The following is a 72,089-nucleotide window of genomic DNA, read 5'->3' as shown; positions in this document are numbered from 1 at the left end:
ATCTCAATGACACTTTTATTATTGATAGTTTGATATTCCCGAATGATGAGTTAGATAATGAGTATGTACTGTGAATACTGAGGAAATAGGATAAGGGTATAAATACATTTCTATATATATAAGAGACCAATAAGGACACAAAATTATGGTAAATATTAAAATGACAGCTCATATATTATTGAATAAATATTTTGAAAGATTTAGATACAGTTTCTATAAAAATTCAGGAAAAAAAAAAGTAAAAAAAAAAAAAAAGAAAGAACATTCTTTATGATTAAGATGCTTGCAGTGTGAGAAAAGAAGCCTGAATAGAAATGCTCATGTATAACACATATAAGATATGGAATCTTGCTGGTGCTTGGTTTTAACTCTATAAAACACAGTGCTAGTGGAAACATTTTCCTTGTCGAATTTTACTTTCATCAAAATGTTGTGTGTAGGAAAGCAGTGTGACTTTTTTTTTTTTAAAACTTGTTTAAATAAAGATTATAATGTATTATTTCATTTATAGGAGCTCAGATTTGCATATTACATTGCATTAACTCCAAATGAGATAAAAAAAATGAAGTGGTGCTGTTAGATTTACTGTCATGTATCATCCAGATTTATGTGGAAAGCAAAATAACATCAGTTATTTTCATCACTTGTAATCTATAGATTTTTATTTCTACCAATGTAGTTAATATTGAATGTCTATCAGACTTAGTGCTTGTGTGATTCTTATGTTAAAATTCTACTTACTTAATTATACTGATTTTGTATTAACCTATGGCAGGAATTTCTGTAGAACCCTGGAGGTTAAGACCTGCAACTTTGATAAGCCCGTGACTGAACTTTCAAAAAGTTATAAAGATGTCTGTAATCTCAAATTTAAAAAAAGGCAACCAACCAACCAAAAAAAAAAAAAAAAAAAAAAACAAACAAAAAAAATATAAAAAGAAACCTACACATGCCTACAAATATTAACAACTTAGCCGAAGTCTGTTAATAACAGAACCAAATCATTTCTTAAAAAATGACTATTGAACATCATTTGTGTCTTATAGCCATGTATTTGAAATTCCATATATTTAAAAGGGATTTTTTTTTACTCAGATCACAAGAACAGCAAGCTAATACATTTACGGATCCATTCAAATACAGGCATTTCCATGGAATGAGATTTTGGGCAGTATTGGTACTTACTTAGGGTTTTTATGTGGTCTCTGTTCATGCAATTTTATTTTTTAAGGTTGTGGAGGAGCCAGAAAAGACTAGATTCCAAAGAGTCTGAGAGCACTTCTCCATGCCCAGACAAGAACCTTCCAGAAGACATTTACTTTCTACTACTTTTGAGAAAATTCAATATCAGAGATTACCTGAAAGATGTCCAAACCTGCAAACAAACAAGCTAGATTGCCTCCAATTAGATGTCTTGGAAGTCTAAAGAGTACCTTAAGTCAGCTAATTATCTGTGTAATTATTAACTATGCCCTGTTCTTAGGGCAACAAAAGTGTCTTTACCTGACTCTCTGAGAGGTCTTGAGCTAGTTGTTATCTCAGTAAACACTTGTGCACATGACCAATATTCATACATGAAGCAGCTGAATTTACAACACTGATGAAGTTTTCAGTTGTAAAGAGAATTTAAACAGTAGAAAGTGCCTTCAGTTTTTGCAGACTGCAGAAGAAATTGAATGATGATTCAGTACTCAGCATTGTTTGGGCTGATTTCCTAGTAATAAGAATTCTTTTCTTTGCAGTTCTTTTAATAAGGCTATTGTGATACCGGCAGAATATTATTTCTAAACAGAAAAGGCAATATTTGCTACAATTAACTAGAAAAGCATGTTGATGCTGTTTTGTGAAGGAAAAGATATGCATATCAAAATACCTGTAGGCCCCCAAACCTGTATCTATGGGCTTATCAGACTTTTTCATGTAGAAATATAACTGCAACATCTTTAATTTCAGCCTATAATCTATTTATTTAGAGAAACTAATGATGAAGTGTGGCTCCACTTTAAAAATTTTACCCTGTAAAAATGGCAATGAGAAAGTCTATTGTCAATAATTTACATATCAAACACATTCAGTTATCAAGTAAGATGCTTGTTAGTTTTTCAAATGGCAGCTCTGCAGACACAGTCAGAGATCCTGAGAATTGTTTTTATCCCCAGAAACTGAAATCTGCAGGCAGGGTTTTGAAATCCTTTTAAGTGTAGAATTGTTATACGGGAATTCAGCTGTGGGTTTTCTACTGAGATAGGCCCATGGAGTAGTACTTAGTCAATGAAAGTACTTCCAGCCCTGAATACCTATTTTAGCAAGGGGTGAAGCTTCTTTCAGAAGTGCCTCAGCCTTGCTGCTGAATTCTGGAAGAGCTTAGCTCCTTGCCTTACTCTTACCACTTAACCCTCGAGTATCTCAATTTAGGTGAAATTTCAGTCTTGGATAATTTATGTGCTTTCCATCTGAATATAGAGAGCATCTTCCAGATGAATCAGAAGGAACCATAATTGAACAGGTAGCTTTCAGAGTAGAATCTCCTGAAGTGAGAAAGGTTGATTCATTATCCAGGTTTATTTGGACTGGGGCCTCACTGCAGAGAAAACCTCTTGCTGTTTTTAATTTTTTTATTTATTTAGTGTTTCACCCATGAGAGTAAGACCAATTCTACTACCAAAAAAGCATCAAGCTTTTCTCTAGATTACCAAAATTGTGTGCCATAAAATATTGTACAATATTGGAAGAAAAAATAATGGCCAAAATACTTTTGGTTTGTGAGTGCTATAGAGCAGCTTCTATAGAACATTACTCTGTTCTTGAGCCATTGTAGATTTAATTGTTATGCATGGATATCTGGATAAGTCTGATTATATAAGTTCAAGAAAAATACATGTAATCTAAAGCACATTACAAAATATGCTGATCCCACCCCCCCCATTTTTTTTTTTTTTTTTATTTAGTGACTTACAGTTTTTATAGGGCTATAGTTGTGTTTTGTTTTGTTTTTGTTTTCCCCCCTTGGTGCCTTATGGTTTTCAGTAATCAGACATTCAGACATTGTTTTTTCAAAATAAAATCTACATTTCTGATTGATGGCATGTTCCTCAGGTGGATATGTTTTAATTAATTAATTTAATTTCAATATTTACATGTAATTAATTTCTTTTTCTATCTTTGGTGAAGAATGCTGACTTAACCAGTCAAAATTTTGATGAGACATGGTTTTGTCATGTGTTAGGTCAGGACACACTAAACACATGCATGAATTACTATGCAATAACAGAATCTGTGTGAAGAAGTTTTTGAGTATTTATTGTCTCTGTTAAAATGTAATTATAAATATGTAAAGCTGTAGAAAAGATGTTATCTCTACTTTTTGCCTTGTTTGCTGGAGTAATGGCTTTTGGAGTATGGGAGGAAGAAGGTGCTGAGTGTGTCAACTCTGGCCATATGAGCATGGTCCCAGGTGTCCTTGGAGTCAAGACACTGCCCCCCTGGGCAACAATGGATGGGGTTTATGAGTTGGAGGGAATTTTCCAAATTTTTTGATCTTTACCCTATTTACAAGCTTCTGAAAAAAAAAAAAAAAGTATAAAAAAAAGTATAAATTTGTAAGTGCATAACAACCTACTCCAGATAAAATTGCTTAGATCTCTTCAAATATTTTCACACACACCTCAGGAGATAGTATTAGCAATCAAGGAATAATAAAATAGCCTTCTGACTACTCTTTCCAACCTTTGTCAGACTTTACCTAGTTATCTTTTTTTTTTTTTTTTTAGTGTAGGCTATAGAAATTCATCTTTTCTCCAGCCCTTAAGTCTCCAGGATGTCAGCTAAAATGGCAGCTATTCTATTTATGCTTGGTCAAATTATGTACAATTGCTGGATTCCTAGAGCTGTGTGTCCTTATCAAATTTAAAATATCAGTTTGGGCAGTGATGACTCTTCACAAGTCAAATGAAATAAGATCTCACCTGCAGAGGGAGAAACAGGTTTGCAAGAGGATGCTACTTCTTCAGAATAGGTTCTTTATCTGCACTAACAATAGCATTTTAGATGTGGAGCCTTGGTTCAGGATGAGAAAAAATAATGAGCTGAGTTCAAACTCTCCTGCATGAAATTCTATAAAAAGTCATAAGGCTTGCTATAAATAATCTACCCCTGTTATCAATCAGCTTTCAGCAGGACAAGTACACTGCCAGTCTTTGCTCCACTGGTTCACCCAACAGCACATTGAGAATACCCTTCTTGTTTGTGGGATCCCTGCCTGCATTCCATCATCCCAGAACATCACATTGTCCTTGCAATGATGGGCTGACGATTTAATGATGTAGAATGCTAAGGAGAAAAGATGAATTTTACTTGATAAAATCCTACAGAGACTTATTTTCATCTAGAAAACCAAGAAAACTGTTGAGTTGATTTCCTGATGAATCACAGAGAATAAAATTTTGTAACTAAAATCTTTATTGTTTTCCTTATTGCAGATTTGCTGTTAGAAAGGACAGGGAGCTGCTGGTTGAGAATGATAATATCTATCTATTGCTGCCAATCAAAGTGGAAGCCAAAATTTCTGAAACAATGCTTATGTGCCAGAGCTCCCTCACTGCCTTAGTCTTCGCTTCCTTTCTCCTCCCGTCGTGATCTCACGTTCCTCCAACTCCATATTTGTCCCATAAACTCCCTCTTTGCTTCCTTTGGCAAGTGAACTTTGTAACTACAAAGAAGACCTTAGACATTTTTGGAGGCTCATTGGGATCAATTAGAAAGGCAGAGATTGATGGTTGACACAGGTGACATTGGAGGATCTATCCTGCTTCCATTGTCACAGTGGATATTTTTCACAGGCTCTGTGTTATGCCAGGGTTATTCTCTTATTTGCTTATTTCTAAGAGAGTCCCTGGTACATGAGAGAATTTATAATCTGATGATACAAAGATGGGGGTTGTGACAGTGAATGATAGACTTATATTGTTTGAATGCAGAGTATTTGTTTGCATGACATCTTGCACCATTACTGGTGTGGCTTCTAGGTAACATGATTAATGAGAAATTGAAGATCTACAGTATTGTTGTGAATACCTAGAGAGAGATTACTTATCTCTAGATAAAACTTCAGAATTTATTGTTTTGTTGCCTGCAATAGTTTCCAGTGATAGACAGAAGGAATCGATAGATCTTTCCTGATTTAGAGACAGATCCTAAAAAAAACCCCACCCCATTAATAAGGATTCTTGCAGTATTCGGTGTCTGCTGAAAATATTCAAAATGGACAGCTGTCTCTAAAAGTTTTCAGAACGGAACTGTAGGTATGAAGTCTGTACAGACTGAGTTTTATCATATTAAAAAATATTTCTCAGGTTTATAAACTTTTTAATAGTAGATCTAACATGGTCTTGGCAATAGTCTTGTGACCTCCACTGCTATGTGCTTTCTTTTTCTGAGTACACCATTAAAGTGCGGACAGATGCTTACCATCAGCCCACCAGCTTACCACCAGCTTACAGCCACAGCCATATTTAAGTCAAAAGTCACCTTTTGCAATGAATCACACAACACAGCAAACAAACTCCAACACAAAAGATGACTGAGTCCCCTCCAGTATGCATTTGAGAAAAAGCTATATTAGTCTTAACATAATATCTCAAAACCAGTATCAGTCCCGGTCAGTAGAGATGTATAGAATTAAAAAGCTTGTCTTTTCATAATATGTAATTTTCTTTCTAAAGCTGAGGGCCCAGAGGAAACTTACAATTTTCCTTTCATTTCCATTTTCTTTCAGCCTTCTGCACAGACTGCCTGAGACCTTGTCAGAGCTGATATCTGTGTTGTATCAGGCATCACGCATGTCCAGTTGTGCATACTGCCATGTTCAAGCATACACTAGTCCAAGTAAGATGCCACTGGACACAACAGTGCAAATGTCCAGTACAAGTCAGAAAGTCAAGTTACACTGCTGTAATAGCAACCATCTAGTACTATGCTTATTTACAACTCCAAAGCATCTGACTTTCTTTTCTTTATTTCCGTATTCCCTTGTGTGGTGGTTTTACCGTGCTGGGCAGCTAAACCCCACAACCACTCTCTCACTCCCCCTCTTTTTAGATGAGGAGGGGGAGAAGTAAAGCAAAGAACAACTCATGGGTTGAGATAAGGATAATTTAATTAAAGGGAAATAATAATAATAATTAAAGAAAGATTATTATGAACTAAACAATTTAACTAAAGGGAAATAAAAAGGGAAAGGGGAAAAAGGAGGGGGAAAGGGAAAATAAAAAGAAGGGAGGAAAACAAATAAAATAAATGGAGGCTATGTGGAAGTGCAGAGGAAAGAAATTACTCTCTACTTCCCACAAATGAGTGATGATTGACCATGTCCTTGAAGCAGGGCCTCAACGCACGTAGCTGGTGTTTGGGAGGAGGACCGACGTTTTCACAATGAGAGCCCACCCCTCCCCTCTTCTTCCTGTTTCCACCTTTTATTGCTGAGTGTGACATCACATGGTATGGAATATCCCTTTGGTTGGTTTAGGTCAGCTGCCCTGGTGATGTTTCTCTTCTCACTTTTTGCCCACCCCCTAGGAGGGTTAGAGAGAGGCCTGATGCTGTGCCAGTGCTGCTCAGCAGTAGACACAACACTGGTGTGATAACACCACTGTTCCAGCTACAAGTGCAGAGCACAGCACTGTATGGGCTGCTGCAGGGAAAGTTAACATTCCAGCCAGACCCAGTACACCTTGCCACATGTTGGTCTGTAGATGTTGTTAAAGAATATAGAAAATATTTGGGTTCATGAAATTAGTGGAAAGCAGGTAAACAAGAGGGAGGAAAAAGCTTTTATTCTGGGTTATTTTCAAATTCATTATTCAAAGCCTAAAGCTAGCTTCACATTTGTTGTTATTATCCAAGTGAATTTCCAGAGGTTTGCAATGATGGATTTGCATTTTAATATCCAGGTCAATTTACTGTGAAGATATTGTGCATCTTTCTTGCATGTGTGATTCTATGATGAGATGACTGATTGTCCTTGTCGACTAAAAGGGAAGTAGGTGGAGGGAGTGGGCAGCAGTGCTGCAAACCCATGATCATACTTATAGATACAGAAACTTTCACAGCTAACTTCTGTCTTTGCCTATCTCTCTCCTATAAATTGCTGCAAGTAATGAAGCATAATTACATTCAAAAGAAATATTAAATTTGAGAATTAAGTGAGGTTAAGAGAGATAAAAAATGAATGGGAAATAATTTTGTGAATAATATGATGGGTAGGATGTTCTGTCTCTTTCCACTCTTCTCATCATTTTTTCTTTCCTCTGCCCCCCACCCCTCCTCGCACTCCCTGTTGGTGATATGGTACTGAGTTACCTTTGTTTAATCAACAATCTGATGTGGTAACTCTCCCTAACACTGATTCTTCACATCTCAGACTGTCTGGAGCCTACTTCCATCAAGTGGTGTCTTTGTACTTAACACCTTAATGGTCCTGAGGCGAGAGAGAAATAGCAGTTCTTTGAAAGGAGAATAATTACACCCAGACACACAAATGCATTTGGTGCCAGATTTTGTTACCTCAAATAAGCAAAATTAAAACAAATGCCTTCTCTTCTACAGTTACAGTGCCTATCTTTCTCTAGGAGGTTTAGGACAAATGGGTTAGGAGACACTAACGACCTAATCCTCTGCCCGTTAAATATAAGATAATTTTGCAATTCACTTCAATAGGAAAAAAAATCATGTACTATGGAAAAACCTCTTGAAAGAAGTTACTTTGTTAATTTGGTGTTGCTGATTTTTTACCAGTCAGCAGCTGCAGAACAAGGTATTTAGAAGATAATGGGTCATTAAATAATTATCTACAATATTTAGTGTTTGCTCTACTTATTGCCTGATTTTTTCCAAGGCAAATGGTAATTTCAGTGATTCAGGTCAGCCTCTTCCCATGGGCATGACTTACTTTTCAGAAAATATTTAAATGTTAATGTGGTTGTGGTACACACCCAGAAACTGACCCTGACCATTAGTCATAAAACTTTGCTATTTCGTATGAGATAAAACAGTATTTTGTAAGTGGTGAGACCTGAGATCTTTTCACCCTAACTGTAGTTACACTTCTTTCAGAGCAGCTCCTCCACTGGGAAACCAACTGCATCCACATTCAGCCTTGTGCTCTTTGGGGCAGGAGTTACTGTTTTTGCTACCCTACCATGTCAGTCAGGATTCTAATTCAGAATCTTTGATTAACTTCTTAACAAAACATGAGCAGGAAGACAGTGTGATCCCTGACCTGCCATTGTCCATATTGATTAATTATTTGCATTCTCTCTACGCTATGGTATGGTATGGTTTTAGTTGATGCTAACAGTCTCTCATTGCTTCTTCAAGCACAATCCAGGGTCAACAGCTTTTCCCATAAGCAAGGAAAGAGGTTGCCTTGTTTTCAGATAACTGTACATATCATATCAATTGGCATCAGGTCAAAGGACTGTCTACAGCTTGTTTTATTTACTAGTCCCTGTGTCTGTGGCATGCACCAAAGTGGGCATTTTTGTATCAAGAATTGTAAACGAATAAAGGAAATAAAAATAAAGAACTCAGCAGTGTCTTCAGCCTTCATGATCTGTAAGTAAATAAAGTTTCATGCTTGCTGGATCTATGTCAATGAACACGAGCTACAATACAGCAAAACCTCTCCTGAGTACCAGGGTCATTCTGTTTATTAACTATGATGTGGAATACTGCCATGGAAAGAATAAAGCAAGGTATTTAACAAGAGGTGGGATCTTCACCCAATTTGAAGGAGAATTGCTGCAGAGTATGTTCTTTTTAAACCTCCAGCAGATTTAAGCAGCAATAAACAACTTTATGTGCAATTTATCCAAACATATTTTTATTTGCAATAAAAGAGAAAATGACCAACAAAAGAAAAATGGAACCATCACACATGAAAACAAGTATATAAAAATAATCTTAAAGGGATAATAAAATGATGGTGTTTATGAAATATTTTTGCATACTGGCCATTTAAAAGGTATAAATACCTCCAAATAACCTGTACATTTGAGATGAAGCACATTTTTCCTAAAGAAAGCCTCATTACTTAGAATGACTAATTTGTGTCTCAGACACAGCTATTTTATATGACCATATAAATCATACATAGAAATGGAGGTTATGCCTAGGCCATTTTTGTTAATTTATTTCCACAAAAATAGCAGAGTGGTATTGAGAAAAAATATGTGTGATACTACTTAACCACTATGATAATATAGAGGAGCAATATACATACTATAAGCCTTAAACTTTTGGTGAAAAAAAAGCAATTTCAGTATTACATCAGGATCGTTTTAATAACATAATCAAGACACTGGATGACCAGCAAGTAGTGAAATCCTTCAGAAAACTTGTCCTTCTTTATTATACAGCACAATGATCCAGAGATAACACAACTTCTTTTCATAACTGGATAATGGCCTCTCCAAGGTAAACGATCATGTCATATTACTTACTTTTCATTGGTTTTATACAAAAGCACCTGTTTTAACAAGTACTTTTTTTTTTTTTTGGATTTGCAGCATCAGCAAAAGAATGTTTCTTACTGCTCCAGCTTTATAGTTTTCTCATTAAAAGATATGTGAAGGCAGCAGGCAGGTTAGCAAAAACTTCATTTTTTTTTTTATTCCTTTTTCCTGTTTTCCTTTTCAAAATGACACTTCAAGTAAAGTCTATCTTAATCCAAAGTTGTTGCTGCCACCTTAGAGAGATATATCAATTGTTTTTCTCCTTGCTGCCCAAATATAATATGCACAAATCAGCTGTGTTTCTGAAAAGTCTCCACTTTGTTAATATGCATTTGCTTCAAAATTTTACCACAGAGTTTGTAAAGATGATCAAGTTATTGTGCAGGTGTCTTTTAATTGCAGTTATTAAATTGTAGCTCCAGGAAGAGCTCTTCTCCTTCTACTTCTCTTAAGTATTGACTTCTCAAAAGAAGCCTAATAAAGGTTATGTTATCAAGCTTTAAGTATTCATTATCAATAGATAATAGGCAAGTTAGAAAAATATAAATACTGTTTATAAACAGCATGAAGATGGGCTGTAAAATTCTTGTTTGTGGGTATTAAGTTTATATGAGTTCAAAAACTCTGGAGGGACTCATAGAAGAAAAATCTGTCAAAAAGTATTGGGTAGGGAAATATTACCTCTGGATCAAGACTTCCTTGAAACAGTTTGTTGAGCCTATGAGTGTATTCTGAAGTACTTCCATCTTTTAATGTACATGAGGTTCTTATTCAGAAAAGCAATTATATACATACATATATTATCTCTTGTCTTTAAAATGCTTTCCTTAAGCAACAACAGAGGATTTTTAAAAGTAATATTAGGAATCTGCTTGTTACTTTTCTAGAAAAGGTACTACTTTTTATATCCTTTCCCTGAACAATTTCAGGTTAAAAGAAAGAATGACATTCAATATGGTCCAGGAGGTTGCTTTCTTTAGGAGATAATCAATTAAAAAGAAATGTGCTTACTAATTCATCATGAAATATTTATAATGTGAAAATGGTAATATGGGATGTAGGGCAATTAATACCAGGTGAGAATGGAGCCTATTCTTTTGGGGGGACTAAAATGGGATTACATTTTGACAGAACTTTGGATATAATTCTGCTGCTCTTCTGACCTGGGCTCTATTGAATCCATACTCAGACATGCAACCAAGGAGTGAAATGAAAGTGGGCTGAATAAATACTCAGAAAATGACTCATGACTTAGCCTTCCATGGATAAACAGAGATTTTGCTTGTCTTCAAAGAACCTTGAGACACGATTACACTGCATGTCATAGTGGCTGTGTTTGAATCTATATAATTATTAAAAAGATCAGTTTGGCCAGTATTTGGACAGATGGTGTTCACATACCCAATCCATGGTGTATTTGCAGGAGAGCTAAAGTTAAACTGCTTTTTTGCATTTGCAATCACATTCTGCACTTTACTGACAGCAGCTTTAATTGGAAAAGCTTCAGCTTTTATCCTAACTGATATTACTTTCCCTGTAAGATGGATACAATTTGCAATTAATTTTTCTCTGTGGACTATATTATAGTGTAAGTAATAATTAAACAAACCTTAACAGCTTCTGCCCAGATGCAAAGACAGAAATCACCAGTGAAAGACTCTGAACTGAGCAGTTTCGTTTGTGGAGTTCTATACAAGATATTTGTAATTCCAGTTTGAATTCTTTAGTAAGGAAAATATTTGTTATTTATTTTGGCACTGAAAGTGGAATAGCTGTGAATGTGATTTTTTTTTTTTTTTTTGCAACAGTTTTGCATAAGAAGAACTTTTCTGCACAGATTTTAGGAAAATGGATTCAAGAATGTGGCATGTATGGAAAAAATAGATTTGAGTTTCTGTGTTCTAAATTCATCCTAAAATTATTTCTGTTGAATACAATGGATGAATTTAATTCCTCCATTTCTATGCACCAGAGGTGAAAGAAGATTTCTCTGCTTACACTATGTTTGAATTCTAAACTTATATGTAAAGTGACCTTCAATTTATTTAAGGGCAGTAGCGAGATGGAGGAAATGGAATGAAACATTTGCCTATGGAAGTTGAATTAAAACCATACCACATTAAGAAATGGACCCCTACACATTGAGGATATCTTTAGCTCCTATAATTCCAAGTTTAACCCACTGAAGTAATTTTTAATACATCCAGTCATGATGTGAGATTTAATTGAAATGAAGTGCATAAATATTCCCTGGTAAAATGAAAATTTTGGACTGTTGCCCATGTTGGAATATTCTGTTCTCTGAATGTATGTTAGAGCTTTGCTGGAGAGCTGAAGAAAGTGGTATATACTCAGGAAAGGATTTGTGCGTATATCCAACTTTGAATCAGCAAATAGTGGTGTTGCTCCTGCTGTCTGAGTTATGTTTTGCTCAGAAGTGTTGTTGGTAGGGTTCTTAATGAAACGCATTTTCACAGGAAGTCATTGAATGTGAAGACTTGTATTTTGGCTATCTGAAACTAGGCATGTAAAAAATAGAATCATGTATTACCAGTTCTTGTTTCACAAAATAATAATAATAATAAAAATCACATATGTGTATTGCATATAATATATGGCATATATAAATGCTACAAGCATTGCACAAAAATATTACATATGCTGTCATGCTTGTGGGGGCTTTTTTAACACTTACTTCACAATTGCTGAAGTCTAGACTCAAAATGACGCAAATTTATCTTCATGGAATTCTAAATCACTTTTCTTTAAAACACCCTTGTCATGCAATAAATAAAAGGATAATCATGATATATTCTGAATAGTTCCACTTTACAAAGTTAAAGCTATATCCCATGAGAAAGAACTGCAGTGACACAGACACAAACAGTATTTAACTAGGGAAGAAACACAAACTTGTTTTGGCTCCATTGCCTCTTTAGACTTGTTAATGTAACATTAGAATGAGACTTTGAATTTTAAGAGTGTCTTGAGGATGAAATTGTTGTAGAGTTTCTCATATTTTGATTCTCTTTTTAATCATGTAGGCCAAAAAAAAAAAAAAAAAAAAAAAAAAAAAAAAGCTGTTGTTTTTAAACTGGGGCTATGCTGTAGGTAACTTCCAATTTCAGTGAGGCACATCCCTTGGACATGGATACTACCTGGAAGTGTCATAGCTATTCATCTTCTGTACTCTGGTTTATTTTCATTTTGGCAGGGACAGTCAACCATTATGAACTCCCTGCTTTTATGGTGCATCCAGACAGTTGTGTGTATTTATTGATTTTGATCACTCTTAACTATATTACAATCCCCTTCTTACTATTATTGTGTTGACACTTGTAATTTCATACTCCATAAAACAGTTGACAATGAAGCATTTTTACACACTCATATGAAAAATCCTTTCTGTTATACTTGTTAATATACACAGAAATACAAGTATTCTCAGGGTGGAAATACTTTTGGCACAGGTTCTGTTTCTCAAATACTGAGTTTGAAAAAATTATTTTTGAGATTATTTCAAGCAAACTAGTGCTACCCATTACATATGAAGAAAAACATTTTCAATTTATGATGGCTTTAACATACTGTGATATATGGCATAATAATTCATGTAAAGAAGATGGTTGATATTAATAAAGAAGGGGGAGATATGGAGTATGGCCATGGGGGTTGGCAAGCCCCATGGTTGATGATAACATCAGACTCTTAATGATGAGGCCATCAGGAATGTAAAGAGTTTAGAGGGAACAAAGACTCTGCAACTAAAAACGACAAGGTTGCAGTGGGATTGCTTGGCACCTGGCGAGCAATCTCTGAGGCCTTAAAGAGCCATGTTGGACCACAATCAGAAACGTGTGGTTTGCCAGACAGTGAGGGAGCTGTGAGCTCGTTTACTGATCCGACTGCTATGCCATCGCCATCAGCCCCTCTGCTGCCACAGCCATCGAAGGCTTTTGTTGTTATGCCCCCTGGTGACCTGGACGTGCCTTTTGACCCAGACCCTATTCTAAAGGAGATGGATATGTTTTTTTTTTTATCTGGGAACAATAGGATACATAAGGCCCAAAGGCTGAGTTGCTTGACAACTTAAAGTGAGACATATTGTTACCACGACTAGCCCAGGAATTCTCCAGTGTTTTTAATCAAGAAAAGGAACAGAAAATGGAGACTGTTAAGTCATGGAACTTAAGGGATTGTTTGTTACCTTTTCTGATTGCACATATGTATAGGCATACTCTGGTTTAGTATGTAAAAGCAATGTTCTGTATATTTCAAATGTTTGATGTTCGTGTGTGCGTGTTGGTAGAGCATAGACTCCCTGCGCACCCAGATTGAGTTGAGACGTCATTTATAACAATACTTTGAAACAAATCTCAGTGAAAATTCAAGTTGTCATTGTGGTAAAAAGAGGATGAGGGACTGAAAAGTTAATTAAGAACACACAAGGGCTTCCGGATGGGTGGGACAGAGATCGTGGGCAAAATCCTCAGATTCAAACATCACTTAATTTCTCTGTCTTAATCACCATGTGCCCTGCTAGCATTGTTCTGGACAATTGCTGAGAAATAAAAAAATAAAAATAAAAAATAAATATAAAAAATAAAAAAAAAAATATAAATAAGGAATAATAATAAAAAAGTCTCATCAGTGGGGATCCCTCATTACAGAGGGATCTGGACAGGTTGGAGAGCTGGGCGATCACCAACCGCATGAAGTTCAATAAGAGCAAGTGCTGGGTCCTGCACCTGGGACGGGGAAACCCTGGCTGCATGTACAGACTGGGCGATGAGACACTGGAGAGCAGCCTAGAAGAGAGGGATCTGGGGGTCGTGGTAGACAGCAAGTTGAATATGAGCCAGCAGTGTGCCCTGGCAGCCAGGAGGGCCAATCGTGTCCTGGGGTGCATCAAGCACGGCATCGCTAGTAGGTCAAGGGAGGTGATTGTCCCGCTCTACTCTGCGCTGGTGCGGCCTCACTTCGAGTACTGTGTGCAGTTCTGGGCACCACAGTATAAAAAGGACATGAAACTGTTGGAAAGTGTCCAGAGGAGGGCTACGAAGATGGTGAAAGGCCTGGAGGGGAAGACGTACGAAGAACGGCTGAGGTCACTGGGCCTGTTCAGCCTGGAGAAGAGGAGGCTGAGGGGAGACCTCATCACAGTCTACAACTTCCTCGTAAGGGGGTGTCGAGAGGCAGGAGACCTTTTCTCCATTAACACTAGTGACAGGACCCGCGGGAATGGGGTTAAGCTGAGGCAGGGGAAATTTAGGCTGGACGTCAGGAGGGGGTTCTTCACAGAGAGGGTGGTTGCACACTGGAACAGGCTTCCCAGGGAAGTGGTCACTGCACCGAGCCTGTCTGAATTTAAGAAGAGATTGGACTGTGCACTTAGGCACATGGTCTGAACTTTTGGGTAGACCTGTGCGATGTCAAGAGTTGGACTTGATGATCCTTAAGGGTCCCTTCCAACTCAGGATATTCTATGATTCTATGATTCTATGACCTTTATCTCCTCACTTTTTATTAATCTCACACTTAATTTTTCATAAAGTAGTTTGCAAAGGTACATATAGTCTAAGACTATGATCACACCAACACAGAGCTAGAAAAAAAACCAGGCAGACCATCACCTAAGATCTCTCTCTCTTTTTTTTTTTTTTTTTCCCTTCTTTCCCATGATTTAGGGCTCAAACCTTTTTAACTCTTTGATGCTGAAAACAAGAACAAAACAAAAACAAACAAACAAAGAAACAAACAAAAAACACTCCAAAACTTTTACAATAATGCAGCTCTGCAAATTTTGAGTAAACCAACTAATACAGTTTAAGCAAATACTTCCAAAGACAACAGCTTTTTATTTTTCAGTGGAACATCCAGAGCAATAACTGTCTGTTTTACTATCCATGAGCCTCAACAGCCAGCAGATTTATATTTTATTAACACCCCATTACCTTCAATTGTAAATTTATTTAAAAATAAAAAATAAAAAAATGATGTGCTCTGACTACTAAGTGAATTCAAATAACTACCATAGAAAGAAATATAATTATGCAGCTGGATTTGCAGTAGTCAACAAATTGCACAGCTCATTCCCACTTCTTTCTAACTTGTCTTGCTTTCTCCCTTGATTAAAGTGGAGACAGCCCAATTCCATTTTCAATACCTCTACTGGAATAGCAAGGTATATAAGGTTGCCAGAGTCAGCACATCATGTACTTCGGCTTACTCCTATATTTAAGATGCTTTTGTCAACTCTAAAGTGGATGGTGAGGTCCAATAATGACATTAAAATCTGGGGTCAGAGTTCTGGTCCATCCTGTGACCTAAGTTTGGAAAATTGAAAACTGAAAAACTGGTCTGGAAAAAACATTTCCAGCCATCAGGGCATGTGCTTGGTTGACACAAATTACTGAGTATAATTAAAGTTGTGTGCACATTAACAAGCACAGCTGAGCAAAGATTAGATTATTAATATCTATGAAGTTAATGACCGATCACTGCTTCTGAGCTTCATGTGATCTGTGGTTTTACCCACTTAGATTAATATTTTCAAAAAGAGTCACAGATTTTGGGGTATACTCATAGTCTCTCCAAAACTGGGAGGCAGGAAACCCGCGTGGATGAGCAATGAGCTCATCAATAAGATCAAAAGGAAGAGGAAGGTCTATGAAATGTGGAAAAAGGGCCTGTCCTCTTGGGAGGAGTATAGATGTGCTGTCAGGGCCTGCAGGGACGTGACGAGGAAGGCTAAAGCCCACCTAGAGATGAGGCTTGCAAAAGAGATAAAGGATAATAAGAAGGGTTTTTTCAAGTATGTAAACAGCAAGAGGAAGACTAGGGATAACATGGGTCCCTTGCTGAATGAGGGGGGTGTCCTAGTCACAGGAGATGCTGAGAAGGCAGAGATACTGAATGCTTTCTTTGCTTCAGTCTTTGCTTCAAGGACACTCCTCGCCCCTGGCAATAGGACAGAGGGTCTGGGAAATGAAGGGCTCCCCCCGGTGGACATGAGAGTGGTTCAGGAGCGTCTAAGTGGGCTCAACACACACAAATCCATGGGTCCCGATGGGATGCATCCACATGTGGTAAGGGAGCTGGCAGATGTGATTGCCAAACCGCTGTCTATCATCTTTCAAAGGTCCTGGAGAACAGGAGAGGTGCCTTAAGACTGGAGGATAGCCAATGTCACTCCTGTCTTCAAGAAGGGCAGGAAGGAGGATCCGGGAAACTGCAGGCCAGTCAGTCTCACCTCTGTCCCTGGAAAAGTATTGGAGCAGCTTGTTCTGGATGCCATCTCCAAGCAATTGGAAGAGAAGAAGGTTATGAGGAGTAGTCAGCATGGATTCACCAAGGGGAAATCATGTTCGAACCCACCTCATAGCCTTTATGATGGCATCACTAGCTGGGTAGATGGGGAGAGAGCGGTGGATGTCATCTACCTTGACTTTAGCAAGGCTTTTGATACTGTCTCCCATGAAATCCTACTAGCAAAGCTGAGAAAGTGTGGGATAGATGAGTGAACGGCCAGGTGGGTTGAGAACTGGCTGACTGACCGAGCTCAGAGGGTGGTGATTGGAGGAGCAGAGTCTGGCTGGAGGCCTGTGACTAGCGGTGTTCCCCAGGGGTCGGTGCTGGGTCCAGTTTTGTTCAACATCTTCATCGACAACCTTGATGAGGGAATAGTGTCTGCTCTCAGCAAGTACACCGATGACATAAAGCTGGGAGGAGTGGCTGACACGCCAGAAGGCTGTGCTGCCACTCAGGAAGACCTGGACGGGCTGGAGAGCTGGGCAGGAAGAAATCAAATGAGGTGTAATAAGAGCAAGTATAGAGTTCTGCACCTGGGAAGGAACAACGTTCAGTATCAGTACAGGCTGGGGGATGACCTGCTGGAGAGGAGCTCTGCCAAGAAGGACCTCTGGGTCCTGGTGGATGACAGGTTGACCATGAGCCAGCACTGTGCCCTTGTGGCCAAGAGGGCTAATGGGATCCTGGCATGCATTAAAAGGAGCATGGCCAGCAGGTCAAGGGAGGTGATCCTCCCCCTCTACTCTGCCCTGGTCAGGTCTCACCTGGAGTACTGTGTCCAGTTCTGGGCTCCCCGATACAAGAAAGACAGGGATCTCCTGAAAAGAGGGCCACAAAGATGATACAGGGCCTGGAGCATCTTCCTTATGAGGAAAGGCTGAGAGACCTGGGTCTGTTCAGCCTGGAGAAGAGAAGACTTAGAGGGGATCTCCTCAGTGTATATAAATATCTGAGGGGTGGGGGACAGAAGGATGTAGCCAACCACTTCTCAGTGGTTTGTGAGGATAGGACAAGGGTCAATGGTGCAGGTTAGAGCACAGGAGGTTCCGCACTGACATGCGAAAGAACTTCTTCACAGTGAGGGTGATGGAGCATTGGAACAGGCTGCCTAGGGAGGTTGTGGAGTCTCCTTCTCTGGAGATATTCAAGGCCTGTCCAGATGCCTACCTGCTCTGAGGAACCTGCTTTGGCAGGGGGGTTGGACCCAAAGATCTTTCAAAGTCCCTTCCAACCCCTACAGTTCTGTGATTCTGTGAAATTCATTAAGCATTTTTCATCTTGTTCATGTGGTTTCAGGCATGGTATAAAGTGATTAGTGAAAAAAATCTCATTTACTCAGTCTTTTTCTCAGGACAAAATTGTTTACTGACCAAAGACTGTGCAAGCTGAATTAAATACAGCTAATTTTTGGAGCCATTGTTCAAAACTACAGATTACTTAAAAGCAGAAGTATGAGATGAGTGAATCTCACTCAGTCTAGTCAGAGTACTTGTCTACATTGAGAAGGGAGATTGCATAGAGAGCAAATTTTGAACAAAGTATTTTTTAGTCAAACTCCATGACACTTAGTGAAAAAATGTATATAAATATATAAGAAAAAGAAAACTAGACAGGTTTTTTTTTTTTTTTAAATCATTTGGATAATCATGGAAAATCCAACAAAAAGAGAAAACAGAAGTCTGGATTTGGAAATTGTAATTCAACACTAAAACAACTTCAAGTCATTGTAGTTTGCTCCTTTCTCTAGTACATTACAAGGGTGTAAATTCACATTAATAGTGAATGAAATTATCCACAGATGTAATTATTTTTTTGTCTCATATTTGAAGCTAGTATTTTCTATTTTGATGTAATGCCTATGGGTTCTCAGTGTCTTGCTTTCTTACTCAGTTACCCTTGTATAAAATGGCAACCAGAATGATACGTGACAGATATGGCATGTAGATGTTAATCTCACAGATTATGTTGCAGTAGCAGAACTTCTAAATTTTTAAATTAGGGAAGATACTAGCAAGCTACTTTTAGCAAAAAAACAAGCAAACAAACAAACAAAACCCTATGATTTTGAATATATGGATTGTCTTAATGACAAAGAAACAAACAAAGAAACACTTAGGAGCTTCTAGAGAGTTCTGGGAGTTGTGAGAGTCAGTAATTTCCTGCTTACTGTCTTTTCCTTAATGAAGTCCTTTGCAGTCATTTACTGTCTGGTCTTTGGAAGGTCACTGTAGAAAAAGTCATTGTCATCATATGCTCTCCAATGTCTCATCCCCCAGTCATCATACAGACTGGGGGATGAGACACTGGAGAGCAGCCCCGTAGAGAGGGATCTGGGGGTTTTGGTTAACAGCAAAATGAGTATGAACCAGCAGTGTGCCTTGGCATCCAGGAGGGCCAGCCGTATCCTGGGGTGCATCAAGCATGGTCAAGAGAAGTGATTGCCCCACTCTACTCTGTGCTGGTGTGGCCTTACCTCAAGTACTGTGTACAGTTCTGGGCATTACAGTACAAAAAGGATGTGAAGCTATTGGAGAGTCCAGAGAATATCCACTAAGATGGTGGAGGGCCTAAAAGAGAAGAAGTACATGTACAAGGAGTGGCTGACGTCACTTGGCCTGTTCAGCCTGGAAAAGAGGAGGCTGAGGGGAGACCTTATCGCAACCTACAGCTTCCTCATGAAGGGGAGTGGAGGGGCAGGCACTGATCTTTTCTCTATCGTGACCAGCGATAAGACCTGAGGGAATGGTGTCAAGCTGTGGAGGAGATTCAGGCTGGATATCAGGAAGGGGTTCTTCACTGAGAGGGTTGTCACAAACTACAGGCTCCCTAGGGAAGTAGTCACAGCACCAAGCCTGTCAGAGTTTAAGAAGTGTTTGGACTGTACTCTTAGTCATATGTTCTGAATTTTTGGGTAGACCCATGTGAAAACAGGAGTTGGACTCAATGATCCTTGTAGGTGCCTTCCAGCTCAGGATATTCTATGATTCTACTTATCCACTGGAGATCTTCAAGAGCAAGAGTTTCTGCCAGTCCAATTACTTTATTACAAAGAGGCTTGCTTTATTCTTGGAGAAGAGAATATGGGGAAGCACATGAGTGTGCACAGTTTACACAAAGATTTAACTTTTCTTTACCAATAAGCCTACATGTTTTCCATGAAATATAGGTACTTCATTTAAAGAAAAGTTCTGTTTATGTAATATTGCCATCTCCTGATATTTTGCCAATTACTCCAAGGCTTCATAACAGATTTAATAGCTATACTGGTATGCTCTCAATGTACTTAATAGCTATACTTGCACGCTCTCGGTCTGCATTTAAGAATAATACACAATGCACACTTGAGTGCTTCCATTGGATTTTTATGTATTATTTTTATATGGATTGCCAGCATAGCAAATTCAAGCCTGAAGCACATTTCTTTTTGTTTATTGCAAGAATATTCTGTAAGTAGGAAAAATAATTCAAAATAAAATGTCATAGCTTTCTCATTACTGATAACCAAAACTTCTTTGAGTCAAAGACAATCTTGGATCTGTTCTCACCACTAACAATTGCTCTTTAGCACCAGAAGCAGTTGAATATATTGAATTTATAGTGTGACATTCACACTGTCTGTCTTCTCAACCTAGGCTCTTGTAATTTAAAGGAAAGTCATTTATTCTCCAGTGAGTCCTCTGTCAGAGCATTGTGAAAGCTTTCAAAGGCATCATTTAAACAGGGCATCCATCACACGCCGTCAGGCTCCTTAGCCTGGTGAGGATTTTCACACTGTTGTGCCTAGGATGTAAACAAAGATAATGCATTTGATTTTTTTCTATTGATCCTCTTTACTGTGAGAGCATGGCTAGACAAAGAGGGCTTTCCGAATCTGAACAGCCTGCCAGAACACTTACTTCTGCTTCTGTCAGGCAATGGTACCTCTTTCCTTCCAGACCTTTCTATCCAATTGCTAATATTTTTTCTGTGGCTGGCTCTGCGGTGATTAATGATAGGTCAGGATTAGGCAGTAACCTGATATTGCTCAACTCAAATACAGGAGAAATGTTCTCTGGCTGATGTGATTGTCACAGAGTCACACCAGTCTCCCTGAAAGGTCATTTATACCATTCTTCTAAGAGAGGATGGAGTGATCTGAAAACTGTTAGCTTCATGAATCCTATTATTTGACTTTGATACAGAATTCTAGCAACAAAGGTTGCTCATTATGATCACTTAAAAGCTTCCACAGCTTTACCAGACAGTTCATATAAGCACAGTTTAGTGAGCAGTAAAGATATTTTTGTTTCCTACTGAAATAAGCTCAGCTGATTTTTCTGTCATTCCCTTGGCAATGGCATTAGAAATAGAAAACCTGAGCTGAATCATCACCAACTTTTAATGGAAATATACTGCATATAGTTTCAAATGCATGCTAAGCATCAAACAGTAAAGTCTGTTGAAAAATTGTAAGTTGGTATGCAATCAAACGGGAACTCTGTATGTATATGCTAGAGTACAAGCACTGTAGTGGTACAGGGTATTTATTGTTTTGACCACATACATATTGAATTTGTGTCATGATTGGACTTAAATTATTGGTCCAATCCTTTAGCTGATATAAATCAACAAAGTTCCACTGTTTAGGTATAATTTTTAATGCGTTTTGCAGCCCAATAAAGTATTCTTAGCAGCATTATGAAGAGATGTACATGCCCATTGAGAACAGTTTTCAAAATTTTTGGAAGAAATGGGGTAAATATCTCAGGCAAATACATAAGGGCATGAGTTCCTCCCACTATCTTCATTATAAAAATTAGGTGAGGGTGAAAACAGGGAAACACTGGACGAATGGAAAAATTCAGAGGTTCTCAGAATATCTCAGCTGTTACCCAGGACAGGGACCACAGTTTGACCACAGTCACACCTGTTCGACCACACCTGAGGGGATAGTGGTGGTGGTGTATAAGTTTTTTGTTTCAGATATATAGAACATGCTGGCTTTAGAAACCTTTAGTAAGTGTAGGATGCTACAGGATATAACCAGGAAGACATCTTCTGTGTTACCTCACTCTAACTTAACTGGCTTAATGATATTGTATATAGTGGGAAAAGAAAATGAATTGCAGATTTTGTCATCTTTCCTTCACATTAGTGAACTGATACTAATTTTGATAGGTATTTTTGAATGAGTTACTGATTCCAAATTGCACAGCTGAGCCTTAAATAAAGAGTGTATCTACATATTCTTATTCTGATAAACATGGTCTTGAATCTCCTATGATTAACTTTCATACAACATCGAAACATCAGAAATACCATAGTTATTGGCATGATTGAGAAATAGAGCTAAGAATGAAGTCCAGTAAACAAAGTTGCTCTTCCTTCTAATTCTTCTGTCTCAAATTTTCAGTCCTTCAATAGATAGCTTCCCATTATTTTCTTAGATATTCAACAGTGTTGGAACGGGATCTTAATTTGAAAATGGACAGAACAGAGGCTTTAAATCTTTGCACACCATATTACTGTGCTCCCAGTGCACAATAATAACATCAGTCTAGGACACCTCTTGTTGTTGAGATCTGATAAAAAATGGTGATAATATATTAGGATATCAATATAGAAACAGTTTGTAGCTGTTAGCAAACTAGAAACACTGTACTGTATGCACATTTTAATAGGAAGAATGCCCATACATAGGAATTCATTATCCTATCCTTGTTAATGCCCTGAGTAGGAATAAGGAACAACAGATATGTTTCTTTGGCTACAGTAATCCTTTTGACCAAAGCAACAGCAAGGATTCTCTCAGCATAGACACACAGCTGCTGACACACAGCAAGAAAGAAAATAAAATGAAAGAGTGGCAGAATATTTCATGTTCAAGAGATACAGCCAAATACAAGATATGAAAAATTAAAAAAAAAAAAAATCAATGTTAAGTTGTCCTACTAAGCTCCTTATGAATTGTATCCAGGGTGTCTTTTCCTCTTATTTTCTACAAGTTTTATTCTCCAATGCTATGGGCACTGTGATGCTCTACTTTCACTTTCACTACTGACAGTTCATGACACCATGTAAGAGACTTTGGTTGTGGGGATAACTGGGTCTCTGTTTTAGGATAGAAAATATTTAGTCAGGAACTCAGTTTTCTAGTATATTGAAGGAAAATCTCAAATGTTACTCTTTTTTTTTTTTTTTTTTCCCAACCCTTTGTTGCTCCTTCTGAACAGAAACAGTCTTAATTATTGACTAATGTTTGATAATGACAAGTCTAAAGATAGGGCCAGGATTCTCCTACAAAATTTTGGGCACCAGCTGTTGTGGTCTAACCCAGCAGGTAGATCTGCATCACCCAGCTGCTCGCTTGCTGTCCCCAGGTGGGATAGGGAGAGAATTGGAAAGGTCAAAGTGTGAGAACTCGTGCGTTGAGATAAAGACAGCTTGCTAGGTAAGGAAAAGCTGAGTGTATGCAAGCAAAGCAGAAGAAGGAATACATACACTGCTTCCCATCTGCAGGCCAGTGCTCAGTCACCTCCAGAAATGCAGCGCTCATCACCCCTAATGATTCTTTGGGAAGACAAAAACCAGTACTCCAAACATCCCCCCCTTCTTCCTCGTTTACTCCAGATGTTATTGCTGAGCATGATGCCACATCCCTGTGCCCAGTCTGGGTCAGCTCCTGGCTCTGTCCCCTCCCAGCTCCTTGTGCACCCCCAAATACCTTGTTGGCAGGGCAGCACCAGAAGCTGAAAGGCTCTATGTAAGCACTGCTTAACAACAGCTGAAAACATTTGTGCATTATCACTATTATTTTTATCAAAAACCCAAAACACAACATTGTGTGAAACTCTACAAAGTAAATTAATGCTATCCCAGCCAAAACCATGGCAATAGTTTGAAATGCTTACGTCAGAAGTGTCACTCTACTAATCTCATGTAGTTAATGCAGACAGATTGGTATCTTCAGCATTAATATCTTGAATGGTCTTCTTTGCCCTCTGGAAAGACCTGTTTTTATTGTTTGCTTATAAGTGAAACCTATAGCAGTTAGGCTCCCTAGAGAAATGCCGAAGTTAAATGGTCCAAATCTGAGTCAGCAAAAACTTTAATTTAAGAACTTTCAGTTATTGACTGTGCATAAACTCAGTCAAGGCACAACTGTCCCAGTGGTCTTGGGGCCCATGTAGCAGCTCTCAAAGTCAACTCTTTTCCTGTTCCAGATGAGAGTAGTCATTCAAAATCATTTAGATGTGTTTCTAAGTAGTAACCAAAGAGAGTTTGCCATTTGCCATGGTAGAGGTGAATCATTCTTTAGTCTAGGTCTGCATTTTCACAGAGGATCCAAGGGGACTCAGGGTGAGTAAAAACAGTGAAATATTTAGAGCTTTGATTAAGATGCCATCAAAGCCACGAGCGGTTGAATTTGGACTTCAAAGAGCTTTGGATCAGGATCTTTTGGCTACACTGGAATCTTATAATTGCCTTAAGACAGAATTCGCTTTGCTTCACTGACTGATGGCAAAACCAGAAAATGAATTCTGATCACATATGGCTGCTCAGGCAGGTGCAAACAGATAAGGGTTCCTTTGACCACACTCTAAGACATCTCCTGTGCAAGAGCAGTATGTTAGTATATTTCCGTGCCTGCATTAATAAACCCTACTTTCCCAGTCAACTTTCAGAAGTTTTAAGGCCTCTCCCTTTTTACAATATCATAAAATCATGGAATGAACCGCTTGAGTAGGAAGGGACCTTAAAACCATTCAGTTCCAACCCTCTGCCATGAGCAGGGACACCTCCCACCAGACCAGGTTGCTCAAAGCCCCATTCAGTTCAGCCTTGAACATTTCCAGGAATGGGGTATCCATTCTCTGGGCAAACTGTGCCAGTGCCTGCATCACTCTCTGCCTGAAGAATTTCCTCCTAACCTCTAATCTAAATCTCCCCTCTTTTAGTTTAAAACCATTCCCCATTGTCTTATCACTATCTGCCGTAGCAAAGAGTTGCTCTATATATTTTTTATAGTCCCACTTTATATACTTAAAAACCATAATAAAGTCTCCCCAGAACTTTCTCTTCTGCAGGATGAACATGCCCAGCTCTCTCAGTCATTCTTCATAGGAGAGGTGCTCCAGCCCTCTGATCATCTTCATGGCCCTCTTCTGGATTTGCTTTAACAGGTCCACATCCTTCTTGTGCTGGGGACCCCAGACCTGGATGTAGGACTCCAGGTGCCTCACAAGGGCACAGTAGGGAACAATCACCTCCCTCCACCTGCTGTCCACTCCTCTGTTGATGTAACCTGGGATACATTTGCTCTTCTGGGCTGGAAGTGTGCACAGTTGGCTCATGTCAAGGTTTCTGTCCACCAGAACACACAAGACCTTCTCTGCATGGCTGCTCTCAATGAGCTTTTCTCCCAGCCTGTCCTCCTGTCTGGGAATGCCCCAACCCAGGTGCAGCACCTTGCACTTGGACTTGTTGAACCTCATGCAGTTCACATGGGTGCATTTCTCCAGCCTGTCCAGGTCCCTTTGGATGGCATCCCTTCCTTCTGTTGTATCGACTGCACCACTCAGCTTGGTGTTGTCTGTAAACTTGCTGAGGGTGCACTTGATCCCACTGTCTATGTTGTTGATAAAGATATTAAACAGCACCAGTGCCAGGATAGACCACTGAGGGACAACACTCATCACTGACCTCCACCTGGACGTAGAACCATTGATCACATATAAAAAACAAAACTGTGTGTGAAGTACATGGAACTGGCAGTGATTTGAGGTCCTTGTCCTGGAAAACTGGAATCAACGTATTGGCTTGCTTAACCAGGATGAGAGGAACTTGATTTATTTTAAATTTTATAGAAAGCACTCATATATAATACTTTATTTACAGTTCCACCCCATGAAGACTAAGGTGATGAGACATATGTTATCTCCAAACATTCATAAAAAAAGTTATTACTATCCAGCAATAAAATGCTCAAACGTGACTAGCATTGAAATCCAGCTATTTAACTCTCATATATTGTTCTTACTGTTGTACTCCTCCTCTGCCATAGGCATCAGTAAATAAATCTCAGAAATTAGAGGTGGAAAAGATCTATTAGGTGGTCAGGGAAAGCTAAAGCTGATGTGGTGTGAAAGAGGCTGAAGAAATACATTCTGTTCCTATAAAATGGTTTGATAGGAAAGGAGATATAAGAATACCTCCTTCCATCTCCCATAGCAGTTAATCACAGATACAACAGAAGCAAACACCTGCACAATCTATATCATTGCTATCTCTAACTTGTGGGCAATATCACTGATTCAGCTATAATTATCAATGAAGAGGTCTTCTGCTGTATATTGACACAGTATAGGGTACTTAGCATGCTGCAACCATAGAGAGATAAGAAATATGAATGTTTCAGGATATTTAATGAGATATTCTCTATGTACATTAGCACTCATGTTTTTTAGAAATTGCTGGGACTGTTTCGGTACAGTCTTGGGTGACCAAAATCAATTTCAACATAGATCAACAGAAGCAGAGGTAAGTGAGCATCTGAATAGCACTATCTTTCCACCAGCAGAATAACTCAGCTGATGCGAGCATTCTAGAAAGTGGAACAAAAGGACAAATGCACTGACTGCGAGAGGTTATATGCTTCTCAATAGCTTGGCAATAATTTAGGAGCAGAGCTCAGCTATACAATCTCTAGAAGGCAACAGAGTAAAGATGGATAACCTCAGTGTGACTGAATCCTGAGGAAAAGCAGCATAGTTCTCTGGCCAAAGTAAGGTTAGAGAAAAACTTAAAATTCAACAATAGCTGTATCCTAGTGACACAGCTGGAACCTTTCTCTGGAGTGGCCCCTGAAAACAAAACAAAACAAAACAAAACAACAACAACAACATGTCCACTGAATCATTCTGCATCCATTTGAAAGCGTGGGGTATGTAGAACCTGTCTCTGTAATGTTCAGCAAGACAAAATTTCTCTTCAACAAAGCGTATTCTTGTCTTGAACAGATGAACTTCATAGTAGATGGAAAAGTAAACAAACAGTAAAATAAATGGAGGAGTCTACCCTGAGTAGGGTGTGCACATACAAATATGGATGTCTAAAATTAAGTTACTGGTCTAAAATATTTTGGAATCATTATAGAGATTTAGTGACTTTGGAGATATGGCTCAGCCCTTTCTATTGTAAATATCAAAAAGAAGTAAAATAGCCAATATTCTACATATTTCTCTCTTTCCACTTCCTCTAAAGAGAAACTATGTAAATAGAACCATGAAGACACAAATACTGTAAAGATCTAAGTCTGCTACAGACTGCTTATTGCTCAAGGATTTATCAGTCAAAGACAGGGATGAGATCAGAGTCCAGCTCTATCCACTGATCCTTCCAACCAGCATCATCCTTTTTCACATTTCTGATAAAATCAATTACTCCAAATTATGCTACGTAAAATGTAGAGGGGCAAAAATAGTTTTTCCAATCAATTTTAGACTGATGTGAAAATTTTAGACTATAAGTGAAAGTCCAATGAAAATTTTTCATTTATCTTTTCATCAATTTTTGGCTCTTTTTTTTTTTTCCTCTTTCAGATATGGAAAAATGATTTTCTTTCTAGCATTTTATTTATTTATTTTTTTTCTTCTGGATTTTGCTACAAAATGAATTGATGTCTGAATAATCATGCTTATTTTCATGTAACTCTGATCAGTCTGGAGAGAGAAATCTAGAATAGAATTCATTTTTCTCCAAAGACCAACAGATAGCCTGTCTACCACTTCAATCCATTTCAATATCAATTTTATTTATACTAAATAAGGAGCTTATTTACTGCTTACAGAAATTAGCAAAGCTTTCCTGGGCATTTCATTGCAATTTAGATCTACCCTAGGGGTCCAATCCATCTTCTGTTAAACTAATTGGAAAGACTCCTTTTGAGTGAGAATTGGATCAGATACAGAAGAGTAAGAATTACCAGCTGTGCCATTCTGTGCAATATTCTTCTGCCATATCTTGTGGTGGTTCAATTAAATTCATATAACTCTTGTGAAACATACTTAACTATGTTTCATATTGAAGATGTTCAGCCTCCCTGAAAGATTCTGATGCATTTAATCCTTTGAATTTGGGAGCCAGCACTACAGTCCTTCAACTCCCCAAACTGAGAAGTGTATGGACCTGAACAGATGAAGCAACATTTTGATGACAATGGAGAACAGGATGAGGTAAACTCAAAAAAAAAAAAAAAAAAAAAAACAACAACAAAAAAAAAACATAACATTTTGTATGTTCTTTTTTCTTTTATCCCAAATTTATCACAGAGTAACAAATTAATTGCCAGGAATCTAGCACAAGTTCCTGGAGGAACTTCAAGTTCTTGATTAGAAACCATAGCTCTACTAATACCAGTAGCTGTCAATTATTTTCTGCCAATCCATCCCTGAAATAAACACAAGAGAGGGAGTTAAAATGTGTTCTTTAGTTTTGGTGACTCGTACTGCAACACATAGTTGTACTGGGTTTATCTGGCAAGGTTTTGGTAGCAGGGGGCTACAGGTATAGCTTCTGGAAGAAGAGCTTATGAGCTGCCCTATAAGAGCCGGTTTCATGTGGCTCCAAAGGGACCCGTTGCTAGCCAGAGCTGAGCCAATAAGTGATGTTGCTTGTGCATCTGTGAGAGCAGAGTAAAGAAAGGGAAAAAAACTGCTGCATAACAGCATCTGGGAGAGCAAGGAGTGAGAAGCAGTGCTGCAGCTCCCAAGGTGAGTGCAGAAGGAGGGCAGGAGGTGCTCCAGGCATGCAACACAGGTTCCCTGGCGGCCCATGGAGAGGCCCCTGGTGGAGCAGGCGGTCTGGTCCACCTGCAGCCCATGCGTCCCACATGGGGCAGATCACGCTGCAGCCTGTGGAGAGGAGCCCACACAGGTCAGGGAGGAGCTGCCGCCCGTGAGGGACCTGTGCTGGAGCAGTTTGCTCCTTATGGATGGACCCCATGGCATGGAGCCGTGTGGGAGCAGTTCTTGAAGAGCTGCAGCCTATGGGCAGCTGCTGCAGGCTCAGTTCAGGAAGGACGGCATCCCGTGGGAGGGACCCCACATGGAGCAGGGGCAGAGAGTGACCGTGAAGGAGAGTGGAGACAAAGCGTCAGGGACTGACCGCAGCCCCTCCTGTTCCCCTGCACCACTTGAGGGAAGGAGGTAGAAGAAAGTGGATGGGGGAGAAGGTGTTTTTAGTTTATGTTGTTTTTGTTTGCTTGTTTCTCAATGCTTTAGTTTGCTGGTAATATGTAATAAATGTTATTAATCTCTCTATGCTGTTTTGCCCATGATGGGAATAGTTGAGTGATCGCCCTGTCCTTATCTCAACCCATGAGGCCTTTTCATCATCTTTTCTCCCCCCTTCCCTTTGAGGAGGTGGAGTGAGAGAGCAATTGTGTTGGAGATCTGCTGCCCAGATGAATAAAACCACCACAGGAGTAAGGTGTTTTTCCCCTCCTTTAAGCTAATACAGACTAAACTGCAAAGAGAGGAAAAACTGTCTAGTAAATATGGTTTTGAAGACTCTTGTGGGTGGCAAGCACTTCTTTCCACTCTGAGCTAGAGATCTGAGAGATAAGCTTCCCTAATAGAGAAAATAAATGACTTCTTTAACAACACCAATACATAGTCTCAAAGGGAAGTACCACAGATATTATAAATCAAGTTCAAATAACTATGCCACGTGTATTTCATATGCTGTCTGCTATTTGTAGGGTCAGGCCTTGTCTCCACCCATTGTCTTTTTATCCAGAACGTCTTCACTTAGTCATTCAATGAGGGGTCCAAGCTGCTCTCAGTGTTATAAAATCATAGAATCACTGATTGGCTTTGGGTTGGAAGGGATCTTAAAGACCAACTTGTTCTTCCCCTAACCCCCACCATACATGAGGGGAATCAGGTTTCTCAAAGCCCCATCTATGCAGTTTTGAATCTAGAGCTCCCTTTCCTGAGATATCTTCCTAGTTATGGTGCTTTTTTCGTTTGTCTTGAGAAACTCTTCACTTTTAAAAAAGATTAATTAATTAATTAATTAATTTTATGTTGAAGAATTGCACCTAGCAATTCTTGGATGCGGGACAGAAGGTAAAAGAGACTGACTCTAGTCCTGTCATCTGGGTACTCTTGTAGGAAGAAAATAAACTCTTGTTCTGGCTTTTCTTCACAGAATCACAGAATGGTTGAGTTTGGAAGGATCCTCTGGAAACCATTTGGTCCAACCTTTCTACTCAAGCAGGGTCACAAACAGCCAGTTGCCCAATGCCATGTACAGATAACTTTTGAGTACCTCTGAGGATGGAGAGTCACCTATAATCTTCTGATTATATCTTATGGCTAATAAAAATGTATAAAGATTTGTTAATCAAGATACATGAAAAGAGCATTGAAAGTCTGTATCTCTCCATTTGCTACTTCTGTAGGCCTTTTCACAGGATGTTGGAGGGTTCACTCCCAGAGACCATCTACTGTACCAGGGGTGGAGGAGCTTCACTTCCACACAGATGTCTAACTGATGCACTTAGGTATCATTACAGAGAAGAATTTGGCCTTTAGACTGTTCCCTGAATGCCCTCAGAGATATCACTAGCACTCCCAGGAGGGGGGCTGAGCTTCAAATGTGCTTAGAAACAATCTGAGGGGAAAATCTGGGTGGTGTGAATCACCAAGCACTAACACAGAGCACCAGATCCACTCTACAAGTCAGGTTTCAAACTAATTTTTATTATTATTCTTTTTGTTAGATCTTCTTCAGAAAAATGGGGAACTCTACCTCACTCAAGCAAGTTCTGCAAGTATAATTGAAAGTACCACAGCAGGAGGGGTACCCAGCTGCAGTTGTATGATGGGCCAGCTAAGATCAAGGAAATGTTGGTGCTACATCAGTACTAACAAGATGCAGCTGTTGGAGGGGGCATTGTCAGGTTTGTAATTCAGACACCAGCTGGAGCTGCATAACCCAGATTTATTGGCACTCTGAACATACCACAAAGACATTTTTTTTCTCCTCTTTTCTTGTCAAGCAAGGAGGGAAACAGAGATGAGTATATTTATTGTGAGCCCTTTACTTATAATATTATTTCGATTTGTGGTGAAAGTAATTGGAGTCCTGTTGCTGATGGCTCCATTTTGGAGATTCAGAACATTTGACTGGTATTCTGAGAACATCAGAAAGTAATGGGTTAAACAAAAGTGAGCCATTTTGAAGATACTTGTTATTCAAATACATATAGAGAGTTAGTCTGTACTCTCAAGAAAGTACTTTAAATATGGAAAGGGGAAACTGAGACAGAAAGGAGTAACATGATCATTCTGTTAGGACAGAACCTGGAGTAGACCCCAGTATTCCTATAATCAACCTAAAGATTCTATTTAATATAACGTGATGCCTTCAAGTTGTGACAGAAATAATACTGTGAATAAAATGTGGGCAGGTGTGAATATGATTTGTCAATAGAGTGCATAGGGCATCCAATTTGTCAATTGGTTGTCTAAAATTAGCTCAATTTAGAAATGAAGTGTTGTCTCAACATGAAAAATCAAAACATTTCATTTAAGAAGTGTAAAAATGGCATTTTTCCAGCAGCGAACCATTTCCGCCCATAATCAGCAGATGTGAGTACATGGAGACAACAATTTGCATGCAAATGTAAGCATATAACTGAACAGAGGCATGATGCTCATTTATCTTGTACTACTTATTATGTGTGTATATGTCTATAGATATTCTATATATAAAAGCTTACTTAAAATAAAGTATTTTACAGTGGTCTTGGTTTGTGATATTTGCCCTGTTGGATTTCTTCTCAGGCCAGACAGAAAGTCCTGTTTTGATCCTGGAAGACTGTCAAGGTATTGTCTGGCTTTCTTGTTCCTCTCCTTTTCCCCAAATCTTCTGAAACTCAAAAAAAAGCAGTTGAAATCAGAGTGAAAAAGCTTTAACACAAATTTTTACCGAGTTCCTTTGAGGGTAAGCAGTTAATTAGATTAAGTGTTTCAATTCTGAGAAGAATATATATATTATTAAAAAAAAAAAAAGTGACAGTTTTTTCATCTCCAAATTGCAAAGGGCCAGAAACCAAGCTTTACATTATTATTACCACTGTCATCCTCACTAGCTTTCATGTTTTCTCTTAATGGAAAGACCTGTCTCTTTCTGTCAATCAGGATCTGTCAGCACAATGTTATTATGTCTGTGTTATTATTCAGAAACTTCTTTTCCAGTATTAACTGCTTTTTACCAACTGCAGTTACATAATGTAATTGTACTGCAGCACCAATGCAGTGCTTGAAAAGAGATGGGGTGAAGAGCTTATTTTTCCTGATATCTAGACTAGTTTGAACTGAGACTTCAAAAAATTGGACCGAGGCATAGCTTAGCTTCCATTTACATTCAAAAAGCTGCAAGACAAAGTGTGAGGAGGCAGGAAAAGAAGCAAAAGGGACAAATTTGGAATAAATGGAGAAAAATAGAAAAAAATAAAATGAAAATGGGAGATAGTAAAGAAGAGGATGAATCAACACAACATAAAACCTTGATCTCATTTGTCTTTTGACTTTATTAGAAGATGGGAAACTTACCAAAATTTAAATTTATTTTTAGTTGACTCCAAATTATTTTTTCTTCAATTAAATTCATGAAAATACAAGAAAAAAAAAAACAAACAAACTTTTTTTTTTCATTCTCTTTGCATCATGTACAATAAATGAGTCATTTGATTTTTTTTTTTCTCTTTAAAAATATTCCAAGTGCATCTTCTGTAATTATTTGCATTTCATCACTAAAATTTGGTATTTGCAACAAGTCCTATTCAATCTTAAAATACATTTTTTTTTCAGGATGCAATGATAGACTTTTTAATTTTTATTTTTCCAGTACCTGATTCTAATCCCCATTCAGAGATTTATAAAATGTTACGTTTTTAGATATCAGAGATCAAGGGGGGGAAATGGCTTTCAAAAGGCCACTGCTTCCTCAGCAGTGAAGTATGTATCATGAAATGCCTGAATCTTTGATGATATTCTCCAGTGCAATGACTGAATGAATTTGAATTGAAGCATAGGATGAAATAATTTGTCACTACTATAGGTCATTAAAGAGTACTTATCCCATTGTGTATGTGCATTATGATACATTCTTAGAACTCCTTTCCATGAATTAATTGAGAAAGAAACTACTGAGATCATGATCAAAGGACAGTCCAGTATGTCAATTCTTTCTTCCTTGAAAGAATTCATTTCTTCATTTCATCTATCTTCATTTGTCCTTCTCCTTTGAAGAAATTAGCCAAAAGTTACTAACTGTTTGAGTTTTTCAGATTGCCAGGCTTAGACTGCCAGATTTTTCATTTAGCAGCGTTTTAGAATGAGCTGTGAAAAAACAAACAAACAAACAAAAAACAACCAAGAGGCTCTATATGCACGCATTGCTTCAGAACTTGCTTGGATGCTCTTGTTCTAATTAAAGCACTTAAAGCACTGAAAATTCATATAATAAATAAAAATGAATTTTATACATGGATAATCAACTTTTAACAAACTCATAGTAACATAATGAAGAAATAAAACAATCACAACAATGTAGAAAGTAAAACCCATGAATATGTCTGTGATTTTTAAAAAAAGTCAATAACAAAACTGTGTACCTGCACTTAGTATGATACCTATTAGTGTGTTCCTTCTTCCCAGAAGAATGTGGGTACTCTTCTCTGGTTCCTCAGCAGATAATGTGAATTTGTAACACCAAGTGTTGCACTTCAGGGTTATCTCCATGAAAACTCTATTTGCATTTGGTTTGTTTCACTGTAACTTCTAAAACCTGTGGTTCTGTCTATGTAAGCAATAATAACAGCAGGAGCTGAAGGCAAGCCTGTGATGGCCACAAGCTTTTGAAGACCTACTGTGGGTACAATGTGGAAACGTGGAAAACAAACTACTTTAAAAGGCTCAGGACTCTTTACTAGATTTGGAGTGCTACAGAATAACAGGAAATAACAGAATAACAAATGTCATTTCATCTTTGTGATTGAAATGGCTACCATCTAACATTGGAAAATTATAGAAAAGTTGTGTTTAAAAATAAATCTTGCAGGATTATGCTCCTGCTGAGTTCCACTCTGATTTTAGTTTTAAAAGTTTGTATGATTTTGGCAAGCGGACACTTAGAAGTGATGTTAGGTTTAACATAACTTAAAACATGTTATACCTGAGAACACATTTTATTTTTAAAACAGTAAGAGCTAGAAGAGCAAACCCTGTATTCTGCCTTTGAACATTTCATTGAAATTTTGTGTTCAGTCTAACAGCATGAACCTCTTAATATATACTTTATTTTCTTAAATAGAAAAAAAAGTCATGATAGTTTGGTTAACTGCTGTGATAGTGATTGGAGATGAGTCCCATCTCTGAGGCTGAGATTGCCACTTTTTCTACTTTGACAAAAAAAGTATTCTACATAGACTTCAGCCAAGGCAATAATGGGAGTAGTCCACAGTAGGTTGCCATATTAAACAACAATCACATCATCTAGGTGCTGGGCAAGGCAGCAAGTACTGTGCATTGAGGAAGAAATGCCACAATGGCTGTTATGAGAAGACAGTGTGAGCTTTCCTGTCATTCCTGGGGGGGGGTGGGGGGTGAACAGAAGGTATGTAATCATATCATCAGTGCCAGTGCTGTGACATTAGGAGGTATTCAGATAAAGAGGGATCTTTTAAATGCTTTTACTAGAGACACAGCAACAGCCACAATCTCAACACTATGTGCAAGGGTTTGTTTGAATGAAGGGAGACCTTCCTTTAGGAAGGCAACAAACTGAGGAGGATTTAATGCCAGTTACAAGCAAAGCCCTGCATTCCTGTTGCAATTGTAGTGGTGGATGCAGTATCCTCAAGTGCTACAGAGGGCCAAATAGGCTTGGCTCGCTCTCTACTTTACGTAAAAGGGGGAAGACTGATCCTGGCATGACCAATAATGCTCTTCTATCTCTTTCATATCTTGTGGATCATCTACTTATCCATTCCTTATTAAGACTAAGGGTCTTACAGTCTTAGTTGTAAGGAATATATTAAAGTTTTTTTCATATTTACATATACACATACATATTTAACAATTACATTATTTGCTGTACATCTGGAAATTTCATGACAGTCTGTTTTCCTTATTCATGCCATGTATACAGCCATGGTAGAAAGGATGGTAAGGTTTCTAATGTAGGTTTAGGATTTAAAAGATAAAGAACATGCTGTACCACAGGTTTCCTGTGTATTGTTGGGAGTATTTAGCTTTTCAGAACTTACCCCTCCATAAACTGAAGGTAATGCTGCTCCTTAGGAGTATTTCAAAGACAAATAAAACAAACAAACAAAAAGATATACCACAACTATAGTAATATGGCTATTACTATGTTTTCATGTAATTGTAGTGTATGAAGTCAATGACAGATTTTCTGCCCAAGCAAATGGGTGTGAAATCAACTGAAGTCAAAAATAGGAATGTTTTCCTCTCATCATACCTGTGAGAAATTAATCTTCTATGTACAACTGATGCAAAGTCAAATATTAGATGATGGAATTATCCGGAAGACAGACAAAAAGCATAGAAGAATTGAGATTTTGGAACTATTATGAGACAAAGATGTGCTTTGAAAAAAAATCAAAAAAAGGATCTGATTCATTCAAAGAGAGGTGACAACATCTAGGTAAATGATAAGGGTCAAAGAGGAAGTTATATTAAACATAAAAAGAGTCAAAATTAGTTGAATTTCTGTTATACTGGGAGATGAAATTGTTTCAAATCCTTTGGATTGTTATGGCATTTTTATTGGAAGTCATGTGACTTAATCAGTAATGATGGAATGAATGAACTATGGGAATGTTGCATTGATTCTTGGATACCTGAATACTCTGGGCTTGCTTGTGACTGGAGAAATTAAATCCTGTCATTGAAATCAGAGGGAATGAGAACTCTTTGTAAAATTCTTACATGAATCTTGTTTTGTTGTTTGACAAGCGTACCAGCATCCTTACTCTTCATCTGAAATGAGAACAAGAAGAGACAAAAATATGACAAAATCCCCGAAATCCTCCGTCTGGATTCAATGGTATATGTATCAGCAAAAATAAAACCAGATTATAGTTTGCTGCTAGTAAAATTCAGTAATAAATTATTGGCTTAGTGGAACTATGAATAAACATGAAGTGTATGATTATACCATTCTCAGATTAAAAAAATCCCGTGATCTAGGTTGAGGTCTTTGCAGCACTAAGATTGTTTCTAGATTGAGTTGTTGGATCATTCATCCTTGCAAATAGTAAGCATCCGTAATTCCTGGTAGATCTACAAAAAGTACACATATTTCACTGTTAGGACCTCTGTGCATTTCCAAAGAAGCTGCCTCAATATTTTTGACTGATACCCTGAGGGTCAAATCTCTGCTCAAATATACTCTGTAGGTTTATGGTACTAGTACATAAACGTATTGTTAAAAATAACAACGACATTAATAATCTTTCTCAAATAAAGCTATTTTTTTTTTTCCGTTAAATGTTAAAACTCAAAGAACCAGAAGAGAGAATACCAAAACAATGGCAACAAGAAGGCTGAAAGAAGAGAATCTCACTACATTTACAGGGCTGAGACCTCTGAAAATATAAAAGCACATTGATTGCAAAACATGAAGGTGCAAAAAGAGGTAGCAAGAACTGGAAGATAATCCAGAGGGTTCATTCACAGTTTATGATTTGGATTCAAGTAGAGGCATAAGCTAGTCAAGATAGTAGGATTACCTACAAAATGTATTTATTACTAGGAAATAAGAACAATAAATATCACTCAGAGCAGTTTCAGTTTCTCATTCACAGCTTCTTGCTCTTACAGGATATCAGATTTAACATTATAAGCAGTCTAGTTGAAAAACAAACAAAATGACATTACTGATAATGTAGGTTTGAAGAAAAAAAAATCTCTAATGCTTCAAGATAAATTGATGCAAAACTGCTACTTCTTGACTCATCAACTTTTCTGTACCAGTCCTCATATCAAATAATGGTTGTAAATGTCGCAATAAATGAATGTACACTTATCCTCTCTGGAAAAGGTGTTTGAAGCAGGGAAGAAACAAAATGAAGAATTGGTTGAGGCTTATTTATCATATTGAGTCAGAAACTGTGTCCTTCAGAAGGATCTCCTTGTTCTTTACTAAATGTTGATTCATTTTGATTGCATAAAATGAAAGCAAATGTTCAAAGAAAATAAATTTCTATTTTTTGTTGTTTTACCATAACACAGGAATTGCTGAATTGTTGTGAAAGCATAATATTGCAAAGCTTTATCTCCTCATTTTTAGAAAATAATAATCTTTTAGAACTTATTTTTTTTGATCCTTAAGTTAATATTTTCATTTCTACTAGAATTATAACAGGGCAGAGCTGTTGCCAAAAGAATATAATGTATTAAAATTATATTCAGGATTTGATATTCTACTGTTCCTGCTTTCAAACTCAAACAACAGCTATACCCAGCACCCTACTGGTAAATGTATTTCCTTTGATCATTGAAACATTACTGATTTGATTGATAAATATTACATCAACAGATACTTTTGCTTTTGTTTGCTCAGTATGAGGTTTTCAAAAAGAGACAGTTTCTTTAAGGCCAAACAAATTTATTTTGTACTCTGTGTTTTGTTTTTCATTTTGGGTTATGTTTTTATCACTAAAATGGTTTTTATATCCACAGTAACAGGAACAGATGGAATTGGAGCCCATTACATTTTTCCAAATGGGAACACATCTGGAGCATAAATGATTTTGGCTTACCAAAGTGGAAGGAATGGTAACTTAGTACCATGACTGTATTATGGTAATACAACTTTTAATAACATTTGTTCCCCTTTTATTCAAGTAGAGGAGATATAGGTGGCATGAAGTCAAGATTTTCTCTTACATTATTTGCAGAATATTGATCAGCATCAAAATATTATAGATTCAACATTCTAAAAAATACTTCTCTGTGAAAGGAAAAAATAGGACTGAATGATAAAAACTGTGGTTTCTGTGGGGCAATAGGACTCTTTCAGGGTCTTGTTTCTACAGGAAAACAAGAAAAACTGCTCTCTCTCACTCTCTCTCTCGTACATTACCAATGCAATAGTTGTGTTACAGCCTTGATGCTTGAAGGGTAGGAACACCTGTTTCAATCATTTTCTGGGTCACAGGGTGCTGCAGGTATCTCCATCCCTCTTTGCCTGCTGTGTGTGTTTGCATACTTTTTAATCCTCCTTCACTGCTACCCTTCCCTAGTCAGCTTGCTGAGGTCTGTCATTGTCACTTCACCCCGAGTTTTGTCAGGCAGATTATTATTATTAAACAACAATCAAATTATTTTCTAGAAAAAACAAAACAAAACAAACAAAAAACCACAATCTATTTCAGAAAAGTCAGGACTCCCCAGATAAACCACAAAGACCAAATCATGTACTAAGCTTCAAAAAACGGATATATATATAAATGAGACACTTTTTTAAAAAGAAGATAAAAAAGGAAGGTAAGAGAACTAAAATTTAGCAGGTGTTATACAGACAGCTGAGGTTGTATAACAGGCTCATGGAAAGCTCATTGTTTTTCCCAAGTACATCACAATAGGTGTACACCACCTACTAAAAAGTAGGAATTGCTAAGCAGAAAAGATTTTATTTATTTATTAAATAAAGATAGTATCGGTCAATAACATAAAAGTTGCATCCAAATGAAGAAAATAGAATAGATCATAAGCTCTGGAAAACTGCACAGGCATTAAGAAGCATTCAACAGTTTCAGTGGAGGAAGATCAGCACTGAAGTAATGCAGGAGTCTGTGTTTGGACTTGCCTTTTAATATATTCATAAATGACCTGGAAAAGGGGATGCTGTGTTATGACAAAGTTTGCTGATGATACAGTTATTTAAGGTAAAACTGGTGAGGACCAGTTATGAAAGGACCAGAAGGTCCTTACAAGACTCAGTGGACGGATATGGCAGGTGAAATTAAATGTAGATAAATATAAAACAATGTATGTATGGCGTGAATAAAAAATCATAGCTTCACATACAAAATGATAGATCCTGAACTCTTTTCAGCCACTGGGGATTGAGACCTTGTTACTGGGATAAGTGAAACACCAGTTCATCACCAGTAAAAATTAAAAGAAAATTTTAGGACTTGGAGAGAAACGAACGCAGAACAAAACAGAAGCTAGTTATACAAAACCTTGGTTTGTCACAAGTTGAACACTGAGGGGCTTTTATAGTTTCTTCATAAATTAAGGAAAAAAAAAAAAAAAAAGGATATATTAGAACTGGAAAATTTTCATAAAAGAGAAGAAAGATGATCAAAGCTTTCCTGCTGTTAACACAAGCAATGCTCTCTTCAACATGAAAAGGAGATGATTTCGGTTGCTCCAGAGTTCTATAAAATCATGAATGGCACAAAGAGGTTACATAAGGAACAGCTCTTTGCTCTGTCCTCCAGCACAATAACTAGGACTCATGAAATGAGGCCAGAATGATATAGATTATTCATAAAATTCAAGGAAGGGAATTCCCTAAAGTAATCGTCTCCAGGTGATGTTTCAGTGGGATGTGTGTTCACTTATGCAACTTTCTGGAGCATCAAAAACCCCAAATAATTTCTTGAGGCCAAGACTCTTCAACCAGGTACCCCTGGGTACTCCCAGTGTACCCAGTCCAGTGGCAATATAAGTTTTGGAGTTTTCAATTAGCAGTCCTTATCTTTTCCTGGGTACAAAAATGTTTACATTTTTCTTTGTTGTTCTTTAATGAAAATAAATTGCTAGTCAATCTGCACAACTTTCCTGATGGCGTATATTAAGTCTGGTTTAAAGTCTTATTTAAAATTAAAAATAAAACAAATTTTAATTTTCCTTTTTTTTTTTTTTTTTTTTTTTTTTGAGGAAAGGTCTGCCCATACAGATTTTCCATTGTTGTACAGAGACAGATCATCACATCTTTGCCCCATTTAAGAATAGATCTGCATCTGAGACTGAAACTGTACTGACCTTTTGCTGTCATATCACACTGCAGTTTCAAAACTTATTGGCTAAATTGCTGTTTCCAATAAGTCACTTCTAGCACTACTGTTCTGGACTTTTTTCTTTCTATTTAATGTGTGTTCTCCATTATTATTTTCCTTCCCGTCTGCATTTAACTTGCATTTCCTCATAACATTTCATTTAGAGGTTTTCTGCTTATATGTGTAAACTTTCTAGGTCATTTGCCCTCACTGCTGTTGGTGACAACTTCACATTGAATACAGTTTACACATATCATACTTTTCTGATGTATATGGAAAGTCAGAATGATTTTCTTCTTTTTCTGCTATCTAAGAAATATTAAGTATGTCACCTCGACTCTTCCAAGCTTTGATCAGTACTTGAAGTGATTTTTACTGGTCATCAAAGCCCAACAGAGTCTGAACATTACAGGTGGTTGTGTGCTTGAAGGTGCAGGTAGAGGCCTTGAAGGCTTTGCCAAAGTACCTCGATATGCAGTTCTAAATACCAAACCAATTTGATATGACTGTCAGATTGAGGCTGAAATTCTTCATCCTTCTCCTTTCTCAAAAGCTAGCCTGCTTCTCCAGACCCATCTTCTGGGATGAAAGAAGTACTGATTTCTCAGATCTTTTCATACAGTGATGGAAACAATATTGAAGTTTTCCACAGCCCTGGCCAGTCTTCCAATCACGAGACATCAGTCAAAATGTACAGTTGATGTCTCATCTACTGCGTTTTGTTAATTTAGACCCCCATTAAAAAAAAAAAAATCAATTCAATACTTGTTGTTTAATTTAAATTTAAGCTTAACAATAAGAAGCAAAAGAAAGAGAGAAACAAAGTGAATTTAGGCTCACCAGTTCTTGCAAAGATTGCCTCAAGAAAGCTCCAGGTAGCATGAAAGGATTAGGGGATTTAATATAAATGGATCAGGGAAAATTCTCTTGCCTCATCTTGCCATCTCCTGCCTTGCCTTTAAACCCCTTATTTTCTCATTCTTTGAAAACTTCCACCTTTCTCTTATGCAAGTTCTTCATATGATTTGAGGGAAAAAAATCAACTGTTATCTATTAGCAATTAGTTCAGGGAATCAGAGGCAAATTTTGCTAACAGTTACTGGAACTGAAAGCAAGACCTTGAAGTCAAACTGGCAAGAGACAGATTTTTCAAGGCAGCTGGGCTCCTCTGGGTTTGCTTTACCCAGTCTTGTCTTGTTGTGGGAGACATAAGCAGAGCTGTAGGCAAAGTAAATAAAGTGAAGAGCAGTGTTTTCAAATTTTCTACCAACTTGATTTTTGCTTTGCAGTGACATTTCAGATGTGCCAGCATTGTGATCCTTCTATGCTTAGAGACAGGGAAATAAGACCTTTATTTTATCTCCAGAGAGAAATTGTCTTGATCAGCGTAGCCCACTAATTAAGGCTGCTCTGGAACTTCTGTTGAACAGGATGGGACTGATCGATTAAACAATTTTATTTATTTATTTATTGAAATGTAGGTCTAGATTAACAAAAATGCAGTAAATGAAGCATTAACAATACATTCCATAATTCAAAGACTGGCCTGTGGAAAACCTTGAATCTGTTTCTATCTCTGTAGGAAGAGATTGTTATTTCCTACATCCCAGCAAATGATTCTGGAGTAGCAGGCTAGCTTTTGGGAAAGGAGAAGGGTGGAAAATTTTAGCCTCTCATTGCTGCAGTTCTTTACACAAGTTATCTCCAAGCAGACATGAGAATACAGGCATTTCTTTCACTAGGTGTACGCCTTGATGTCTGAGTCTGAGCTGGTGAATTACCTTGCCATTTAACTCAGGTAACTTTGCATATTCCATGTCAAATGTAAACGCTCCAAAAGAAGGGATTAAGGAAAACAATTGCTGAAAGGTTTAGAATGATGAGATGATTCAGCCAGGTGTGGGGTTATGTGTACAAAAACTCAGTCAGACAAGGAAACTACTTGAAAACTTAGAATTCTCACACCATAGATGTCTCTTTTTCCCTCTTCTCCTCCCTTCTCCAAGTGCCAAAACCACAAAAGAAATCTTATTTTTTTTTCTATAATTTTCTAAAACTTGGTTTGATATACATATATATATATATTTTTTTTTAATTTGTTTGATATATTGGAAATAAAAGATGCTGACAGCTTGGTCCTTAAGTGCCACTTAATCAAATAAAGTTAACTGCTTCAACACCTAAGAGCTGTCCTCACAAGTGAGAGTTTTCTTGTCTAGATGTCTAAATGCCTCTAAAAATGAAGAATTTATTGATTTCATAGATATCAAAACAGTGTATGTCATTTCATCTAGCATTTGTGATACTAAGACAGATGCATCTTTGTCAAAGTATCCCCTTTTCATTAAGGTTAATTAGGTGATAAAACTAAGTATCAGTGGAACAACAACAAAGTTTTATACAACCGATTGCAAGAAATCTCTTTCAAACTTAGATGCTCAGGCTATGTTCTCTTGCTTAAGACCACAATTTCTAGTTTTAGCATAGAACTAAGATCCATCCCACATGGGAGTTAAATATCAAGTGAAAAAAAATGTGCAAGGTAGCAAAGCAGCTACAAAGAGAAAGGAAATGTAGAGAAACTTTTTTTTTTTTTTTTTTTTTTCCAGGTCACTGAGAGGCAGAATTATGTAAAAGATGAATTTTGCTTCTTAACACTGAGGTCTCTCTCTTAGCACAAAAGGGAAACAGCTTAAGATCGAACACACCAGGCTCCACAGCAGTGACTCATGGCTGAGTTTCTGGGTGACTAACGTAAGGTGACATGCCATAAGCTGCCTATGAATGCAGATTTTGAATACTGGTGGCTCAAAATACTGAGAATATATAAAATGAAAAGATGACTGTTCAGAGAAATCATACAGGAAGGCATTTGAGGACAAGCAGATACAAAGTTCTGTGGGGCTCTGGCTCTGCCCTGCACACACTAGCATCTGATGAACATCACTCAGGGGGAAGGTTTGCAGTGTACTAAATCTACTGCACTTTAGAGGCGTGTTTCTTCTAACCTCCTTTTATTCATCCTGTGCACATGTTTCAGCCATTTCTCTGGCACTACATTTAGCAATCCTGCAAAGAGTTTCTTCAACTCTGATACGATGAAAAAATAACTAACCAAAAATAGGTTTTGTGTTTGAGCATCAAGCTCAACTGACTCACCTTGAAGCTGAACAGCTATTAAATCCCACACAACCTGCAGGTGGGGGCAGAAGAAGAGAGTGAGATACTGCTTTCTGATGAAGACTAAAGTTATGCTGAATTATGTGGATCACAAGCAACCCTACCAGATTACATTCTGTTCTAACTGGAGTTGCAAGTGCTTGCTGTTTGGGTCTGAGAATATGCCATGACAATGTTAGTTATACCACTCAAACACTTTGAATACTCCACACAACACTCCTGGTACTCTGTTTAAATTTTTGTGCAAGCAAGGTTTTGTGTTGTCCCAAGTTTTCACACTGCACTAAGCCTCACAGCTGCTCTATGTAAAACCGTGATGATTATGTGTAATTCTCATTCAGCCACAAGGAAAGACTCCATGCTTTTAATTAACCAGGAGAAAACAGTATATAACTCTGGAAATATTAAAAATTAAATTCTAAATGATAATGCAGAATTCAGTTACATATGTAAGACATGCCTAGGATCTTATATATACCTTAGTTATTGCTGTTAAATAGAACCTGGTTCTGTCCCCAGGGGGCTTGTGTTATAGTGTAATGGGTAATGGCATACCCTGAATGGTAATATTTTATTTACTTGAAAGAGGGAAAAGGAAGAGGAATGATCAAGAACCTTATTTTAACTGAAGTCTCTAGTCCCATGGTAAGGGAAAGGGTCCAGAAACAATGGGAAATGGAGGGTGGCATTTGCTGGAAAGTCTCAGGACAATTTGGGACATTTGTAAAGGTCTTCTCTTCAGTGTAGATTATAGGCAACAAGGAGACAGGACTCTGAAATTTTGAGTAAGAATTCTGTAGATCAGGTAGATTGACAAAGATTAAAGAACTGAGGATAGAAGAGGGTCTTATGCAACAACTCATTCTTGGGAAGATCATGCACTCTAACTCCAACTGCTGATTTTAACCAAAATGCTCCAGAAATAACTGTATTTTGAATCTTTATGCATTTCCTTTAGGGATATGAACCAGAGTCCATATCATCAGAATTTATAAATGCAATGCTAACATGCAGTTCAGTGAGGGGATCTGTGTGGATCTCTCTTTAACATCATGAATAACATAAATAGCATTCAGAATTTAGCACATGTATTACTGTCACCCTATTAAATTTTATACTGCAGTACTTCCTTATTCCCTTATACATCTTCTTTTACTTTTCCGAGCATTTTCATGGAGCTTGCTTTCTGGAGAGAACAGCTTTTGGTAAAGACTGAAGTACAATAAAAATATATCTTTTTGTGAAGAGCACTTTGCCCATTTTGTACCATCATACTTCATTTAATCCTATTAACGCAATAGATTAATTCTTGTTCTGCTTGTCAGTGACTATCTGAAACACTTGTAAGGTCTAAAATAGAAACATCACAAACACATTGTCTCCTTGTTCTGTTTCAGCATGAACAATACTAATGCAGCTACTCTAAAAATTATGTGTATACAACAAAGAAAATTTGAGAGCTTCTACTTCCTTTTTCTTTCTCTTTCATTTTAAAGAACACGAAATAGAGATTGTGAGAAATAAGTGTGTGAGGGTGAGAAAAAAAGATGAGGACATTGCAGGACCTCATTTGCTATTATTTGTTTAGAGGCAGAATTTCTAACTTGAAATGAGATGAATCAGGTTAATTCCTGTTAAACTTTTTTGGTATAGGACATTATATCATCCGAGTCTTAGCAGTGTCAGCTTGTTTAACTCTGTGTTTCTGTGTAATGGTCTACTTCTTCCTTATAATTAATCCCTTGGGCTTGCTACTTCGTATGACCTAGAGTTGTAGCAAAGATGTCAATTTTATGTATCTGCACAGAAGTCAGTGGACCTATACAGTGGTATAAGAATTACCTCAAGTCTATGCTTTCCACAGGAGATGCAACATCAGACCTAGTACTTCCCAAATGTTAATACAAGCTATTGATGTAGAATATTATCCTAATTGTAGGAAATAATTGTGTAGAAACAAATGTGGGGTAGAAAGCAATTTCTGCCTCCTAACATAGTAAGAGCTGGGAAAATAAACTAAGCTTGGCCTTGTGGATAAAGATCATGATGCTTTAATACGCAGATCATGGGAAATGGGAGAAAGATGGAACTGGAAAGTTGGACAGTCTGTGCCCTTTTATCAGAAGAAGATCTACTATGTTAATGCATGTAGATTATACAGAATGAATGAATTACTGGTAGGTAACAACTGAATCCATCTCTGATGGGATGGTATACACATCTGAGGAGTTGTATTGCAGTATGCTGGTGTGAATTTCTGATCTGTCTCCTGTGGGTGGTGAGGATGAGAGAATTAATTTCTAGTATATGATATCAAATATATTTTAAATATTTTTATATGGAGATTGTACCATACTAAATTGAGAAACAAAATAAGTATTTTTTCAATAAATGATGATGACACCATTTAAACCAAAAAGATGCATGCTTCTTAAATTGAAAAGATGCGTGTTTCTGCAGTCTAATCTGACATATGCATAAATTAGGCAATGTAGTAGAATTAATACATAGATATTTGTTCGGTTCAACTTTCTTATTATGGCTTCTAGCAGATGTTATTGTATTAGCAAAACCTTGATAACACATTTATACTTTGTGGTGGTTTTACCGTGCCAGGCAGCTAAACACCACAACCACTCTCTCACTCCCCCTCCTTAGATGAGGAGGGGAAGAAGTAAAGCAAAGAACAACCCATGGGTTGAGATAAGGATAATTTAATTAAAGGGAAATAATTAAAGAAAGATTATTATGAACTAAACAATTTAACTAAAGGGAAATAAAAAGGGAAAGGGGAAAAAGGAGGGGGAAAGGGAAAATAAAAAGAAGGGAGGAAAACAAATAAAATAAATGAAGGCTATGTGGAAGTGCAGAGGAAAGAAATTACTCTCTACTTCCCACAAATGAGCGATGATTGACCATGTCCTTGAAGCAGGGCCTCAACGCACGTAGCTGGTGTTCGGGAGGAGGACCGACGTTTTCACAATGAGAGCCCACCCCTCCCCTCTTCTTCCTGTTTCCACCTTTTATTGCTGAGTGTGACATCACATGGTATGGAATATCCCTTTGGTTGGTTTAGGTCAGCTGCCCTAGTGATGTTTCTCTTCTCACTTTTTGCCCACCCCCTAGGAGGGTTAGAGAGAGGCCTGATGCTGTGCCAGTGCTGCTCAGCAGTAGACACAACACTGGTGTGATAACACCACTGTTCCAGCTACAAGTGCAGAGCACAGCACTGTATGGGCTGCTGCAGGGAAAGTTAACATTCCAGCCAGACCCAGTACAACTTTGATAAATACACGTTTTTTTTGGTTTTTTTTTTTTTGATTTCAGAACCAAGCAGAACAACAAAATGGTTGATATGAGAAAAGTAGAGAAACAACAGAAAGTCTGAAATACATGATCTCTTTTGGGAAGCTGAGAGTAGTCAAGACAGCAAGAATTTGTGTTGATTTCAGGGCTTTCCTTTCCCAAATTCCCATATTGCTAACCTGTCACATTTGTTGTCATAAAATGTGTCTGTGATACTCTGTATATAACAACATTGAAGCATTTCCTCTGTTATACTTCATCATATATCTATCTCCATCTTAGGTGCTCTGCCATCTTGACTGGAACACTGATTAAAATTAATGAGCACTGTAGCTACTGTGATTATCCCATATGCTGTGATAACTTTGTATCCACAATATTTTTCAGTTTCAGTATTTTTCCTCCAACTTCTCTATAAATGTCCATTATTCAGTTTACAGTTGGAACATATGACAAAGGGTTATTTAGTTACCTGTCCTTTGACATGATGTCTAACTATTGCTCATTTGCACAAAAGTATTCTAAACTGAGGATTTCGGTGTCAGTTACAATAAAGCCTTCTTTAATACAAGTGTTTAGTCCTGCTGCTGTTGCTAATTATGATACTGCAATTTGTATTTTGGTAATTATCAGTCCACCTAAAGAAAATAACTACTTAGAGAAGGAAAAGTTTTGGAGAAAAAAAATGGCAAAGTAATCATATTACCACTTATACAATTTTATAGAATGCAGACTATTATTATTCCACTTTTACTACCATTAACAAACACTTCCAATTTAAACTTCTCTTCAGTATTGTTTTTGTGAAAGCAAAAATTATTTCAATGTTCTGTAACTTCGTAACTGCAGATGAACTGGCCAATAGAGCAATTTTCTAACTAGAAATTGTTGTTTCATCAACACTCACAGATTTATTTCATTAAACTTTCATTAAAAAAAAAATATAGTTATACCAGAAAAAAAAAAAAAAATCATTCCTTGAGTTCCAAAATATATTATTTTCTTGTGGTATGTTTTTGTACTGCTCATGATAAGGAACCACTGAATACTAAAATCAATGACAAATGGTCAGTTAGAACACCAATTTATCAGCTAGAATACCAATTTCAAAAGTAATTATCATTTAGAATAGCAATTATTAACACAGTGGATATGAGATGTCCTATCCAGTTATGCAAATCATGCAGTGACATAGTAATAAAAACATTTAAATGTTTTTAGCTTTCATAAATTACAAGCTAAAATACAATTTGCAATAAGAGAATCCAACCAAATTATTCCTTATTTCTTGATATTTTTTCCACAATAATTTTTTATTTCAGGTTTTCTCTTTGTTATCATTCAAAATGTTAATTAAAAAAAAAAAAAAGTTCAAAAATTCCTTTGAATGGGAAATTTTGACTTTTGTCTCATCCTGCTAGTTTTGGTACAATTTTCCAGTTGTATCAGCTGGTTAACTAGAAAAATAATTTGACTAATTTTTTACAAGATAAACTATTTCCTATTGGTAGTGGCCATAACCAAAGTGAAGAAGCAAAGAAAGATATAGGAATTCCACAGAAAGTAGAAATGAGATTAATTTTATAACAAGACCTAAGATCTGGAAGGATTACTTGAGGAATACTTCTTTATTTCTTATGTATGTGTTTTATTGTTTCTTTTTTAGTGCTTGAGTATTCTTCCAAAATCTATTGAAAAATCTGTCTTCCTCTGGGACTTACTAAAGCCTTGGCATCTGCAATGTGTTGTAGATGCAACTTCTGTAGTGAAAGACTGTGTTGAATAGATATCGTCTTGCAATGCTATTATCAGATATCTCCCTATTTTTCTACAGATCAGAACAGAAGCTTCTGTAAATCATTCATAATTGTTTATTCTTTTGTTATCTTGCTTCTTGCTTCCTTTCAAGAAAGCTGAAATGCAAGCTAAATCCATAAATATATATTGCAAACTTACATGTATATATACATGCTTTGGTAAAATTTTAATTTCCAGATCACATATTGTCTTCTCCTTCATGATCTGTTTTATTTCATGAAAAAATGGGAAAGATTCAAGATACCTGGGCATAACTCCAAGTTTTTCTGGTAACATACACCAAGAGGACTGTAGACCTTCTGTTCATCTCATACTGTCTTCTCCTATGCAAAATCTTCTCAGTTATCATTTACCTTCTAAATTTTCTCCTGCCCTGTTTCTTCCTGTTCAGATTCTATCCTTTTAATGTAAGATTGCCACCAAATCTCTCAGTTCATTGTCCACCTTCTCATAAGAAAGCTAATGACCTTTTGCTTAATATAGTGGCAAAACACCTAACTAAGATTCTACAGGTTTTAGAGCTAATCCATATTCATGAGCCATCAAAAAGCCAACCAAAACCCACCAGTCTGAAATATATACCCTATAAAAATCTGTATCAACCGGGAGAGATTTCATACTCCACTTACAATGTGCCTAAACCAGACATGAATGACAAGTTACACCTCCAAAGTGATCAGACTTATTTATTTATTTATTTATTTATTTATTTAATTATTCAAATGTTTTAAACAAGACTGGGAGAATAACATATGTTAGGTTACCTCTAATTATTTTCCATTTCCAGTTCATTTCTCTGAGGTTGAAATTCTGATCCAAACTTATCTTCATCCCAGTTTGAATCACAATTGTGATTCAATTGTGACTCTTTACAATAAAATGAAAATAAAACAAACAAAACAAAAAAAAACAAATAACAACAACAACAAAACACAAACACCAAAGAGCATATTTTATTCTTGCATTACAGAAGAAGAAATAAAAAGAAAAAGATTTTTGCAATTTATTTTCATTTTTCCATTCAATGGTGGAAGGACGTTGAAAGGGTGAGAAGAGTTCTCTTTATGTTGTACATAACATTAAGTGAGCTCTTATTTCATGAAGATCATTATGATATATAAGAACAGAATATGAACAGAATATGTGTTGATCATCTGGACAAGACAGAGTGACGACATAAAAGTAGTGAGCAGACAACTGGAAAGAGAGACTGGGGTTGTCTGGATCCAGTATTTGGAATCTAGCTCCAGCAAATACTGCACTTTTTTTTTCTTTCCTTTTTTTTTTTTTTTTTTTTTTTCTTTTTCCTGCTATTGTAAAATCAATATACTTGCAGGGATTCATGTGTTTTGTTTTTCTCTTTATTTTGTTTTGTTTTGCTTTGTTTGTTTATTGCAATAAATTTATTGATTAACATTCTCCTCTAACTTCTGTATTTGCAAAACTGATGGGATTTTTAAGCATGAGAATCAAAATAAAAATTGTTGATCGCCATTTCAAAACATTCATTGTAGGCTGTCAGAGGAATGCATAATGCAGAGCCTTGTTTTTCTTTTTTACATAGTATTGAAATATACATATTTTATTTTTTAACATTCCACAAGTGAGTGGAGCAGAGAGAACTACACGTTGTATTTTTTCTTGTCATAAAATACTGCAGTTCAGCCTTGCAATGACAAGAAAAAACTTGACAGCCAGGTGGATGTCACAAAGTCAGGTCTTTCTCCCTTCCCAGCTGGCAGTGGTGTGTAGCCAGATCACCCAAAGATCGTGGAGAGGACTTGCCCCAGCAGATGTGAGCTGGCCCTTTATCACACAAGTCATTATTGGGGTCTGAAGGGATGAAAATCAGAGCAGCAGGACATTGAAAAACTTGTTTTCTCTTCTCATCTCTTCACTTTCAATTCCCAGCCTCCTCTTTTACCCCTCAAAGCACACTGCCCTGCAGAACCTAGGGGGGCATATTCAGATCAGGGATTGTTTCCATCTGAGGTGAGCTCCAGTCAATCCATTACATTTATAGCTTTTAAAACTATAATTGTTGTATTTTGTGAATGCTGTAACTTAAGAATACTCTAAAAAGTAAATGAAGTTACTTGTCAACATCTGTGCAGGGTCAGCACATATTTTGGGAATGAATTCACTGAAATTGCTGCTTAGTATTCTTTAACATAAATACAATTGCAAGTTGCTATGACAAAGTAAGTATTGTTAGAGCACAGTGTGATACGAACATTATCCTATATGGGTAGTGGTCGTGAACTCAGCATCCCCTATTACTAGGAGTAATTTCAAGTCCTGAACATCAATTAAATCCTACTAATATGCTGCCTGAAGCTTGAGTGGCTTTCCAGAAATCTGACAATAAGTTCAGTTTGCCAGAGGTGTTAGAGAAACCAGGGAGCCAGAGAAGGCTCTTCCTGGTTTTGCTTGAGACAATTTTCTTCCTAGTAGCTAGTGTACTATTGTGTTTAGGGTTTAGGATGTGAACAATGCTGATAACACACTAATGTATTAGTTTCAAAAGAACTTTTTGGTTTCTCATATTGCCCTGTCCATGAGGCAGCTGGGGGTGTACCAGAAGCTGGAAGGGGACACAACTGGGACAGCTGTCCCGAAGCGACCAAAAGGACATCCCATCCCATGTGATGCCAAGTCAAAAAAAAAAGTTAGTAGCAAGTTGTCAGTTACCCTATTGCTCAGGGACAGTTTGGACATTGGTTGACTGGTGGTGAGCAATTTTATTGTGCATAACTTTTTTGCTACTTTTTTTTTTTTTTTTTTTTTTTTCCCTTCATGAGTTGAAATGAAGATAGTTATCTCAGGTAATTCTAATTTTTTAATTTCTCTCTCTCATCCCACTGCAGGGGAACCACTGTGTGGTTCTTAGCTGCCTGATGGGTTAAACCATAACACATGAATAAAGAAATGGTTAAAAGGGCAAAGACTATGGGAACAGGCTATTGGAAGAAGCTGTGTGGGGACCCTGATGTTCAAAGCATTAGCGACTGACTTGGAAAACAGTGAAGAGTCAGGTAAGAAAGGTTGCAGGCAATTACAGTTTATTCAGGGCAAAATGCTAAGTGCTGCAGGAGTGGTAGATAAATTTCAATTTAGGTAGATGTAAATCAAAGCAGCCAAAAAAAATGTCCAAATTTACACCCATGGTAGTGGACTAGAAGATCTTGGAGGTATAGCAGACAAGTATTGCTGTGCAAATATCAGCTGTTAACAGTCAAATCAAACACTTGGAAATGATCAGGGAACAAGACAAATGATGAAATCCATGATGAATTTCTGTATGAACCATCATGCAAAGTTATTCCTTCTACTTTCCATTTTGTTATTTTCAAAAAGGATAAATGAAAAATATTTTTGCCAAGGATTTGGTAAAACTGAAAAAAGCTTTAAGAAAGGGTTTTCTTCTCAGATTATCAAAAGAGTGAAACAATATTGGGGATGATCAAGTATACTTGGGCTCTTCAACCTGGGAAACAGCTGACTGAAAGAGAATATGGCAGAGATATACAGAATTGTGAACAGTTATGAGGAAAATTATTTTTCATTGTCTTTTCCACTGTAGGAACTTGGGGCATGAAATTAAACTAACAAGTGGCAAGATAGAAATGGATGTAAGCAGGTAGTTCTTTGCAGAGCTTGGAATCAAGCTGTGGAAATCCTTGTCACAGCATGTCAGTGAAGCTGAGAGATTGAGAGGGTTGGAAAACAATGGTGTAAAATCGTGAAAGAAAATCCACAGACATATAGAAAAAGAGAGGGACAAATACAAAGAAAATATCTGTGGTCAGGACCCTATGAAGCAAATAGTTCCTGTGATTATCCTCAGACCTGTGAGAATTTTTCTTCAAGAACATTTGATTTTTTCTTTCAGCTTTGGCAGTATGAGCCCTCTGTTTGTAACATGGCTACATAAGTACATAAAGGTCTGCATCCTCTGGTAATTAACTGTTTTAACTCCACTTGGAACCATGGATCAGCCTGAATGAGATATGAAGTGGAGCTTCACCACACACTTTGGTTCCCTTTTAAACCTTCTAATTAAGCTACAAAGAATGGGTGGAAATGTAGCAGGTGTAATTCTCTTCTATTAATCTACTCATTTTTCTCATGTATAGCTGAGTAAGTTCTCCTTGCTTCCTCCTCGTTAGTGAGTCTCTGAATGGTACTATCTTATGAAATATGCACTGTTAACAGAAACCTTTAGACATATCTCTCTGATAAACTACTACAGCAACAAATTACTGTTTAGAGAAGAGCCTGTGTTCTTGGGGGGAATAAAATCCTAATAAATGTGTAGCATGAAGGTGCCAATGAAATTATTGAATTAAATACTTCAGAGAGAAAAGACTTTATCAAATTAATGTCTGAGCCAATTCTCGTATACCAGACTATGGTTACAATGAAACTCACAGAAACACACTAAAGGGAAAATGTGCACAATATTGTATCATGTATATCAAAGACAGCAGAAGCAATATGAAACTGGTCTTAAATTTAACTGAGTGAAATGAGGTGAAGATAAATGGCTGAAGGTCCAGTTATGAGGTCTTGACTAGGGGATTCTAATCCATTATGTAAAATAGTTTCAACGCTGCAAATTCAAATTGGATAGGATTGAATAAGATATTCAATAGTATATTCAATTGAATAGGATATTGAGATTATTTGAGTAATCTATTGGAAGTGTGGATCCAAATGACCTCTGAGAGAAGACCCAAGCATGTACCTATCAGCACTGAAGACAAGTCAGCCATGGCATGACCAGCCCTGCAGTTGCTGTGACACACCTACCCTTGTAGAATTGTCATGTCACCAACACAGGGCAGAACTATCAGCTGTAGAGCACTTCCTAGCTGTGTTGGCTTTGACCCAACCTACTGCAAAGGGAAATGAAATCTGTTGGCAGAATGGGAAGAGTCCTTTGGATGTGTTGACACCTGCATCTAGATGTCCTAGATCAATCACTGCATTGGACCAGGCTTTACTCAGATGATTGTGAGCCACATAGGAAAGTGCTCACTCCTACTTTGTTCCCTGCTTCTTAGCCAATTAACCATCTGTATAATAGGGTGCAAAGCTACAGCAGCAGTAATGACCTGGGCTGAATCATTAGACATTTTGGCTGTTTATTCAGCCATAGGTTGGATTTTTTATTTTTTATTTTTCTGAACTTCTGAGTACTGAATATTGCAGACAGACTGGTATAAAATATATTATGATTAAGAAACATGACCAGCTTGTGCAAATTTTCCAGCTTGTGCAAATGAATGATCAGTAATGTATTTAATTAAATATTAAAGAACTGTCTCATTTTGTAACTACAGATAAAAAATTTAATGAGGGGAATACACAATGTTCTTTATTATGTCATATATTTAATAGGATTTCATCAATTCCATAGATTTTCCACCAGGGCTTTATATTATCTGAAATTAATAATTTGAATATTATGAAAAAGATATTTGATGTCATAGGGGATAGAGGTATCTTCCTTGCTGCACTGTAAAAAAAAAGTCTTTATGTAATATAGGCAGATAATGAGACAACAGGCTGGTTAACGAGTTGTAGTAGAGGGTTTAGAAAACTTTTTTAGACTTTGCAGATACACTTAAGTTGGAAAGTCTACAGCTGAGTTAGTTGTCTGGATGCCCAATATGATTCCTGGGGGATCCCTAAAACACTTTTAATCTCATCCTAAAATTGATATCCAAGTGGGCCATTTGCTCATGTTTCTTTTTTCTGAAAACAAAGGGAGGCAAGACCAAATGACTCACATCTGGATGCCTGCAATGCATGAATCTTCATGTTTAGGTGATATGGACACCAATGTAAGTTTCTTTTCTGTACTTGTCAATCAGAATATACCTATTAAGAGTAAAGGATATTTTGTAGTGGTTGCCTTCAGTTCTGTGTCAGAATAATAGTTTTTTGATTTGGACATCAATAGACCATAATTCCTAAATTAAACACAGACAAAAACATACTGTTTGGGGTTTTCTATAGTCCAGCAGAGATCCTAATTGTGAAGGAGACGACTAAATTAAACTATTCCTGCTTATACTGATGACTAAGGAAACCAAGGAGGTATTAAGCATGACTGTGTAGATGATGATCTTGCAAAAGTGCCAATAATCTGGGAATCACAGCTCCAAAATATCAGAGAAATTTTTATTAATATACAAAATCTACAAAGAGAGCTCTTCAAAGCTCTCAATTTCCTTTGCACTCTATATGATATGAGTAATGATTCATTTTAGATAGAATGTTTAGTGTGTTCTAATAGTTTCTTGGGCTGTAAATTGTTTTAAAAGCTGCATTAATCCTGAAGCAAATACGCATTTATCTTACCTTCTCAGTTGCAGCTTCTGTGTACTAGAATTTAACCTTCTTTCTAGATAAAGGATATTTCAGGAGATTCCAAAATAATACGGCTTTATTACTATTAAGATTCTAGTATGATCAAGTACACACTCTAGCAAAGAATGTTTAGTCATTCTCCATGTAATCTGTCAACACATAGCCCCAACCCTTCCTTTTTGAAATGTTTTTTTTTTTTTTTTTCCTTTATTCATAAGATCTAGCACTAGTTTAGAAGTAAAATAAGCACGATGAATAAAAGGTGACATTTAAGCAGAATATATATAACCATGAAACAGCACTTCCATTTTAAATTCTGTGGCTGAGATGACACTGACTTAGAGCAGTCACTGCTTATATAAACAAGCAGGTTTCTGTGGACTCCTTCTCCTCCCCCTTTCCCGCCCCCTCCCCCCCCCCCCAAAAAAAAAAAAGTATATATATATATATGTATGTATGTATATTTCACTTGCAAACAACTTGTATCCTTGGATGCTTCAGTCAATATTTGGCCAGAAGTCATTCCTAGCATTGTAATATATATATATACACACAAGCATAAAGGGTACACACACATATATATAAAGGCAACAGTAACAAATACAAAGAGTATTGTTTTTTTTATGACACCACTCTCTCAAGCCAACATCTTGAGTTTCATGCAGAGGAGCTGCTCTGCAGAAGGAGAAGATTGGAGCTGTAAATGGGTTATACAAAAGCCACGGTAAGGCAGCCAGATTTTAGTGCCTTGAAAGATTTCATTCTTATATCTGAAACAGAAGATGATTTTCTTGTGATTTTCTCTAGGAAAAAGAAAAAGAAATATGAAAGAAAGCTTTTTAAAGTGAAGACATATATGGGCCATGTCATATATAGCAGGACCATGCTATATCAGACACCATTGGGCTCCTAGAGGTACAGCACTGCTGATTTTTTTTTGGAAAGTGCAGCCCACGAGCAGATCACTAGTTTCTGTAGCCCAGGCAAACATGCTGAGCAATGCAAGCATGCAGGAAGGAATTTGTTCCCTCTGTCCTCCTTCTGGAGAATTTAGTGCCTGCTGTTGTGTCAGCCAAGGTCAGGTCAAAACGACCTACAGCTCTGCTGATCTACATACTAGCAGCTGTAGAACTGAGTTAGAAACAATTTATTTATTTATTTATTTATTTATTTATTTATTTATTTGTTTATTTATTTTTCCTCGATGGGTACACATCCTAAAAAGAGACCAGCAACACTTGACTGTCTAATTTACCTAACATTAAATATATATGTGGAGGTCTAATCTAATCTTCTGCACGTTGTTTTGTGAAGCTTAGCGGAGCTAGCAGAAATGGTGTATTAGACAATACTTAAAGGGATAAGTATAATTAGAGCCATATCTTATGCTAGTAATTTGCCTTTTAGATTCTGTACAGAGACACACTGTGACCCGCCTAAGCGCGCACAAAATATATTTTCAGATGCTTTGTTCCAGGCAGGATCAGTCCCACTGAAGCATAGTTTATTGCTACATACCCTTGCATTTAGTGCTCTCATCTCCCACACTAGTTCGTTTGTCTTTGCAAGTCTCCTTGAAGTGCTTGCTGAAATGTTAAAAATACTGTATTCAGCCAGGCTGGGGAGCATGGAGGCCTCCTGCTGCTGCAAGTGATCTACAGGGCTAAAGATAGTGTTTAGCTAACCCCATGGTGATATAGTAACTAGAGTCCTTCAGAACAAATTGACCCGAGGTGAAGCATCCTGCAGAGTGTGTGGAGAGAACAAAAGCTCAGAACCAACATGCAGAGACAAAGTGGCCTGGGGAAGGATTAATTTCATGTGATGATACAGTTTGGTACATAATTTTGGTCCAAATTCTGAAATCTAAAAGTACCAAAATCTGCCAACCTTATTGATGGTGTTCTGTATTAACTCAGGTGAGGAACTTTAACAAGCCCAATAGATTACTTTCCTTGATTTCACTGAAATATTTCCCAAATTGTAAGGAATGAGTTTATAGATAAGGACAATAGGACATCATAAAAAGACATGATGCTTTGATACATGATTCTGTAGACCAGTTCTACAGAAGCTATATGATATAAACAAGGGCTGCAAATTCTGTCTTATATTCAGAACTCACAAGAAAGGGACAGCTTAATACCAGAGGAAAGTAATCTATGTATTTTGCTGCCATTCATCAAATAATTTGTCCATTCAGGCAGAATGTAACAACAGTAGTTATCTGTTGTGTGTTTTATTTAGCAAACGGAATTAGTATTCATCAAAAAATAGATACAACTTGTCATTCTACACAAGGAAATGCTCTCACTCTACTTAGCTCATTCTTATGGTAGAAATGAATTCTGAATGAAAACTTTGTGTGTAAATTTAAATTCATGCCACATTGGCAGGAATGCATTAGATGTTTACAGGCTGCCATAGCATGCTATGTACTAGCAGTACTTAGTACTAAGTACTAAGTTAGTACTAAAATTGTAGTACTTGGTACTAAAATTAGCAGTACTTAGTACTTAGTACTGCTAATTTTAGGAACAATGTTTCCTTTGAGATTCTTGGCTGGAACAGGGTGTGTAAAAAGTAGTTCAGCCATGTAGATATATAAAGGAATTAAAAATGTTTAATCACAATGCCTGGTCAAGGTGGTTCTGAGGAGAAGGAAAGATGAACAGGTCTCAACCTTGGTAGCCCAACCAGCTTTTCATGCGTTTATCACAGTACTTATTATGTGCAAAAAGTTTCTATCCCTGAAGCTACAGTTCTGTACCAAAACACCTGGGCCTATATTCTTAGTAAAAGGAGTCTAGTTTCTAAAAAAAAAAAAAAAAACCAAAAACGGACACATTATTACTACCACTAAGCAATAGATTTTAGGAAGGCTAAGTAGAAAATGCAAAATAAATAAATAAATAAATAATAAATAAATACAGGAAACATGCCTGTTTTTCATTCCTTTATTCACTTTGTTCTGCTCCTTATGTTGACCTCAACAACATTCATTGTTCCTGCTTCTGAGGAAGTGTAGAAAGATGACTAATTTTAGTTTGATGACATCAAGCTACAAGGAAGAGTAATGAATTATTCATCTTTAATATTTTTAAATAAGGCTAGATAAACTTTCTGAAAAATGTGTTTTAGACATAAGTTGTTGAGGTCTTTACAGGACGTGGTGTGTGAGATACACAGGATTCTACCAGATAATCAGGTTTAATGACCATTCTGATCCTTAAATTAGGAAAAATATAGAAAATGTTTAGAAAATGATGAAAGGAAGAAAGCATACAGTTCTAGCCTATTTTGTTCAGCTTTCATGTTTGTCCCATAGGAGTCTAATTATATAAAGCCTTTAAAAGTTTATGAACTGCTGCTGTTGGCTTATTTTATATAGCAGAACAAGGACAAGAGTTCCCAATTCTATGTGTTTGGACCACCTACACAAATATCAGGTAGAGAGAAGGGGTGGAATAAGTCCACCCAATCTATGGAAAAAGTTATGGATGATTTTTTTTTTTTTTTTTTTTCTGAAACAAATGTAAAAAAAGATGATCTCAGAAGGGTTCATTTGAGTTACAGTGTATTTGAAGGTGTCTGATGCTGCCATTCAAAACTTCATGTCCAGAGCACAAGTTTGTCTAAAAAGTGTGAGCTAGAAAAGAAAATAAGAATTTGAAAAAGACAAAAACCAAAAACATTTCAGATGAAGCATACTGAGTTGCTTGAAATTTCCCTTGCAATAATCAGTATCTGGAAACTAGTAACTCAGGGCTCCAATCAGACTTAAGGCAATCTTTTTTTTTTTTTTTTTTTCTTTTCTTTGTACTGGACAATTTAAACACAATTAACCTATATGTGGACAAGCCACTATTTCCTTTTCCTGCCATGTAATTCCTATTTCCTCCATCATATGAAGATGCAATGCTTTGATTGGACTGTTCAATCCAATGAAAACCTTCTGGGTGTTTCAGAAGTACCTATTGCTTCATAAATATTTATGTATTCATGGGTGTTTCAGTTGTCATGTTGGGTGTTTTATGATTTTGTTTACCTCCGTATTTTGATGTATTTATTGCTTCACTGGTTCCAGTGCATCTAACAGAGTCCAGAAAAAATTTGATAAAATAGGTTACATTTCAGTGTAGTATGGTCTCTAAATGATGCTACATGCATCTGTTATTTATCACTTAGACAGTTACTTCTGCCTATTTAGCTAATGATGGAGCATTTAATTTTCAAAACTTTCACTGTATTGTCTGTACAATACAGTGAAGTGCTTAGAGGAAAAGCAAGATGCCATGTATCTACATTACTTCTTTGTCTTCATTCACCTTAGGGCAATCTAAACAAATTCTAATTTCTTTATAGATCATTAAAATAAAAACAACTTACATTATTTACTAGGAGGAAATGGGTTTGGTGATTAGAGTACAGGACAAGAAATCATTGTTACTGCTTTTTATTTCCATTTGGACATCAGTTAAGTGATGCCCTGAGTGATATAGTGAATTCTGAACCTCAGATTCCCATCTATAAAGACATATTATAATTTCCAGTGGTTTAATTAATTACTATTTATAAATGCCTTGTGAGTTTCTTGGATGAAAAGTTTATATAAACTCTCCAAAGCAGTGATTGTCTTGTTCCATGCTGAAAAAAATGTTGGATCTTTTAATAAGAATAATGAGTACAACAGACAGTGAATGCAAAGCAGTATTTATTAGCTTTCATCTCATATGACTAAACAAACTTTATTCCCACTTGTGTGACAATGCATATGTATTTTCAAGACATTCTTCTTTAGCACAGTGGGGTGACTCTCTTGAGTAATTATTACTTTTATCAGCAAAGATTTGCAGAAGAGAAAACAAATATCCCAGTTGCCTTGACTTATGAGTCAGGGTCAATTTTTTGTTCTGCTGCAGAACTGAGACAAATCACTTTGACTCAGCTACTCTATCTGTGTACCTAACTGCCACTGAGTTTACAGGGATTTAGATCTTGAAATGTCTTTGAGGAGCTGGGTCTTCATCCCTCTCTGCTCCCTGTGCTGTCATCAGAGGGGTGGTAGCAGCACCCTCTGTATGTAGTGGAAGCAAACTATCACAAAGGCTAATTTTGCTAGTCTGAGGAAAGACAAATTTCTGCTGCTAACTTTCCACAGGGGAGTGATATGGCTAATATCCCATCCGGCTGCATTTGCTCTCATCCCCAGTGCTGTGGTACTCATTTATAGCCAAGTTGACTGGGAGTGATGCTTGGAATGAGTCCAGGAAAAGGCATGAACTCACACCTCTGGATCCATACCAAGACACCTTCACTGCTCTATCATCATTCTCCTCAGAGGGTTGTAATGAGGATACATTAATTAATGTTTATGAACTGCTTTAGTGCTGCCATATTTAGACTGTTAAAGTTGCATCTGTAGGAGTAAAACCACAGTCAGTAATTCCACCTGCAATACAAAGTAGAAATGGGAAGATGAAACAAAAGGCCACAAAGTGGGTCTCTCCTAAGAAGTACTTTTCCACAGTGTAAAAACATCATGGGAGATGACAGCCCTTCAAAGGCAATCTCTGTTCTAGAGAAATCCAGGTGAACACAAACCTTGAAATGCCTGATGGAAGGTCTGTAAAACATTTACCTGACTTTAACCAAAGTGTTTAATGATGATTTTTCATGAAAAAGAAATAAGCTTAGTGTTGAGAAGATATTTATCAAATATTCCAAAATATTTCAAGGTTAAAATGTTTGGTTGTGGGAGTTCTTTAAATGATTGGATGCTTTCTGGAGCATGTATTTGTGAAGCTTCATCTATCATACAGTGGATTTTCTCTGGAGAAAAATATGTTGCCTCTTATTTTGCTCATAAGGTAATACAGAAATTCAGAATGTGATGAATGGATATCAGAGTGTGCCCAGATTACAGCCTTGTAATCACCCTGAGATGAGAGTGGGGGGATCAAAGAGACAACTCTTGGACATTTTGGTTTTGTAGGGCAATTTCCTAACAAATGCAATTGTGAGCTCCAGGGCAGGTGCCACAAAGGCCTGCATCATAAAGATTAAATTTCGTTATAGATAACCACTCATTACCTGCTTCATTTATTTGTTGCAGGGGCACTGTTACTTTTCCACAGGCCATTATTTCAAGCATGTCCCCTGAATTTTGCAGTGCCTATCACAGGGTGTACTGCTATCACTCCAACTACTCTCCTTGCATCTTGAAAAATCCCCAAAGAGAAATTGTTTTCAGGCAGGTTTCAGTAAAAAAAAAAAAAAAAAAAAAAAAAGGAAAAAAAAAGGTCGTTAACTTAGAGATCCTTCTCTTCCCCATTTTAGATTCCCTACATGAGGAGTCTATTGCAAACTGCAGTCCTTGGCCTACTCTTTCCTTTATCCTTCCCACTTAACAGATCCAGCTGTCTATAATATGAAATTCTATCCTTGTGTGTAAAGGAAACACAAAGTACTGCGTGGTTGTACTGGTTCTGTCTGGGATGGAGTTAACTTTCCCTGCAGCAGCCCATACAGTGTTGTTATCTGCATTTGAAGCTACAACAGCATTGGTATAACACCAGTGTCTATTGCTGCACGATACTGGCACTGCATCAGGATTCCCTCCAGCCCCCTTCAGAGCCATCAGACTGGGGATGGGCAAGAGGTGGGGAAGTGACATCACCAGGGCAGCTGACCTAAACCAACCAAAGTGATATTCAATATCATATGATGTCACACTCAGAAAGAAAAGATGGGAAAGGGGAAGGAGAGGGGGGATTCTTGTTATGAAGACATCTGTCTTCCCAAACAACCATGACACATACTGGAAAGGCTCAGAAAAACAGCAAATAAATTACAAGATAGATATACCAAATTAATTTAATGTCATATGTAGCATTTTAGAAAAGACTTCTGGAATATTCCAAGATCTTTAAATAGAATTTGAATTGTTTTCATTCTTCTCATATCCACCTTTAAATAGGGTATTTTGGTCACAGCTGAATACAAGAATCTGGGATAGAGAAATTTGTGAGAGATTAAAATCTCATCAACAGAGGTGTGTTTAGCAGGTGGAGGGAGGTGATTGTCCCCCTATGCTCTGCCCTTGTGAGGCCCCACCTGGAATTCTGTGTTCAACTCTACGGTCCCCAGCACAAGAAAGATGTGGATCTGTCAGAGTGGGTCCAGAGGAGGGCCATGAGGATGATGAGAGGGCTGAAGAACCTCTCCTGTGAAGAAAGGCTGAGAGAGCTGGTGATGCTCAACCTAAAGAAGAGAAGATTCTGTGGAGAACTTATTGCAGCCTTTCAGTCTTGAAGGGGGCTTATAAAAGAGATGAAGAACAACTTTTTACATGGGCAGATAATGGTAGGACAAAGGGTGATGGTTTTAAACTAAAAGATGGGAAATTTAGATTAGATGTTAAGATGAAATTCTTCACTCAGAGGGTGGTGAGGCGCTGGCACAGGTTTCCCAGAGAAACTGTGGATGCCCCATCCCTGGAGGTCACAGAATCACAGAATTTTCTAGGTTGGAAGAGACCTCAAGATCATCGAGTCCAACCTCTGACCTAACGCTAACAGTCCCCACTAAACCATTTCCCTAAGCTCTACATCTAAACGTCTTTTGAAGACTTCCAGGGATGGTGACTCCACCACTTCCCTGGGCAGCCTGTTCCAGTGCCTCACAACCCTTTCAGTGAAGAAGTTCTTCCTAACATCTAACCTAAAACTCCCCTGGCTCAACTTAAGCCTATTCCCCCTCGTCCTGTCACCAGGCACGTGGGAGAACAGGCCTACCCCCACCTCGCTACAGACTCCCTTGAGGTACCCACAGAGAGTGATAAGGTCACCCCTGAGCTTCCTCTTCTCCAGGCTGAACAAGCCCAGCTCCCTCAGCCGCTCCTCGTAGGACTTGTTCTCCAGGCCCCTCACCAGCTTCGTCGCCCTTCTCTGCACCCGCTCAAGCACCTCGATGTCCTTCTTGTAGCGAGGGGCCCAAAACTGAACACAGTACTCAAGGTGCGGCCTCACCAGAGCTGAGTACAGGGGGACGATCACCTCCCTAGCCCTGCTGGTCACACTGTTCCTGATACAAGCCAGGATGCCGTTGGCCTTCTTGGCCACCTGAGTGCACTGCTGGCTCATATTCAGCCGACTATCCACCATCACTCCCAGGTCCTTCTCTGCCTGGCAGCTCTCCAACCATTCCTCTCCCAGCCTATAGCTCTGCTTGGGGTTATTGCGCCCCAGGTGCAGGACCTGGCACTTGGCCTTGTTGAACTTCATGCAGTTGACCTCAGCCCATCGGTGCAGCCTATCCAGATCCTCCTGCAGAGCTTTCCTACCCTCAAGCAGATCGACACACGCACCTAACTTGGTGTCATCTGCGAACTTACTGAGGGTGCACTCGATGCCCTCGTCCAGATCATCGATGAAGATATTAAAGAGGACCGGCCCCAGCACCGAGCCCTGGGGGACGCCACTAGTGACTGGCCTCCAACTGGACTTGGCTCCATTCACCACGACTCTTTGGGCCCGGCTATCCAGCCAGTTTCTAACCCAACGAAGCGTGAGCCAGTCCAAGCCAAGAGCAGCCAGTTTCTTGAGGAGAATGCTGTGGGAGACGGTGTCAAAAGCCTTGCTGAAGTCAAGGTAGACCACATCCACAGCCTTTCCCTCGTCCACCCAGCGCGTCACTTTGTCATAGAAGGAGATCAGGTTCGTCAGGCATGACCTGCCTTTCATAAAGCCATGCTGACTGGGCCTGATTGCCTGCTTCCCCTGCAAGTGCTGCATGATGACTCTCAGGAGGATCTGCTCCATGAGCTTTCCTGGCACTGAGGTCAAACTGACAGGCCTGTAGTTTCCCGGGTCTGCCCTCCGGCCCTTCTTGTAGATGGGCGTCACATTTGCTAGCCGCCAGTCGATTGGGACCTCCCCCGATAGCCAGGACTGCTGATAAATGATGGATAGTGGCTTGGCCAGCTCCTCTGCCAGTTCCCTCAGTACCCTTGGGTGGATCCCATCCGGCCCCATCGACTTGTGCACATCTAAGTGCCGTAGCAGGTCACCAACCAGTTCTTCATGGATAATGAGGGCCACATCCTGCTCCCCATCCCCTTCCACCAGCTCAGGTTACTGAGTATCCAGAGAACATCCGGTATTGCCGCTAAAGACTGAGGCAAAGAAGGCATTGAGCACCTCCGCCTTTTCCTCATCTCTTGTAACTAAGTTTCCCCCTGCATCCAGTAAAGGATGGAGATTCTCCTTAGTCCTCCTTTTTGTGTTGATGTATTTATAGAAACGTTTTTTGTTATCTTTAACGGCAGTAGCCAGATTGAGCTCCAGATGAGCTTTGGCCTTCCTAATTTTGTCCCTGCACAGCCTCGATACTTCTTTAAAGTCCTCCTTAGTGGCCTGCCCACTTTTCCAAAGCTTATAAACCCTCTTTTTCCTCCTAAGATCAAGCCACAATTCTCTGTTGAGCCAGGCCGGTCTTCTTCCCCGCCAGCTCGTCTTTGGGCACGTGGGGACAGACCGTTCCTGTGCCATTAAGACTTCCCTCTTGAAGAGCGCCCAGCCTTCCTGGACTCCTCTGCCCTTCAGAACCGCCTCCCAAGGGACTCCACCAACCAGTGTCCTGAGCAGCTCAAAGTCAGCCCTCCGAAAGTCCAATACAGCGGTTTTACTGGTCCCCTTCCTGGCCTCGCCAAGGATAGTGAACTCCACCATTGCGTGGTCACTCTGCCCAAGACAGCTCCCGACAATCACGTCCTCCACCAGTCCTTCTCTGTTTGTGAAGAGAAGGTCTAGCGGGACACCACCCCTGGTAGGTTCACTAACCAGCTGCGTCAGGAAGCTATCTTCCACGCTTTCCAGAAACCTCCTAGACTGCTTTCTCAGGGCTGTGTTGTGCTTCCAGGATAGAAGCACAACAAGTGCTTCCAGGATAGAAGCACAACAAGGTGTTCAAGGCCAGTCTGGATGGGGCTTTGAGCAACCTGGTCTGGTGGGAAGTGTCCCTTCCCATGGCAGGGGGTTGGAACTGGGTGGCCTTTAAGGACCTTACCAACACAAGCCATTCTGTGAGTCTGTGATTCTATAATTATATGATCACTGCTAACAATATATATAAAGCAGAATATGGATTCATGTTAGATAAAATAACAATATCTCAAGTACTCAATGTTGCCATTGCACAGTGGAGATAAGAAAAGATTGATTTGAAATTGATGTCAACAGGGAAAGAACTACTGCTTTCTTAGGAAAAGGTTGAAGCTGTACTGATGTAGTAAGCAGGCACTGTAAAATTCTTTTTGATTTCAGGTAAAGGAAATAAGGTTAAAATTATGATAAAAATATTCACAATGTTGTAGTGATTTTGGATTATGTATTTATGTCTTTAAGTTCATTCTGCTCCTCTCTGGCTCAAGGAGCATGTGCCAATGTCTCCAGTTCAATGAAATTTAAAGGAGGTATCAGTCCAAGCTGCAGCTGAAGTGGAGAGAAATTACATTATTTTAAAGTAATGCATTTATTGGCTAGAAAATATAATGATTTTTGGCACCTAGCAATGTTTTAGTGCCATCTGGTGACTCCCCAAAATGTTACAAGAACATTTGCCAAAATGCCTGGATAATGTAAATATATTGGTAATGGGCAAATTTTGAATTAGTAATTATACACGGAAAACCTAACTCTCAGGGCTTCATTTCTTCAGTGATAGGATACAGTCTTGTAATTCACACCATCAGAACATGAATTTTAAGTGCCAAATATCTGTATGATAAAGCTGACAAATGAACAAAATACCTTCACAAGAATTTTCCATGAAAATGAGAAAATGAAGATCCACAATTAACTGCAAAGAGAAAAAGAAAAAGTGGTTCTATAAACAATCCAATCTATCCAAAGAACAGGTGAGAATTACAGAAAGAAAAAAAAAAAAGAAAATAAAAGAAAAGAAAAAAAAAAAAAAAAAGAAGAAAAGAAGAAAAGAATCCTATTGGAGAAAAAGAGGTTTTATAAAAATATAACTTCATACAGAATATATTCTTTTTTATTTAAGATGTGTTAAATTTTATCTCTGTTCTTAAAATGGGATCTAGGTTTCTCCACCAATAATTACATCAAAAAAACATAAATTAGCTATTGTTTTATGTTTTCTTTAATGAGAGAAAACCAAGCTTCAAAATCACACTTCTAGGGACCTAACCTTTGTTAGAGTCCTTTAAATCATGTTCTACACTGGAAAAACAGCTACAGTGTTAAAACAGCTCCTCAGCTGTTGGACTCAGTAGTCCTATTCCCTTGTCTGGGTTCAGAGTCAAATCAGCTGACTTTAGACACTTTTTCACCCTGTTTTTCATGTCCTTTTACTGTGTAGCACTGACATATCTAAGAAAGATTGATCTTCCATATCTTCCATCTTTTGCATCATGACTTGTGTAATTATTTACTAAGTTTCAATCAGTAAGTTCAGTGAAAATGTCTTCCTTTTCCAGGTTTCACAGCTGCCATTAGAGGCTTGATATGACTACAATGAGCCTCATAGGAGTGATTGCAAGCATCTCGTTTTCATTTTCACTGTAGGTTAAATATTTTACTTCAGATATTAAAGAAACCACTTTGATTATCTCTTGTGCCTTATCCTCTTCATCAGAGAAATATTTGGCTGCTGCACCTTTGTTCTGACATTCACAGACAGAGCCTGATACAGTAATGAAAGGGAGTATATGATGAGATACCAGAAATAACAAGTGACTGGACTTGATGACCTAAGAGATCCTTTTCAGTCTTGTCTTCCCTACTGACACCCTAAACCTTCAAATACCTCCAACAGAAATTGTACATTGAGGGCTTTGTCCTCAGCCCTTTCAAGTCCCCTCAGAGATTTGTATTGCCTTCAAACGGATCTGTATCAGTCTACCATTTTCTTAATTTCATGAAATTTGCTTGGACTGTTGTGATATTTGAACACCTTTTACATTGTGCTAGGTTCATGCATTTCTGGCAGAATGCTGCTTTATTGCTTCTGGTGGCATTTATGGCTTTAGAAACAGTGTTAGCATCTCCTCCAAAATGGTTGCTTGGCATCATAACAGCACTTAATGAAGAATGATACTGGAAAGGGTCCAGTTCCCTATATGGTACGGACAGGAATACCTGCAGTTTCTCACATGTGAAACGTCGGCTCAACTAGGTTTCTTCTTTCAACTTCCTTGTACTCCTCACCACTCTTTCTGGGTAAATATCATTGCTTGTCATGGGTAAATATCATTCCTTCAACTTCAACTTCAATTGATGCTTCAACTTCAATTAAAAAAAAAACAAAACGTTAAATTATGATTGGAAAGTAAATATTTTATATCTATAATTCTTTTTAAGACTCAAAGTTTCTCCTAACTTACACACTTACATTTTCCAAGTTTTGTTGTTGTTGTTGTTGTTGTTGTTGTTGTTGTTGTTTTCTTGTTTGCCTTGAGGTAGGGGAAGAAGAAACAAAACAAACAAATAAAACCAGAAACCAACCACCAAAACAGTTTTGAGGTAAAGGGAGATGAGAAGTAAAGAAGAAGGAGAAACAGAGGAAAAGAGAAATTAAGAAATCCCAGCCATGTTGTCACAGCATAACCATGTGTCTCTCAATGAGATCTCTTACTACACAAGCAACTTTTTGTTATCATGTCACATTTGCCCCACTCCAGTTTGTCTATCACGTGATACTAAGGCTGCTTCATTATCAATTGACATCTAAATCGAAAACATTATCTCCCCCTTGTTCTCTCAGTATCATCCACTAAAATTGCCTCTGATACCTTGTTTCCTCTACTCCCCCAAACTGTCAAGAAATAGAGAAGTACTCAGAATTCCTGAGAAAGTAATTTTATACCTTTCTACCAGTGTTTTAATTCTGTGTGGCACCCACCTGGCAAACTCATGTCAGATGAAGCACTTTATCGCTACTTAATCACTCTTAGCTTCTCTTTCTCACAGCATAAAGGCACATGTTTATTTATCACTGATAGTTCTTTGTGGGCTGAGGGAAATCTGACTGATGCCAGCCAACTGCACTCTTGGAGGTGACATCGAAGTACTCCCTAATTTTGTTTATTATGCACTGTCTGCCTTTTCTAGAGTTTGGAAGACTCTAGAAAGTTCTATCTAGATAATCTATCCTGATTTTATGTAATTGGCAGGAGTACCCTTTCACTTTTTTGATGTTCTTAAAGGCAGGGATAGGTTTGTCAAAGTCAAGTAGTCAGCCTTTTTTGAATGAAAGAAGACCTATGCTTAAAAAAGTGTTATGAACAATATCTCAAGGGAGAACAACATTGACCTTCATGCCTGGACACAATCGTACATCAAAACTTCTGTGTGGGAAGACAAGCTTAGTAATAATTAAGGAGTTACATGACAGAATAGACTCATAGAGTTCTGCACATGTTAAGATGTACTAATAAACAGAGCAGGAGACAGAAAGACACAAGCCCAAACTTAGGTACACAACATTTGGTGCATCCACAACATCAGATAAAAAGTCTGATGGAACATGACAGGCACAAATAATACACGAACACTTAGAGAGGATTGCATAAAATTTCTGGCTGGTGGCTGCAGCTGTTGCAGTGCACTTTTCAAGTCAAAAACCTCATTTTTTCAACATGTTTTCAGTTACTGTGTAGTGCTAATCTGCCAATCCCAGTTGTTCATGGTAACTAAAAGTTGACTATCATAAGCAACATGAGGAACTCATTCCAGTCTATGATTTCATTATAAAATTGAAAGCAAATTCATCTTTGCTTGCTATTTTGAGACAAAAATTCATCAGACATAACATTTGAGTAACCCTTCTGAGAAAACTCTCTTCTTGGAAAAAAAAACATCCTCAGATTTCAATTTAGAGTTTGCTATTATAAAAATGTGAATTTTTTTTTTTTTTTTTTTTTTTTTTTTTTTTTTTTTTTTTTTACATTAAGAATGATTTTGGCTTAGAAAGGAAGCACTGGAAATTATACCCAGTTCTTCCATATCTTAGTAAGGCAAGTGTACACAACATTTGTAATATTATTGTCAAACATACAAGAAAAGCACAAAGAAACCTGTTTCCAAAATAATTTAATATTTGGACAAATATAGAGCAAAAAAATTCAAAGAGACCACACATTCTCCTAAAAATAGGAAGAGTATCTTAAAAGAAAGTACAGGAATTACACTTATTTTTTTATAAATGATGAAATTAAAGTGGATGGTGGATGGTAAAACCAGAGGTTTTGAGGGGTATGATGCTGCATTTACACTGCTACTCTTTGGATGAAGTGAAGTTATGGCAGTTTTGACAAGCAGATTTGTGTGAGTTATCTGCTGGGGAGATACTTCATAAGAGAATAATATACTATTATAAGTTATCCTTTTATCTATAGTAGTATTTGAGAAAAGTAGGCTCAACTATAGCTAATAGTTCTAACAGAGCTTCTTTATTCTCTGAAATAAAATCTGTTCTTCAAATACTAAGAGAGCTGATGTTTATATACTACATTTTGTAATAGAAGTAGCTATTTTTCCCTGTTGGTATGGGAACTGAGTGAATACTGGATAAATATATTCAAGAACATGTTCACTGCATTCAGTTCCCAAATCTTGTTTGGCTTTTATTTTTATTTATTTTTCCTCCTCACATAAGCAAATGATTTTAACATGCCATAAAATTTGGGGAAGCTGCTTTTTAAGTCACCAGAACCAGGAACATGATCATTTTGACTTGGACAGGAGTATTTGGTACTTAGAAGCCTGTGGGTCACTGTCAGTGCACTTAGGTAATGGTACACGTTCCTGGTGAAGTCCTAGGTCAATCATATGTCTATACATTTTCTTTGTATCTTTATGATTTGGATGGGAGAACTGAGGAGGACTGAGGTATAAAGATAGTGAGAGCATTTGTGATTTCAATGCAGGTAAGTCACTGCAGATCCCAGTCTGTGTGAACTGCAGGGATGGAAATGGAGGATGATGAAATAGGATGAAGAGGGTGAAAGATGTTTAGAGATGCTTTATTGTAGCCCACTCCACTATGAATACCGTATCAGGAGTGTATGAATGTATGTGTATTCTGGGGTAGAGATGTGGGAAGGTGAAAAGAAGGCAGTGCTAAGACACAACTGCCCATGAGAGTTTTCTTGAGGCACAGCATCCAGAAGACTTCGCTAAGGAGATACAGGCCTTCCGGCTTTGTGAAAAGATGGCCAGAAGTCGACAGCTTCAGTCACCATGTTGGAGAATTAAATAGCAACAGCCAGAGCAGCAGGACACTGAACAGATATGAAACAGGTCATAAAAGAGAGAGGAGAGCCTTTGCTGTAGTGGGATATGACTCTCCACAGGTGTTTGTTTTGCTGAGCTGAGTCCTACCACAGGGAAGCTGCTGCATTAAGAGAGTGGGAAGGTCTTGCAAAGGAGCTGGGGGTCTGATGGTTGGGATGGCTAAACAGGCACAAGTATAGTGAACAGCCACGTTTGGGCAGATGATTCTCAATGTAAGATAATGCAATCAGTAAACATTGATTACATGGAAGAAAAATGAACAAATAGGCTACCATTAGTGGGACAGAAACTATTTTTTATTTCTTCTATTTTCATATAATCTCCTTAAATTCTTGTATTATAAAGTGTGGTCTTTTCATGTGTATAACTAAAACAGTGCAAAATTGTAATTCAATTTTATATGTATATATACATATATATGCATGAATATATACACACATATGTACATATATTTATGTATCTTCATCCCAGGCCTGTTTTTATCTGATTTCTTTGTTCTAAGCATGCCTTTAAAGATCTTCTTTCTCTGACACCTGTGGACCTTTTCATGAGTATTCTTCCTCCAATGCTGAGGCACACTGAGTTTGTCAGACTGGTTTTGACCCTTCCTCAGGGGGTGAGAAAATGCTTTTCCTATCTGGATGCTCATTAGCACTCAGAACTGTCCCTGTTATACTTGCAGCATTTGAAGCCTTTCTTGATAATGATCTTGATGGTTTCAGTTGGCAGTTCTTGTTTTACTAGCATTTTTTTGTACTCCCATACTCCCCAGCATTCCCTGAAAAGGCTTGGTTTAATGAGATATTCCTGGGTTTAGACATTGGGGAAATAGGAGGAGGAGAACAATGACATCAATAAAGTCACCAGTATTCTTTGAGTATCCTGCCAATGATCTGTATTTTTATGATGTGCAGTTCAGTGTTAATTCTGCTGCTGACATGTGCAATAAGCTGTGTTACCAACACTTCACATCTCCTCCTATCCATGAGCAGTGTGAGGGCAGATTTTTCTGACATCCATATAATTGCAACCGTTTTTGAACTTGCTTTTTTTTTTTTTTTTTTTCTTCTCCAGATGTCACCCCCCTCTGCCCCCCCATTAAAAGTAGTGATATGAGGCTGTATATGTGCATGTATTTTACTGCACCACCTACAGCAATGTGATGGTGATATGAGCTTTTCTTAAACACTTTCCTTCATCCTGAGTACCTGGAGCAGCATAGGAGGCAGTTATTAAAGTTCTTGCCCCACATCATTGCGCTCCTGACCTCCAAATGTTAATCCATAATCAATAATTAATAAACCTGGGAAATACACTGGGATGGAGAGAAACGAAGGTAGAGGTACCCCAGATATAGCTGATGCACATGGCTGCCATGCTGTGCAAGGACCTTGCTAGATGCAGCAGTTAGGATTGCAGTTCAGCCGAGCTCTTTTATCTTGTAATTTCTTTGGTAGTATCCAAGCACTTTGTAATTAGGAATGTATTTAGTCCCACAACTTCCTTTCAAAGACTGGGAAGTGAGTAACACAAAGACACAGGTTGATTTGCCCAGTCTCACAAATGAAACCTGTGGCAGGGTAAGACACTGAATCCAAGTCTGAAATCCTAAGACCATTATCTTTTTCTTATCCTTGAGTCTGGCTCGTTCAAATTTATCACTTGAAGATTTTATACTACCACTGCTAGAGTCTCAAATGCAGGAGATTTGTGACTGAAAGAGAGAAGATGAACCCCAGTGATCAGATTACTGTGTCTTTAATATCACACTGTGTATCAGGTAGAGGTGGTGGATTTCAGTGTTTTCCCACTGGTGACTGCAATAAGAACAAGAATTAGCTGGAAAGTTAGCTGGAAAGTTTCACCCGTACAGGCTGGAGGCTGACCTGCTGGAGAGCAACTCTTCAGAGAGGGACCTGGGAGTCCTGGTGGACAGCAGGCTGGCCATGAGTCAGCAACGTGGCTTTGTGGCCAAGAAGGCCAACAGGATCCTGGGCTGCATTTGTAACTGTTGCCAGCAGGTCAAGGGAGGTGGTCCTTCCCCTCTACTCAGCCATGGTGAGGCCACACCTGGAGTACTGTGTCCAGTTCTGGGCTCCCCAGTACAAGAGGGATATAGAACAACTGGAGTGAGTCCAGATGAGGCCTATGAAGATGATTAGAGGACTGGAGCACCTG

Source organism: Aythya marila, assembly GCF_965140915.1.
Source record: "Aythya marila genome assembly, chromosome: 1".
NCBI classification, from domain to species: Eukaryota; Metazoa; Chordata; class Aves; order Anseriformes; family Anatidae; genus Aythya; species Aythya marila.
This window is presented reverse-complemented; position numbering follows the sequence as displayed.